This window comes from Rutidosis leptorrhynchoides, chromosome 9 (assembly GCF_046630445.1).
Source record: "Rutidosis leptorrhynchoides isolate AG116_Rl617_1_P2 chromosome 9, CSIRO_AGI_Rlap_v1, whole genome shotgun sequence".
Classification (NCBI taxonomy): domain Eukaryota; kingdom Viridiplantae; phylum Streptophyta; class Magnoliopsida; order Asterales; family Asteraceae; genus Rutidosis; species Rutidosis leptorrhynchoides.
The window spans coordinates 283156255-283228343 of record NC_092341.1 but is presented as its reverse complement, the minus strand read 5'-3'; positions in this window follow the sequence as shown (position 1 = coordinate 283228343).

The following is a 72089-nucleotide window of genomic DNA, read 5'->3' as shown; positions in this document are numbered from 1 at the left end:
GACCTTGCCTGATATCTCTCGTAAATTTCTCCTTAATTTAAGGGATCCTGGTACTATATATATCTATGCAAATTATGCATTGAGAATACCATCCAACTATCAATTGCTGTCACTAAACTCTTCATACCAAAAATCTTTCCTGTGATCGCGTAAGATGGCCTCTACGAATCAACCAAGTTCCTCTGACTCCGAAGACAGCGTGACAGGAGCACACCAACCAATCAACTACCGTGATTACTGGAGAAAATGGGTGTGGGTTCGCGACATACTCACCCTATGGAGAAGGGAAGAAGGTACTCCATATCATGAATCGAATCTACCACCTAACCTTAGAGTACTTGAACCGCTCACCGGCGAACCCGTTCGCAACACCGTTTATACCCTATTTGCAAGAATTTTTCGTCTTGAATCTACCATTAACGGAACTAGAGAAGATATCCAACCACTACCTCACACTGATAATCAACCAGGGTTAGTAGAAGAAGTTAGAGAACTCCGAGCTCGAGTATTAACTTTAGAGAGCACGGTATACAATTTGCAAGCACCAGTAGTATCACCAACACCAGTAACATCACCAGCCTCATCACCAATGGGACCAGTACCACCAACAACCCAAGTTTCAACAATCCATGCCTCAACATCTCATTCTGTACCTCGAGTATAATCATCGTTCTACATCATTTATCTTCGTTCGACATGGCGATTATGTAATCTCTAATGTTTTAGAGATTATATATTCTTATTCTAACGGTAAATCAAATGAGTTTAATATCATATTGACTCATTAAATCCATGATTACATCTGAAGAAAATATATATGTATACATGTTTTCATAAAGATTGTAATTAAAAATTCTTTCGTACAAAGTGTTAATTGTGGAAATATTTTAACGGGTAGGTAATACCCGAGGAATATTCAGATTTCACATTAATAATTTACAATGTACATTCTTCGAAGCCGATTCAACAGTAGTTTACTATCCTACTTACATTCACCGATATACAAATCCGTTCACCACAGAATAACCATATTAATCCAATTTCATATTTGGATATTGATTTATCAGAATCCAACAAGTGGCATAATGAAGAAAACATTTGACAAAAATAAAATTTGTTAGAAACAAACAAATTAACTATGAGGAATTTTGTTAAGAATCCACGCTAACTGTTCCTAGCTAACTGATTACATTTTATTTATCGCAGTTTATTTATCGCAACTTAATTATCGTAATTTAATTTATTGTCATTTAATTTCTGTTATTTATTTTACGCACTTAAATATCGGGACACGTATACAAGGTTTTGACATATCATATCGACGCATCTATATATATTATTTGGAATCACCATAGGCACTCTATATGCAGTAATGATCGAGTTCTCTATACATGGTTGAGGTTGATTCTACAATAATATATATAGTTTGAGTTGTGATCGAGTCTGAGACGTATACGGGTCACGACACATATTAATTAATTCGAATATTATATATTAAACTATACGTAAATTATTGAATTTCTAATTGTGGACTATCAACTGTGGACTACCAACATTGGACAATTAAAATGAATTAAAATATTAACTATAACATATGAAACTAAACAATTCTTCAAGTTTGCCACTTGATTTCATTCTAAACTTCATTTGTATCTTGACAATTCTAATCTGCGTTTAAACCTTTCATGATTCTTGAAAACACCTCAATCGAGAGGATGAACCAACCGCACTTCATCTACGGAAGAAAAGATTGATGCATATAGTTATGCACTTGAAAAAAAAAAAAAAACTCTCGAAAACTGAGTAAACGTTTAACACATAGCTGTGCTAATTTCTTTAGTGTTATTATCACCCAAAATAACTTTGCAGTTCTTCTTCAAAATAGCCAATTTTGTCACAGCTCCAGCAAGACAACTTTGACTTTTCGTACGAAACAACCTTATTATAACGTTGATATATACGTGTGCTCTTTTATTGTCACCAGAGAACCTTTCATATTCCACCATGTTACTATCAGCGTTTAATCATCTAAAAACACAATTCTCCTGAAACCACCTCGGATTAATAACCGATGATCCAGATATCATAGCATTAAATGCAGAGGAAACAGAAAAATGATAGGTGGTCTAAACGGCCAAAAGTTTGATGATAAAGAAAGGAGTGTTAGGAACGCTCGATAGATAATTGGGTATTGAAAAACAGATTGAGCTACCCATGAAGGAGACCAAGGACAAATACAAGGACCAAACCCTATATTCAAAGGATTCAGGTAATTCTGGATCCGTTGAAATCTTTAGAGAATATCTTACTTCGAAGTCATGTTAAAATCTTGCGGAAAATCTTTCTCCATCAACCATCGAACTTAGAAATTCTAAAATATCATCATCAATATCTTCGATATTTCTGAGGTTATTTTCATAAATATTCTCGTCCGAAATTATATACCTCTTCGTGCTTCCTGTGTATCATTATATTGGAAACATTCAAGAGAAAATTTTGTACCGAAAAACAGATTATACGAAACTATGAAGAAAGTCGTGGACAAATCACAAAGAATAAGTTTGACTTCAAAGAATCCAAATGATTCAATGTCTGCTAAAGTCTTTAGTGAATATCTTGCTCCTTACTCTAAACCCTTGCAGACAATAGTTTCTATCATCCGCTGATCTTAGATATTCCGAGATATTATTGTATCTTTCATTATAAATATCCTCCATATTTCTGGAGATATTTTTATAACTATTATTATCTGAAATCATTAATCTCTTCGTGCTATCAGTATTACATCATATAGAAACTGTTAGTTTCTATATTCTGTAAACTTTCGAGCATAAAATACGAATGTTATTGAAGTAGTGTTGGGAACTGATGCATGGGTTAGTATAATATAATGACACTTGATCAACGTGATTATATTACAGTAAGTCATGCTGAGTTTCTAATGGGACGTGATGATTCACAGATCCTAACATCATCACGTGCCATGTTACATAACTCTTTCATTATGCTTAACTTCTGAACATATCAAGAAAGTATATTCTTGATAGTTCTATTCTCAGTGATTCTGGTAATTTGATAAATCAAATCGTGCTAATACATTAGTTCTTATTTAGAACACGATGTTTATTCGAAATTCCATACTTACGAATTCTGGACCGTTACTCGCTTTACTAGAGGTCGGGAGGATAATAAAAAGGCAAAGAGCTCTAAAATATAAGAGAAAATATAAAGCCCAACAACAACACCGAAATTACAAACCGTGGAAATCAGTGCGTATAGCAATATAAAGACACGGGAGGATTATAAATACAATAATCCCTAAAGCATAGTAGAAATAAACGGATTCCTCCGATGGAAGTTGGAAAAAGAGAATGATTGTTGCAATAATCAAGATAAGGACAAGGATCAGAACTGGATTAAGCATTTTCACGATCTTTTGAATTTGGGAATTGAGTATTGAAGTGGTGAAAATTAATGGAACGGAAAAGGTAAAATTTATAGTGAAAATATCAGACAGAGGAATCGAGGCAGATCACCGCATTTAATTATAGAAATCTAAATTTCCTTATTCGCAGGAGAATCAAATCTTTTAGATTTCGAAGATTTTCTTCAAATCACTTAAATTCCGGAATTCAACCAAAACAATGTCAAAAGCTAAGACGCACCTTATTTTATAGTTTCCACAGTGACTACGTCAAAAGATAAATCTCGATCACAATCTGTTGTGACAGCTTCATTCGTACACTTCATCTAATCGAATAGTTTTATCTATATTAGTCAATAATGATAAAACTCAATTTATCAACTCATATTTGTCATGAAAACATTTTTATTGTTAGTCATGACCACCTCACTCAAATTTCGGGACGAAATTTCTTTAACGGGTAGGTACTGTGACGACCCGGGAATTTTTGACCAAATTAAAACTTTAATCTTTATATGTTTCCGACACGATAAGCAAAATCTGTAATATTGAGTCTCAAAAACTTTGGAACTATGTTCATGTGTTTAACTTCCCTTCGACTATTCCTCGACGATTTACGAACAATTAATTGTAAATAGATATGTGTGTATGTATATATAAATAATAATTCGAAATATAATTTGAAGTATTATATGTTGTTATTAAAAATTAATAAGATAAAAATAGGATATTATAATGATTATTATTTAAAATATATCTATATATATAAATAAAGTATATTAAAAATAAATATTAAATGATTGTAATACTCGTTAGATGTTTCGATTATTAATTGGAGAAACTTAATTCGAACTTATGTGGTTTTAAAATAAACGGTGATCCGAAAATGAGTTCTATAAATTTTAGGCTTACTAAAAATGTATTTAGGATCTAGTTATTAAATTTTAACACTCTTTTTATTTTACCCAAAAATTGAGAGGGACAGTTGATGTAATTTTTATCTAATAAGTTAATGATCGAATTTTATACTATAATGACTAAAATAAATAAAGATAATTATTATAAAAATATGAAATTTTTCTGAAGACTTTTTATTCGCCACTGAGTGAACAACGGGGCACGATATACACAGTCCGCGAAAACTGTCGGTAGAAAGATTACAAAATTTGAGGCTGCTTTCTTCTTTGTATGTTCACACAATTACATATTTATATTATAATTATTAAATTATTAATATTGTACATATTTCTGTTCTAAATTGATTGATAATATGATTTAGTGTTCCTTTGCACTGTTATTGATTGCTTGTTGATTGATTCACAAACTCGATATTTATAAATTTATTATATTATATATGCCTACATGACATGAGTGTTGAAACTTACCAACTCATATCATCACTTTTTTTATTTCTTTGTTTCTTTCCTTTTCTTTTCTTTAAAACTCCACTGAACCTTTCATATATATATATATATATATATATATATATATATATATATATATATATATATATATATATATATATATATATATATGCATGTTGACTTATGACCATTCAAGTTCAATATTTAAAACCCATCGACCATGGAAACGATCATTATTATGCTTTTGTTTTGGTTACAATCCAAACGAGCCAACCACTCGAGAGATGCAGTTGTCCGAAGACACCATTGTTTGTGCCTCTTTCTCATTATAAATCACAACACCAAAGCATCACCACCACCTTTAACCCGTGACAACCACCATCACCATGGTTCTTTTCAATCAAGAACGACCACCTTAATTTTTCCCCTATTGTCATCATCATTAGCTTGTGCACAACATCACCACCATGTTGACCACCGTGAACAACCAAAAACCACCACCTTAGAACAATCAACCACCATTTACAACTTACTACTACGTGCTGCTATATTTATGTTTTCTACTAAAAACCAAACCATGATGCTACTGTTACCATTCCCTTATTGCTCCTATTCGAACCAAGATCAGATTCAACCATTATCAAACACCCACTACTATTCATCATCATCTTCGTAAACCACCACTTTACTACTAAACCACTACTCTTGATCATTATTGCTGCCGTTGCTATTTTCTGTCCAAAACCACTCAAAACACCACCTTGTAAACAGAGTAACTGCTACTGCTACTGCACAATTTTTTTCCTGTTGCTACAGTACCATTTTCCCTCTCTTTTACTATTTAAAAACGACCAAACCAGACTGCTTGTTGCTCGTTTATTTCTGTTACTGTGGTAACGATTTGAATGATGAGGATGATTTTAATGATAATATGTTACAACGAAGTGTGATGATGATGAACAATAGAAGAGTTGATGAATCATATGATGATGAGTAAAATGTTACATGAAATCATAAAGATAATAACCTGGTATTGTTTTTCCTGATTCCACTCCATTACCGATAGAAACATAACAGATCACCATTTTCACCAAAACCCACTTATGTTCATCGAAAACCTCCTACAACCTGCAAATTTGTTTTCTTTTTTCTTTCTACTGTATCTCGATCATTTTCTCTTCTGTTACAGCGGGATTACTACCACTCCTGTCCGGCCAGGAAAAGAAACCGAACCCAACATTTTTTTTTGTGATCTTTTCCGTTTGGTGTAACATACGATCCCTGTAAACGTGTTGAACCACTTAAATCTCATAACAGATTAAAAATTGGCCGGGCCATTTAATTAATGGACTAAAGATATGTTTGGGCTGCAACGTTTGATGGGCTTTGAAATGGGTTGAGATAAATGATGATGAAGTGATTAATAGGAAAGATGAAATCGATAAACCACGGTTTATATACTTTAAGATAGAAGTTAATTCAGAAAAACAGCACAGATCGATTGGTTAAGGGGTGTTAGTGATTAGTGGGAGGTCGCGGGTTCGAGTCTCGTTGTGGGCAATTCTTTTTACACAAAGCTTTAAAGGGTATAAATCTTTTATTTTTATTTATTTTTATTTTTTTCTTCTATTATTATTATTATTATTATTATTATTATTATTATTATTATTATTATTATTATTATTATTATTATTATTTTTATTATTATTATTATTATTATTATTATTATTATTATTATTATTATTATTGTTAAATATTAGTAATCGTACCATTTTTTAGTACTATTATTATTATTATTATTATTAATATGTTTAGGATTATTATTATTGTTATTATAAAACAATACAAGATATTATTACTCTCACTAATATTAGTATAAATATCATTTTCGTAATTGTTAGTTTTACTATTATTATTATTATTATTATTATTATTATTATTATTATTATTATTATTATTATTATTATTATTATTATTATTATTATTATTATTATTATTATTATTATTATTATTAACATAAGTATCAATTTTAACAATGTCGTTATTAATATTAGTATTATCAATATTAAGAAAGTTATTATTATTATTAATAAATCATTATTATCAAAACTATCATTTTCATTACAAACAAATATTTTGTACCTAAACTATACTTAATACATATATTATAATCATATTAATAGTTTATATATCACATATCAAATATAATAACATTATTTATATAAATACTTATATATAACGAATTAAGAATATTTTCCTATAATATTAACCATACATATATAGAGATATATTAATATAACCAAATATATAGATATTAAACATTTTAAATATATACACAAACTAAATAAGTATAATATATAATTCATGTTATAATATATAAACTTGTTCGAATACGATTATACATTTTAATATATATACAAATGTTATAGGTTCGTGAATCCAAGGCCAACCCTGCATTGTTCAATATTGTCATATGTATTTTTACTACAAAATACATTAGGTGAGTTTCATTTAATCCCTTTTTACCCTTTATATTTTTGGGCTGAGAATACATGCGCAATTTTTATAAATGTTTTTACGAAATAGACACAAGTAATCAAAACTACATTATATGATTGAATGATCGAAATCGAATATGCCCCTTTTTATTAAGTCTGGTAATCTAAGAATTAGGGAACAGACACCCTAATTGACGCGAACTCTAAAGATAGATCTATCGGGCCCAACAAGCCCCATCCAAAGTACCGGATGCTTTAGTACTTCGAAATTTATATCATGTCCGAAGGAGGATCCCGGAATGATGGGGATATTCTTATATGCAAATTGTGAATGTCGGTTACCAGGTGTTCAATCCATATGAATGATATTTTTGTCTCTATGCATGGGACGTATGTTTATGAGAAATGGAAATATGAAATCTTGTGGTCTATTAAAATTATGAAATGATTAATTATGTCAAACTAATGAACTCACCAACCTTTTGGTTGACACTTTAAGGCATGTTTATTCTCAGGTATGAAAGAAATCTTCCGCTGTGCATTAGCTCATATTAGAGACATTACTTGGAGTCATTCATGGCATATTTCAAAAGACGTTGCATTCGAGTCGTTGAGTTCATCAAGATTATTATTAAGTCAATTATAGTTAGATGTATTATGAAATGGTATGCATGCCGTCAACTTTCGATGTAATGATAGATTGTCTTTTCAAAAACGAATGCAACGTTTGTAAATGTATCACATAGAGGTCAAGTACCTCGCGATGTAATCAACTGTTGTGAATCGTTTATAATCGATATGGACTTCATCCGGATGGATTAGGACGGGTCTTCTCAATCAGATGCGCTGCATCTGCTTCAGATGCGCCGCATCTGAGCCAGATGCGCCGCATCTGCTCCAGATGCGCCGCATCTGTATCTGAATGTTGGAGTCTGCCTATTTTTTTTGCACAAATACGGGAGTTTATCAATTTTACTCATTTTTTCACCTACAACTCTGAACTTCATCTCATTTTCTCTCAAGTATTCCATCTCTAAACACTAAATCATCTGATTAAACTTATCTTTGAGCATCTAATCCGTCTGTCAACATGAGAAAGGTAAGATTAATCTTCATTTCTTCATGGTTCTCATGTTCTTCATTCTCAAATTCGGATTTAGCTTGTTCTAAGTGTAGGGAAGTTTAAATCTTCATGTTTTGGTCATTATATGCTTGTATTGTTGTTACTAATCCTTATTCATGCTCGAATTTCATGATTAATTGCTCAAAAATTTACTTTAGAAATTAGGGTTCTTCATGAATTTGGGGATTTCGAAAGAATGACCATTACTTGTTTAAATTGGGATGTTTTAGAGTTCAATTACTAGTATACATTAGCAAATCCGCATGAACCTTAGTTGAATTACATGATTACATAAATTATTGAATTTTAGGGTTCTTAAATTGTGGATTTTGACTTTTGTTGACTAGTAAGTGTTCTCAGTGGAATTAAAGCAATTCATTGATTATGCTAAACTCATATATGCCTTAACTTAGTGTTTGTTCGAATTGAAAAGTTTTATTTGCGGAAGTTAAGGATTGCATGCTTAGGCTTTTTGATGAAATTGTTGACTTGAGTCGACTTTAGTGTCTAAATGTATGATAACCATTGATTGCATATTGTTTGACATGCTTATTGATGAATGCTAATGGTTTCATATACTTGTTTTGGGTGAAACTAATTATGCTAGATATGATTGAACTTATGAAGTGATAAAGATTATGAGTCATTCTAGTACATGTTTGTTAAAAATGATATAAGTACATCCATGATAGAATTATGTTTGACATGAGATTTTATGTAATGCGTACGATATAGCGTGTTCTACATGGTTTTGGCTTGTGCAATATGAAAGATGTTTTGAATTTCTTTAACGCTAATCAACTTGGTTTGTTGTTTTGTTTGTTTGGTTTTGTTGTGTTTTTGTAGACTAGAGCATCATCATCAAACCCAAAATCAAAGAAGCAAAAAGCCCCGGCAATTATAGATCAGGAAACAAGTGAGGAAGAAAATGCCGTTGAAGAAGAAGAAATGGATATTGACAACCGGCAATTAAATGTCCGTGGATTAACCACTCCGGATCCATGGATCAATGCAGTTTTGAGGCATCCGGAATATCATGAACGTATGAAGGCACTTCTACACAAAGACATATATCCGGGGAAATATATCGATTGGACACCATTAGAAGAAGCCGGTGAATATCAAAATTTTCGCAACCTTTTCCGAGTAACGTATCAAGGCCATCGAATACATGCATGGAAAAACCTGTTCAGAATGCAAGAAATAGTGTACCCACTTTTAGTCAAAGAATTCGTTGGTTCACTTAGGGTTGATTACACGTCACCAACATCAGGTACCTTTATGAGATTTCATCTTGGAGGACAAGACCGGACATTAACACTGCTACAATTTGTAAAGGCGTTGGATATCTATGAAGGGTTGCCACACCAATTGATGCAAAATTACTTTAATCAAACTATATACTATGTTTCCTCTTTTAATCATTCAGAAGCATGGGTGGACATGAGCAATAGCGCATATAGTGCAAGCAAGCAGACTTGTAGCAAGCTACGTACTTACCAGCATCGATGAGTCCAAAGATTCATTTCAAGTACCATAAACTGTCGAAAAGACAGTAGCGAAAAAGTTACCAACTTGGATATCTGGTACATTCACGCGATAATGGATCACACCCATGTTCATATTCCACGAATGATTCTCACTTTCCTTCTCGAAGAAAGGAAAAAGATTACACCAATCATGGGCGGCCATTTTGTAACCAGGATTGCCCAATATTTTCGTATCAATACAAGTGGGTTAGAGGAGAAACATATGATTGCCTTTGATAGAGTAAGTTATACACGGGCAAACATTTTGATGAGGGGGTCGAACGGCCTTCTAACTAGGTATGTGGATCCCGAGAACAGGCAACCACAACAACCACAAACACAACCGCAGCCAGATCCACAGCCGAATGTTGGAAGTAGTTCAGGTCCGGGAAATGATTGGGAGGCTTACATGGCGCGACAGTTTTCAGATTTGCGACTCCATAATGATCGAAACACTCAAAAAGTAATTGATCACTACGATACAGGTAACAGGTAGATGCAATGTTACATTGATGTAGGGAATGACCGAACGTGGTACACTCAAGCGGGGCAGCAAAATCAGCTTAACTGGATACATGAACAGACTGTGTCATACGCTGCATATCCCGCTAACTATACCCCCTCTCCTTGGTCTGCATACGAACTATGGGTTCGAATGGGTGATCCATATCCTGCGCCTTATCCTCCTCCCCCTAACCCGCCTAATGAAGACACTGCTGTCGTCCCTGCTCAAGCAACCTATCAGGAGTACCACCCTTCAATATTTCAGGACGACGGGGCGGCAAACCAAAACGAAGGTGGAGCTGGCCCAGGTAACTCTTTTTGGGGATTCTTCTGAAGTTGACGTGATTTTTCGTGAAGTGTGTGAAAGGTTTGAATAATGTTGGTTTGTTTGAAAAACAATTTAATTTCATGTTTGGTGTGTAATAACTTAATAGTATGTTGGACGTTTGTAATTTAAATAACTTTGTTAATTAGGTGTGGGGTTTTCGGTACACGGAGTACAACCCCATTGTTTCTATGAAATGTTTGCTTTGTTTGAATTGATACAGGTGAGCATTGTGCTATATGCTGCATTTTTTAAGACTGGCAGTAAGTTCAGCACATACTTGATTAGGTGATTGTTTTGTGGTTGCAAGAAGTGGATGATGTTCTTAAGCTGACATTCAGTTCAGCGCCATCATCCCGTGAACTTCGGTTTTAGACCTTGAAAGTAATAAACTCTCTAACACTCTTTAACCCTCTCGAATTTAAATTTTTCTGATTTCATGTAACGAGGGCGATACATGAACTCAAGTGTGGGGAAGAAGTTATAAATTCTTTCAGGTTTTTGATTTTGGTTAAAAAGGCTTAAAATGGTGAAAATTTTTAACCTTTATCTTCATAAATTCAAATTTTGTTTAAAATTTGTAGATTTTAAAACTAGGTGTATACATCGAAATTATTATCACAAAACAAATTAAGAAACAACCAAATGATTGAGTTTATTTTGTTAAAAATCATAAAACTAGTAGTCACATAAAAGATATAATCATCATGTTATACCACATTCTAAATGAAAAGAATCATCAAGTAATTTGTTATTCTAACAATCTAATCCAATGCTCATCTATGTAATGATTGTGAAGGAAGTCAAGTCTTCCAATATGACACACTTGCTAACTTATGTTAGAAGATGTAGTTCAGAACAGCTGTAGGTTGACGAAAAATCTTGAAAAGTCATCTCTATCATCGGCTGGAAATCCACCTCACCTCAGCATCAAACAGGGTTTTTAGTGGTCAGACTTATCCTAACCATGAGATGGATCTGTCTCGTACAATGGGGGGCACATTGCATATTAGCTTTTAAGACTAATGAATCTAATCCCCAGATGGATGATCTCCGTAAAGATCAACCACATCTATGTTGACTGCGGTCAACATACATATGCCATAACAAATTGAGGTCTGCAAACTCATGGTTCACCGATGATATTTGGACACGATATAGTTTCTTCTAAAACTTATGCTATTTTATGAACTATATTGTGTAAAACCATTTTTAGGATATCCGGTTTCAAGTTCCATGATACTTCAATCATGGGGGCGAGTAGCTTGCTAAACGCCGACTGAGGCTTCGGTTTTCAGTTACCCTCAACCGGACTTTGAGGTTAAAACTGGAAAACTTGTTAGTGTAAAAACTAACATGACTATTTTTTAAAATATCAAAGGTTTTCCGCAAAGATCCTAATTTCCCTAAGGATCCAAATTTTTAAGAAATGTGGGCTTTAAAACCTACCTTTCGACTTTGGTGTAATTTCATTTCGTGTATGTACTCAAAGTGTGTGCATTACATTGTGAAATAAATAAAAGCGTGTGTACTCCAAAGGTGTGTGTAAACTCAAAACGCGTGAGTTTGATTCGTGTGTGAAATAAAAAGTGTGAGTGTGTATATATTGTGACCCGAGTGTGTGTTCCATATAGCGTGAGTTATTGTGTTCCAAAATAAATTGTGTGTCTTGTGTACTATATCGAGTGAGTGTGATTCCCATTTTTGTGTTCTCAATAAAATAAGTGTATTTACTGTAGTAAATTTCGATTTCTTGTAAGTCTTGCTTGAGGACAAGCAAGGTTTAAGTGTGGGGATTTTGATAACGCCAAAATCATACATGTTTATTGCCGTTATTTCGATCCAAAGTTGTTCCATTTGTATGTAATTATTGTACTTATGTATTGTAATTCATGAATATTTGTAAAAGTCCATTGTGAATGAATAAGTGAAGACCAACAGCGAAAACAAAGTTAAAACGAAGATTGAACGCGCAAAACAGCCTGAAAATGCTGATACAGGTCCAAATGCGGCGCATCTACCTCAGATGCGGCGCATCTCTGCACCAAATAACTCCCGACAGTTTCAGATGCGGGGCATTAGGATTTCTGGACCAAAACAGCATCAGATGCGGCGCATCTGAGAGGGATGCGGCGCATCTGTCCCAGATGCGGCGCATCTGGTCCCCTACCGACAGTCCTGAGTGCAGAATAAAGCTGGAATCTACTGAACGTAAAGAGATGCGGCGCATCCCAAAGAGATGCGGCGCATCTGGTCACTTTCTGGTCAAAATACCTAACTTTTGAGCCTATTTAATGGAGCCTTTGGTTACATACTTCATACACCTTCACTACTACGTTCTCCCTCAGTTCTAATACGATTTTCAAGGTTCAAGGAAGGCTACAAGTCAATCTCCACTCTTTCAACATCAAGATTAAGCTAGGATCATTCATCACTATTGGTATTATTGTTCTATATCTTTTAAACATGAATTCAACTTGTATTTACTGTTCCATTAGTTCTATTATGATTATGTTAGGCTAAAAGCCTTGCGTGTTTGCTTCAATGTAAGATTTATGGCTTGGGATTGTTCTATACTTTGATGTTATGCTAGTTATATATATGTTTGATTGATTAAATTATCTAGTTCAACCGTAAGACCCATTGTTATGCTTGCTTAGTTCATTACTTCAATTATATAGATTGCAAACCTATTAATGTGAGTTAACTAGGAAAACAATCTATACTTCAATACACCTAGTAATCTATACGATTAGATGCATAAACTTAAGTGATTTTGTTATGTGTTTAATTCGGTAATTGAATAAGTTCCAAAGCAACATAGTTATGAAATTACCTCAAGTGATTGTTGTAATTTAGGTTTCACGTGAGTTTAACCGGGTTGGATCTAGTTAGTTAATTAATCTAAATCACCATGTTCTTTCAAAAGATCCATTGTTGTAATCATCCTTGTATCCTAGTTCAATTATGTAAGTTATGACTTGGTTTATGTGAGTTTATCAAAAACCATAGCTTATACTTCAACACCTAGTGATCTAGCCACCTATATGTGAGTATAGGATGTTAATTGAACGATATTTAGGATATACAATCGTGTAGTTTACTTAGAGTGATCTTAGTAAACTAGGTTTTATGTGAATTCAACCACGAAAGAATCTTGTTGATTAAACATAGCTCTTAAGTTTATAGAAATTGTGAAATTGATATAAACTGCTCTATTGTAACTATCACATAACAGTTTTAATTATAAATGAACAATCCCTGTCATTTATCAAGCATAGAAGTAAACACCGCATTCTCATTCTTGTTATCCATTATATTTATTCACTGTTTCATTAAACGAAAATACAACTTCAAACACAAACTCCCCCCTTTAGAATAATTAATCGTTGTAAAATCCTTAAAACAAACTTCTTCCTGTGGATCGAACTGGTCAATTTACTTGCTAATTACTGCATGATCGGGTTTTAGTTGCCTGTATTATGTGTTAATTATTAAGCATATTGTCTTCATTTTAAAGGTTACGTCTTAACACATCAACTTTTTGGCGCCGCTGCCGGGGAGCGGTTTTGTTAAAAGATTTTAATAAACTTTGAATTATTCGATCCTTTTGTAGGAATTCAATTCCTAGAAAAGTTACTTTTTATTGTAAGCTTGTGTTTTTGCAATTGGTTTGTTTGTGATGTTGTGATTGCAGGATACGTATTAATGCATGAATCTACGTTCTTCCAACTCTAACTTAATTCCTTCATATCCTGAACCTGAAAGAGAACTTCACGAACGCTTAAGAGCTCAAGAAGTAGAATCTCTTGCTCAGGGTTTAGAATCACTTTCATTATATTCTAACTCTGAACCAATTGTTTAACCAATCATCGAGCCAGTTATTAAAGAAGAGGAAGAGATATCTCAAAACTGACAAATGAACCTTAAAGGATATTAGAAACTAAAATAGTATCAAAACTTGCAATCAATGAAATCATGAACAAAACGAATAAGTAAAAGAGATGACATAAGTAAATCACCCATGCCAAGATCTTGTTAGATTCCTCGAAGGCTTTGTACTCCTAAATATTATTTGGAAGTATACACAAATCAGTGTTACTGTTGCATTAAAATTACATCAAAACAAACACATTAACAATTAAAACTATTCACTTTTCTTAGCAAATACACTAAGTTATCAATCCATCTTATAATCTATTATACATTCATCTACATCAATAACTAATTTAAAAAAAATAAAATTATTAATTGGGAAAATAGGATCCGTATACAATGCAGATGAGGACTACGACTACACACATTTTTTTCAATTCAATTGCCCTGAATTTTGAAACTGAATTTTTGAATATAAAAAAATAAGAAACCGGAGTTCACCGTAATTGATTACTTGGTATAAGCGATTGTGACGGCGGAGATGGCGGCAACGGTGGTCATAGAGGCCACAACCGTTATGGCGGTGGTTGGTGTTTTAACGCCACAGACCCTAACCTTTACCCAAATGAATAATCGTCTTCACTTAAACCTGGAACGATTGACGAATTAAAAGGGTCGAAACAATTGCACGAAGCACACACAAATCGCTTATAGCACAAATCGATCGAAGGAACGTTGTGGAGAAGAAAGATTAGGCTATCCCGAACGTAAAAGGAAAGAACGTGAGAGGAACCGGATTCAAGATTTAAGGTCCGCGTATTTTTTTTATTTTTTTTAAGGGTATTAAGGGTATAATCTTGAATGATTTATTAGCTAATATTTTAAGTGGATGATTAAGGACTGTTGGATCAAGGGGTATTATGATGTAATTTCCTAATCTAATGATAATTAAGGGGGTTTTGAAAACAATTATTAGCTAATCGAGACTCTCTTTTAATGTATATAGTGATTGCCAAGATGTCTTTTGACCACGCATTACATAGCACGCATGATGCGTGGACTTGGTGCGTGATGCATGGTCACTAAGTATTTGCTGGTTATACTAGTTTAGCACACAACACTCATCACACATTGAACACCACACACAGTGCCTAGTTTCGTACGTAGTGCGTGTTGTACATGATAAGATAAGATATTCAGGAAAAGAATTCATGACATTTTGTCGATTATCAAGATCTTAAAAGGCAAAACTGAGATTAACCATGTCAAACACTAATTTTCGAACGAGGCCCAGAAAGCAGCAGTGAACTACCAACAGAACTCAAAAATCTGGAGGGAGTAACGCATATCCTTCAATTTCAGTACGTCGGCTCACTTCCACACCAGCCACCTCAATTCATTGTGAAGTACGTTTATATGCCAACATTATCCACTAAAAATTTAAGTAGCAGTTTCACATCTACACCTATAGAAAACATAGGCAACAGTTCAAAATCACAGACACCAGAACAAGACACACCAACGAAAAGGCAAACTCCATTTGAGCCAGGTAAAAATTCTCACTAAACACTGCACACTTTTCTCATCACTGGAAATTAAATGCAACTTACTTGAAACGAAAACACCAATTAAGGAGCATGGCCGATAAACCCCCACCCCCTCGCACTGCTCCCGCAACGCGATGTGTGATAAGTGACTTTGAGTGAATTTCAAGATCAAAGGGATATCGTTATGTGAAATTTGCTACCTCAAGGAACCGAACTCCCAACCTCTAACTAAGAGGTATGGGTCATTACCACTGGATTAACAAGACAATGATTTAAGACCCAATTGACTCAAAAGCTTAACTTAATTGAACCAAATTTGAGAGTATGGTTCTCAATTATCCGGTATATTATATACCATCTAACTGTTAGAAACAGGGTATGTAAACAGATAATCAGGATATTTCTAGAATCGTGAAACACTTTCCTAATTGAATATTTCGACCCTCCTTGTCTCGGGTTACACGAAATTTTAATTGGGATAAGACTAGAAATGCAAGTCGTTTCCAGACAAGAAGAGCGCGATTTATGTGTATAGATTTGTGTGTTCGTTCTGTGTGAAAATTGAATGAGAATCTGAAAGCAGTTTCCTAAAACTGATTATATAAAACAGTTTTGGCGGTTACCAAATGAATGGTTATGACGGTTGAAAAAGGAGCGGGAAAAAACGTTTTATTTTAACGTTTCATTAAAACGTATCACCTGGGAGCGGGGCCCTAGCCCCCTCGACCCCCGCCCGCTCACCTGGGAACGGGGCCCCAGCCAGGGGCTCTGCCCCTTAGACCCCGCAAGGGGGCGCAGCCCCCTTGACCCCGCCATTACCGTGCACCAGTGTCTAGTTCACTCTTATGAGCGTGCACTCCGCACTCACCGAACCCATGTTAAGTATCACTAGTCAACTCCTGCTTTCTAGTAAATCACAATCAACTAAAATGATAGTTGGATGACACTCAAATCACCAAGCAACATTATCATCCTGCACATAAAATGCCTCAGAAATATGTGATACATAATTCTGAACAGAATTTAGATTAAAATCAGAATTCTGACCTTGGTTAGAAACGTGGTCCTTAGACCCATTTCCCGAACCAGACGTGCTTGCACCACCCGTATTCTTATTAGAATAACATTCTTTCTTGAAATGGCCGTATTTTCTACACTTCCAACAAGCATTTTTATCCTTCTCGTTGGAATCATTGTTCTTTCCATTAAACTTACGTTTCTTTCCATTGGACCGTTTGTTGTTCTTTTTGTTCTCACGGTTACCATCTTCTATCATATTGACATATGGATGATGCCGCTTCTTTACCCTTTCCCTTACCACTTACTTCAACCCGTATTGCTTCCTCAATACGTAAGTGGCCTCCCAATTCAGTCAAAGACATTTCTTCCTTTTTGTGTTTTAAAGTATTTTTAAAAACTTGCCACGAAGGGGGCAGTTTGTCAATAATACATGACACCGAGATAGATTCGTCCATTTTAAAATTATGTTGTGACATCTGTCCCAAAATTCTTTGAATTTCATGGAACTGTTCCATCACAGGCCTTGAATCTATCATCTTATAATTATTAAAATTACTGACAAGAAACTTCTTACTAGAAGCGTCTTCTGCCATGTATTTTGATTCAAGTGACTCCCATAATCCCTTTGCAGATTCAGCAGTTTGATAAACATCAAAGAGGGCATCAGACATACCGTTAAGAATATGGCCGCGACATATGTAGTCATCGTTTTCCCACTTTGCTCGTTTCCTGTATTGCTCCAAGGTTTCATCTTCAACCGCTTCTGGCATGGGGGTAGACAGTACATAAACAACCTTCAAAGTTGTGAGAAGAAAGTGCATCTTCTTCTGCCAGCGCCTGAAATCAATACCATCAAACTTGTCCAACTTTGCAAACTTTGCAGTCATCTCATTCACCGATTCTCCACTCATGATTATCAACGAAATTATTCAATTAGTTTGTTAGAAACAGGGTATGTAAACAGATAATCCGGATATTTCTAGAATCGTGAAACACTTTCCTAATTGAATATTTTGACCCTCCTTGTCTCGGGTTACACGAAATTTCAATTGGGATAAGACTAGAAATGCAAATCGTTTCCAGACAAGAAGAACGGGATTTATGTGTATAGATTTGTGTGTTCGTTCTGTGTGAAAATTGAATAAGAATCTGAAAGCAGTTTCCCAAAACTGATTATATAAAACAGTTTTGGCGGTTACCAAATGAATGGTTATGACGGTTGAAAAAGGAGCGGGAAAAAACGTTTTATTTAAACGTTTCATTAAAACGTATCACCTGGGAGCGGGGCCCCAGCCCCCTCGACCCCCGCCCGCTCACCTGGGAGCGGGGCCCTAGCCATGGGCTCTGCCCCTTGGACCCCGCCATTACCGTGCGCCAGTGTCTAGTTCACTCTTATGGGCGTGCACTCCGCACTCACCGAACCCATGTTAAGTATCACTAGTCAACTCATGCTTTCTAGTAAATCACAATCAGCTAAAATATAGTTGGATGACACTAAAATCACCAACAATAACCGATAGTATAGTGACACGTGTACATGGCTAACGTTATTATTCTCGTTGTTTACTAGCCTGACGCACAATCTAAATCGACACCTCATAAGGGGCGTCTTTCTCGTCATTTTTTTGCCAAACAAGACGCAAAATCAAAAACCATGCTTCGTAAGAAGCAGCCTAATACTCTATAATTCAATATTCAAACACCTAATACTCCATAACTTGATACCATTTGTACACTCCATAAATTGATACCATTTTTACGTTAAATAATAATATCCTTGTCCTAATAAAAAATTAAAAATGACCAAATTTAATTTTGATTACGTACCTAGTTCGTGGGTATATAATTTCTTCACATGGATATTCAATTCACTTAACCCACCTTTTTTTTTTTTTTTTTTTTATTCAATTCACTTAACCCACTCTACTTAGGAGCATTTGATTCGTGAAATTTAGAAGGATTAATGAGATTTGCATTTCAAAATCCACTAAATTTTATGTTTGGTTGAAGTATTTGAACTTGGGATTTCAAAATCGCATTTTGTAATCTCATGTTCCAAATAAGTTATTTTTATATTTTTGTTTGTTTTATTGTATACGTCTTACGTTTACTTTTTTTTGTTTACGTTTTACGTTTTACGTTTTACGTTTAAGTTTTACGGTGGACGTTTACGTTTTACGTTTACGATTTATGTTTTACTTTTAAATTTTACGGTTGCCGTTTACATTTTACATTTACGTTTACGTTTTATGTTTACGTTTTACGCTCTACATGTTAATTTTACGATTACTTGTTAATGTATACGTTTTACGGATACATGTTATTACATGTTTACATTTTATTTTACGTTTTACATTTATACAATACGTTTTCTAATTTACGCTTTGCTTTTTCATTTTATGTTTAGCGTTTACATATGTTTACATTTACGTTTATTTATTATGTACATTTTACGTTTTATAAATTCCTGGATTTCAAATCTTTTGAACTGAACACATAATTTGATCAAATCATGGGACCTAAAATTCTGAAATACTCTAACCAAACACTACCATCTTAGGGTTTTCTTCGATTTGGAATTGAACACGTACGTGGTTTATAATGATTCCGATTGCAGGTAAGGGTTTTTAAACCCATACCCGTCACAGCTTCGTTACCTTCGTTCTATATCAAGGAGAAATTTGTCTTTGGACTTGTCTAATTCTTCGTGAGATTCTGAATTTTGATTACAAAAATGGGTGCAGACCAGTTATTCGAATCTATGACTGAAATCTTATGAGTAAAGACGGTCAGAATCGAAGTAAATATGAGCCAGTTATTCTGCCAAGTAAGGCTTTGGATTATTTCCTTTTTCAATATAAGTAATTAATTTAAGGGAAAATTCAGAAGCAAAGTGATGTTATTAAAATTGATATTTTGTGTTTGGTGGAAGGCAATGTTGTACCAGAGAGTCTTCATTTCTACATTTAGTCTGAAAGGTAAGTTACGATGTTTAGCGTTACAGCCTTTATTTGATCCAGTTTTAGTTTTAATTTCGAATTTGATATGAAGATGATGGGAAAGAAATTAGGGTTTATGTTGGGAAAATATTCCACATCGGTAATGGACAAAAACAAATATATGCATATAAGTCAAAGAGGAAGTCCCTCTGTAACCAATTGGTTTTAGAAAATGATGGACTCTTGGACTTATATGTTGTACATGTTATTACACTATACGATTTATCAATTCTGTCATGGTATCAGAGCTTAGGTGGACGGTTTGTTCTACAGCGAGTTCGAGTCAGGCCCCCATGAGTGTGTCGCCATCGCTACAAAGAGATTGAGTCAGGCCTTCTTCTTGCCGCCATCTCTACAACCGTTCCACGCCTCGATGTGAGGGGGCGTGTTGTAAAAATATCCCACATCGGTCATGGACAAAAACAAATGTATGCATATAAGTCAAAGGAGAAGTCCCTCTATAACCAATTGGTTTTAGAAAAGGATGGACTCTTAGACTTATATGTTGTACATGTTGTTACACTATTACAAATGTATGCATATAAGTTAAAGGGGAAGTCCCTCTATAACCAATTGGTTTTAGAAAAGGATGAACTCTTAGACTTATATGTTGTACATGTTGTTACACTATACGATTTATCAATTCTGTCAGTTTATGATATTTGGTACGACAAGCTGAAGGTGAAGCAGAGTTAGAAACCGAGAAAGAAAAATGACATTAATATCCTGGCACGTGTCAAAATGTAATGGGATTTTTTACGTGCATCGATGATTCAGGTAAAAATAAAACTACAGAGATTATATTACAGATCATATATACTACCCATATGGTTGAGTGCAAAACACCTACAGCTTGGAGTCTCGCACGTGTTCATTGAATTAAGGAGTCCATCTTTTATTGTCAATGTGGAGAAAGAAGTTAAAATCAATATGTGTTCGGATGCATATCTGATTCGAGCTTGCGAGGTCTTGGACTTGAACTCCATCGGTTATGGTTTTGTTGACGTGTTCACTTCGAATGTAACAACCCAAACCTTGATATGCCCAAAATATGACCCAAAAAAAATAAATTTCTGGACTAGTACATCTGGACGGCGTCCAGGATCTTGGACGGCGTCCAGTACTGAAGGCCTGGCGGCGTCCAGCCTTTTGGGACGGCGTCCCATTACACTGTCAGGGACTGATCCCCGTACTCACTTACGTGAGCGGAAAACCCGCTTCCCGACACTTTCTTACGAAAATCTTTTCGCAACAAGTCGTAATAAGTTAAACTAAGAGATTTCCACAATCAATTCAAGTTTCACAACATCGGGCCCACATCGACCGTTTTACGTGTTTCGTTCAAAAATACAAGTTTCGACCGTACTAGTTTAATTTCCAAACTACACTAGAGCATGGTGTTTGGGGTTAAACTACCCAAATCTTGATCGAACTTCCAAAAAGCTAAAACCCCCGAGAGCCACAACTATTTCAAGCGAATACCTTTGCCTTTGTCCACGCCGGAGCCTAAAAAGGTAAACAACGAGAGGGTAAGCTAATGCTTAGTGAGTACAATAATTACACATACACATATATAACCCATCTATTTGCAATCGTACCCACTAAATACCTCATACAAAAACATAACCCAAATAGCATGCCGTCATACTCATAATGCTAACAACTCGTACGCTATCACAACACCACATTAACATATACTCGACAAAATATAAATATAGCATGCTAAACAAATATCCAACAACATAATATGGTTAACCATAATGCTATGGTGCTACCGGCTCGTGGTTCACACCATACGCATTTGAGTCTCACTCTTTTATAGTGCTACCGGCTCGTGGTTCACACTTTCTTTATAGTGCTACCGGCTCGTGGTTGACACTTGTTTATAGTGCTACCGGCTCGTGGTTCACACTTGTTTATAGTGCTACCGGTTCGTGGTTCACACTTGTTTATAGTGCTACCGGCTCGTGGTTCACACTTGTTTATAGTGCTACCGGCTCGTGGTTCACACTTGTTTATAATGCTACCGGCTCGTGGTTCACACTTGATGCTACCGGCTCGTGGTTCACATCATGATACATCACATACATGCTATGGTACTACCGGCTCGTGGTTCATACCATAACACTCACAAATAAATACGCCATATACATACACGCATAATTATTCCACTCACCTTAACGTCTTTGGTGAGATTAACAAGCTCGCAACCTTCAATGCGACGTACCTATACGTTATGCATATAATCAATTATACAATCAAGTTGGTCAACCAACTTACTCACCATTCTAGTGTCATTTTGACCCATGGTGCCAATTTTCGACCCATTAGCACCTTTAACCCAAATCCTTAGGTCATCTTTGCCAAAACTCTAGCACTAGCAAGTTTTGGGTCTTAAATCATTCATTAACACAAGGTTATCGCATTTACACACACACTTAGACAACTTAGGTCATCAAAGACCCATTTCAAGGTTCACACACCCATTTGGTCACCAAATACCCACTTACATCACATCTAGGTGTGCTAGTAGTTAACTAACCAATTTAAGACTCACAAGTACCAATTTACACATTGGAACCCTAGGTTAGTTACTATTGAGTCTTCATAACTCAATCTTACCCAAGAACACCCAAAATTACCCAATATGGATATTATGTTCATCTATGACCCAAACCCTAACCCTTAAACAACATAAAATAAGGAAATTAGGTTTAGGACTTACCACCACTATCACAACGTAGCTAGGAAGTAGATGAACAACTTTAAAACACGCGTTTTGGCCCGAAACTAGCTTCTTCCTCTTTGGATTGAACTTTCTCACACTAGAACCGTTTTCTCTCTCTAGAATTGAAGTGGAAGAGGATAAGGTAGATGAAGTTGGTGTAATGACACCCACCAACTGATCTCTAGGCCTTTAAGTCATCCCCCAAGTGAAATTACCAAACTACCCCCTTTAAATATCTAAAAGTGGGACAGCTGGTCCACCAGTCCATCTGAACAGCGTCCAAATTTCTGGACGGCGTCCAGTCCTTCACTCTTGGACGGCGTCCCACCTCTTTGGACGGCGTCCCAACCAACTAAGGAAAATTGGTTCTTACAACTCTCCCCCACTTGAACCGAATTGCGTCCTCGCAATCCAAGTAGCATGACAAGAGGGAAGATACACCAACACAAACTATTCGGTCTCCCAAGTGAACTCAGAACCTTTACTACGACGCCATTGAACTTTATAAGTTCTGACCTCTTTATTCCTCAACCGTTTGACCTTCTCATCAAGTATCGCAATCGGCTCCTCAACATACTCTAACTTGTTGTTTAGCTCAATTTCATCTAAAGGCATCCATGAAGAATCATCCGCAAGACACTTACGGAGATGGGAAACATGAAATGTATTATGGATCCCCGCAAGCTCTTCGGGTAATTCCAAATGGTACGCAACTTCACCAACACGAGCTAAAATCTTAAATGGCCCAAAAAACCGAGGAGCTAACTTTCCCCATTTTCGAAACCAAATAATACCCTTCCATGGTGAAACCTTAAGCATCACCATGTCACCTTCTTGGAACTCAAACAATCGCCTACGTTTGTCGGCATACGACTTTTGTCTATCTTGAGCCGCTTTCAAGTGAGTCCGAATCATATCAATCTTGCTATTTGTCTCTAAAACCAAATCGGTACTCCCGACTTCTCTTTGACCCACTTCACCCCAACAAATCTGATTTCGGCACCTTCGCCCATAAAGCATCTCGTAAGGTGGCATCCCGATACTAATATGATAACTATTATTGTACGATAATTCCACCAATGGTAAGTGTTCATCCCAACTACCCCCGAAATCAATAATGCACGCCCGTAACATATCCTCCAAGGTTTGATTCGTACGCTCAGTTTGACCGTCCGTTTGAGGATGATACGTCGTGCTCAATTTCAATTGTGTGCTCATATCTTCATGAAATTTATTCCAAAACCGAGATGTGAAACGGGTATCTCGATCCGAAATAATAGATATAGGAACTCCATGCCTCGATATCACCTCCTTGATAAATAACTTAGCCAAAGTCTCCGACGATATTGTGACGACCCGGGAATTTTCGACCAAATTTAAACTTGATCTTTATGTGATCTCGACCTGATAAGAAAAGTCTGTTAAACTGAGTCTACGAATTTTTGAACTGTTTCATATATGCAATTACCCTTCAACTATTTTCGACGATTCACGAACAATTAATTGTAACCTGATATGTATATATATATATATATATATATATATATATATATATATATATATATATATATATATATATAATTAGAAATATAATTTTAACTATTGTATGTTGTTGTTACCAAAATTAATGTAGGTAAAATATAACAAAATTGATGACTGCTTGTCAACTCATTTCACTTGTTTTTAGATATAAGGTTTTTATTATTTTACTTTTTTAATTCTACGATTTTTGCTTATGAATTAAATCCCACTAGTCTCTTGGCCATATTACAAATGAGAACCCACACCTGCATATAGTGTGCATTCACTACCGACACCTATCAAGATCATTTACCTGCTTATTACTATAGTTAATTGAATGAATCACTGTTGGTGATTGAAATACATGTCCACAACTATCTATCAATATCCATCAAATAACTCTTATCTATTTTATATAACAATATTTACATAGACATAGTTGAAAACCGAGGACAACCTTTCTTCTACAATCACTTTTATATTTTTTTTCTTTCTTCTTTTATCAAACCCAATCCATTGAACACCCTTAATTCTGCTCCAAGAACCACCTTATAAATCACCAACGATCACTCTTAAATCCAGGCTGCTATACGTGTGTTCTCTACTCCAAAAACCTTTCGAAAACCTGCTGCAAACCCTTTACTACTCGTTGCTGCTCCTGCTGCTGTACCTGCAATAATCAAACCACTCTTTTCAACAATTATTGAACACAAATGATTGTTACTTGATTTTTTTTAACACAATGACTAACGAAACACCACACAAGAACCTGTTTCTTTCTTGTTACAATCACTAAACAAACCCTCACAACATGTTAGCTGCAAACGCCTTTAAAACAGTTTGTACTTCCTGTTTTCGATTCAAATACCAACATTTAACACCTACGGATGACTGCTGTAAGACATGTTTCTGTTCTCTGTTTAAGACAGCACCACACTCAAAACAAACATCATCACCTTCAGTTTCTGTTTCATCCCAATCAAACCGCCAAAACAAACACAATAACCTCACTTTGATCACCTCCATGATCAATCATCAACTTCTCTTTTTATCTTTTAAATTCTGCTGTCCTACTACTACTACCATCACATTCAAACCATTAAAGTAGTCCAATACAACCCACAACCCACATACAGCATCACTTAAAAATTATTGCAGCTGCTAGTCTTTCTTTACAATTGACTGTTCGAGGTAAAACAAACGACCAATAAACTATCATTGTTTATCATTATGTAATCCCTTCAAATACAGAGAAAAACATCAATTCATCAAATAATTTATGATTCAATTATATTTTCACAACATTTGTCAATCGACAAATTGTTGAGATCCTCAAAACAAACGGTACAGCTTAAAAATTTAATTAACAACTTATTTCGATCCCTGGATACTTGTTTATACCTCGTAAGGTATTAATCTCAATCGATTTACAATTCTATATTCCAAATTCAAAGCCAACAACTAAAACTTTAGTTCCAAATTTCGATTCATGAAATAAAAAGTGATTATGGAACAAATCATTGATTACGAGTGTTTTATGAGAGGTTCTAAATACTTTTTGAGAAAGAATTCATACCTGGACCACTTTAATTTCAGTTTTGACTCTCAACTTCATCATCATCATCGTCCATGTTCCTAACAAACTTGTAGTGGTTGTTGTTCATAACCGTGACCCCCTTCACAAAAATCCCTTTAGCGTAGATATAGGAAACGAACCTAATCGATCTGGTAACATGATTTTTACGGAGATGATTTTGAAGAAAAATTTGAAGTAGGTTCGATTAGGGATGAACCTGTCGGTAATCAAAGGAAATGGTGGAAATAAGCAGATCAGCGAATCAGTTAAAAAGGGGTATTGGATTGGATCTAATATTGGGCTTCGAGTATTTTTTTTATATGATGGATCCATTATAAGCCCACAAATTTCCTAGGGGTAATATTATTATTATTATTATTATTATTATTATTATTATTATTATTATTATTATTATTATTATTATTATTATTATTATTATTATTATTATTATTATTATTATTATTATTATCTAACTAGTATTATTAATATCATTAGTATTAAAAGTATCAATTTTTTTAATATATCATTATTAACAATATCATTGTTTTTATTAAAATTATCAATACCTTATCATTTTTATCATTACTAATATTATTATTATTAATATCATTAAGATTACTAGTATTATTATTAAAATTATCATTATTATTATTATTTTAACAATATTATTATCAATTAGTATTATTATTATAACCATTATTATTACCTTATTATTATTATGTTATTATTAATATTATTATTATTAATTTACATTATTATTAAAGACTATCATTTTTATTATCATTACTATTTTGATTATCATTATTATTTTAATTATCATTATTATTATTATTTTTATAACAGATAAATATTATACTTATATTACATATAATTATATACTAAACATATTAACATTATTTTTTTATAAATATTACAAATAATAAATTTTTGATAAAATACTAATATACATATTAAGATACCGACATGTATAACTATTAATCATTTTAAAATAAATATACAAATTAAATACACATAACATATAAACTAAAATATAATATATATAAATTTATTCGATTACAAATATATGTGTTAATATACATTAATGATATAGGTCCGTGAATCCGAGATCAACCCTACACTTATTCAATGTGGTCATATGTATTTTTACTACAAAATACAGTATGATGAGTTTCATTTGCTCCCTTTTTAAATTCTTTTGCAATATATATTTTTGGGACTGAGAATACATGCGCTGCTTTTATAAATGCTTTACGAAATAGACACAAGTGATCGAAACTACATTCTATGGTTAGATTATTAAACCGAATATGCCCCCTTTTTAGTCTGGTAATCAAAGAATTAGGGAACAGACACCCTAATTGATGAGAACTCTAAAGATAGATCTATCGGGCCCAACAAGCCCCATCCAAAGTACCGGATGCTTTAGTACTTCAAAATTTATATCATGTCCGAAGGAGGATCCCGGAATGATGGGGATATTCTTATATACATATTTTGAATGTCGGTTACCAGGTGTTCAATCCATATGAATGATATTTTTGTCTCTATGCATGGGACGTATATTTATGAGAAATGAAATTCTTGTGGTCTATTAAAATGATGGAAATGATTATTTATGTAAACTAATGAACTCACCAACCTTTTGGTTGACACTTGAAAGCATGTTTATTCTCAGGTATGAAAGAAATCTTCCGCTGTGCATTTGCTCATTTTAGAGATATTACTTGGAGTCATTTATGACATATTTCAAAAGACATTGCATTCGAGTAGTCGAGTTTATCAAGATCATTATTAAGTCAATTATAGTTGGATGTAATATGAAATGTATGCATGTCGTCAACTTTCAATGAAATGAAAGTTTGACTTTTAAAAATGAATGCAATGTTTGTAAATGTATCATATAGAGATCGAGTACCTCGCGATGTAATCAACTGTTGTGAATCGTTTATAATCGATATGGACTTCGTCCGGATGGATTAAGACGGGTCTCTACAGTTGGTATCAGAGCGGTGGTCTTAGCGAACCAGGTATGCATTAGTGTGTATAACTGATAAGTCGTTAGGATGCATTAGTGAGTGTTGACTTCGACCGTGTCTGCATGTCAAAAGTTTTGCTTATCATTTCGTGTCAAAAATTACTTGTTTATCATCCTTAAAGTTTAGACACGTCTTACTGCCGCTATTGCATAGACAGTGTATAGATAAATTCATATCTTAGCATATCTGTTGTTGTTACCTTTGCCTGACAGCTTCCGTAGATTCCTCCGTTATGTATTGCAAGGTACTAATCTACATCCTATAATCTATTTCTTATCGAAAATTCTTCATATAATTGTACGGGATGAATCCTTCAACCAGTTCGAGTCCCTCGAATTCCAATAGCTATTCCGATAGTTATTCTGACAGCTATTCTGACGTGGACGTTCACCTGAGCTCCGAAAGCAGCGTCACCAGAATGAATCAACCAACCAACCATCCCCAATTCATATGATGAGTTCGTAGTCGACTTAATTAATGGAGACGAGAAGAAGGCAATCCTTTCCCTCAACCAAATTCACCTCTTGGTGAAGAACCTGAAGCACTTACCCACGAACCACACCGAAACACCATTTTCACCCTCATTTCCCGAATATCTCACCACGATTATATTCTATCTAAAATTCTAAACCTTATTCATCCATTCGTTCCGACTGACAATAATCCCGGAGTAATACAAGAAGTCAGCGAACTTAGCGCCCGAGTTATAGTCTTGGAAAAATATGGTGCAAAAATTTACCAGCTTCAGCAACATCACTGGCACCAACAGTACCACCAACATCAATACCAGTACCACCAACAACCCAAGTTTCAACATCACACGCCTCAACATCTCATTATGTACCCCGAGCATAATCATCATTCTACGTATCATTTTACATCATTTATCTTCGTTCGATATGGCGATTATGAAATCTCTAATGTTTTAGAGATTATATATCCTAGTTCTAACGGTAAACCATATGAGTTTAATATCATATTAACTCAATGAATCCATGATTACATCTGAAGAAAATATATATGTATATATGTTTTCATAAAGATTGTAATTAAAAATTCTTTCGTACAAAGTGTTAATCGTGAAAATATTTTAACGGGTAGGTAATACCGGAGGAATATTCAGATTTCACATTAATAAATTACACTGTACATTCTTCGAAGCTGATTCAACAGTCGTTTACTATCCTACTTACATCCACCGATATGTGTATCCGTTCACCGCAGAATAACCATTTTTATTCAAATTCATATTTGGATTTTGATTTATCATAATCCAACAAGTGGCATAATGAAGAAAACATTGGACAAAATAAAATTTGTTAGAAACAAACAAATTAACTATGAGAAATTTTGTTAAGAATCCACGCTAACTGTTTCCAGCTAACTGTTCCTAGCTAACTGATTACATTTTATTTATCGCAGTTTATTTATCGCAATTTTAATTATCGTCATTTAATTTCTGTTATTTACTTTACGCATTTTATTTATCGTCATTTAATTTCTGTATTTATTTTACGCACTTTAAATATCGGGACACGTATACAAGGTTTTGACATATCATATCGACGCATCTATATATATTATTTGGAATCACCATAGAAACTCTATATGCAGTAATGATCGAGTTCTCTATACAGGGTTGAGGTTGATTCTCAAATAATATATATACTTTGAGTTGTGATCGAGTCTGAGACGTATACGGGTCACGATACGTATTAATTAATTCGAATATTATATATTAAATTATATATGAATTATTGGACTGTTAAATGTGGACTATCGACTGTGGACTAATGACATTGGACAATTAAAATGAATTAAAATATTGATTATAACATATGAAACTAAATAATTCTTCAAGTTTGCCACTTGAATTCATCTTAAACTTCATTTGTATCTCGACGATTACAATCTGCGTTTAAATCTTTCATGATTCTTGAAACCTCTCAATTAAGAAACAACTGAAAAGATGAACCAACCGCACTTCATCTATGGAAGAAAAGATTGACGCATACAGTTATGCACCTGAAAACTCATGGACCCTAAGTAAAAGTTTAACACGTGTCTGTGTTAGCTCCTTTGGCATTTTTATTACCGAAATTAACATTGCAACTCTTTTTCAAATTAGCCAATTTTATCACAGCTTCAACAAATCAACTTCAACTTCCATTCGAATTAGCCTTATTATAACCTCGATATATAAGTTTGCCTGTCGTCATCGTTACCGGAGAACCGTTTATATTTCACCACATTAGCAGTAAAATTACCATCAACTTCAAAGAATTTGGACTTTCCAAAAACTCATTATATTCATTGAAGCCCCATCTTGTATTCATCTATACCTTGTAACAATAATTGCCATACCAATTACCGGGAATCAGCAATCAGTATTTCGAATCTCGTAGCATTTCTTCATCAATAGTTATATGTATACATATAACACTTATCTCCTAGGATTACGATCTTCAATTCTGAAATTTTGAAAAGGCACCCAGTTTACGAATCGATACTCTGAATGTTGGAAAAGCTCAGAAACGTTGGAACTGGAAAACGGATATAGTTAACCATGAAGGAGGCCAAGGACAAATACAAGGACCATTGATGTCGTAGCGTGGGGTTACGAAATATACTATATTTTTAATACGGAATGCTACAAAATTTAACAAGTTTTAATTAAATATTTACAAAATGGATATACCAAAACCTTGCTACAACACAATAGGCAGTGTACCTAGTCGCGGAGTAGTATAGTTTTTAGTAAGTTCGGTTCGTTCCACAGGGAGACGGGCTTATGAAACACTTATTTTTATATAATTATATTTGTACAAAAATATATAAATATATATATAAAAAGTGGGGGTTTTACCGTTTAATGACCGGTTTGTCGATTTATATTTTAAGTGAAGCGTATAGTAAATGACGATATTTAAATAACAATATAAAATAAATAACAATAATTGAAATGACAATAAATAAAAGTACGAGAAAAAATGAAATAAAATATATTATGCTTATTTAAACTTCCGTAACCATGATGTTTGACGTGTTGATTTTAGTTTTATGCCCATGGGTTAATTGTCCTTTGTCCTGGATTATTTAATATGTCCGTCTGGTTTTTGTCCATAACAGTCCATCAGTCATAAATATAAAGTGCGAGTGTCCTCGTCAAATTATTATTATACCCGAAGTTAAATATTCCAACTAATTGGGGATTCGAATTGTAACAAGGTTTTAATACTTTGTTTAATGAATACACCAGGTTATCGACTGCGTGTAAACCAAGGTTTTACTACTTTGTTAACAATTACACCAATTACCCTTGAATGTAATTTCACCCCTGTTTTAATTATTCTAGTGGCTATTAATCCATTCCCGTGTCCGGTTAAATGAACGATTATTCGTACATATAAATACCCCGCCCATCGTGTCCGATTGAGTGTATATGGTAATTTATAGGGACGCCCAATTGTAAATCTTTATATTAACATTAACAAACTATCATTTAGTTAAACAAATATAAAGCCCATTAATAGCTCATAGTCTAATTTCCACAAGTGTCGTTCTTTTATCCAAACCCCAATTATGGTACAAAGCCCAATTACCCATTTTAGTAATTAGCCCAACATCATGATTACTTCGGATTAAATAAGTATAATAATAACTTAGTTACGAGACATTAATTTAAAAAGGAGAACATAGCTTACATTGATTATTTATCGCGTAGTGGTACACGGACAGAATTTCGACTTCAAAAACCCGTAAAATAACCTTTACATAACCCGAACTAATCTAATATAACACTAATCTATACTACATATATATATATATTTATTATCTTATGGAGTATTATTATTATTATGTTGGTGTGTGTTTCAAACTCGGACGAAAAATGGCAAATTTATAGACCAGGCCTGATTCTGATCCTCATGCGACTCGCATGGGAAATAGCCTTCTGGCCATGCGACTCGCATGGCCACCAGAATCCAGCTCAATCATTTTTGTTTTCTTGTTCGTCGACATAATTTAAAATAAATATAAATATATAAATAATTAATATAATTATTTATATATTATATTTTATTCTTGTGCATAGTAGACTAGATATTTTTGGTCCGTTGCGTCGGGCGTTTCTTCTTGGCTCGGGTCCCGGTTCCGGATTTTCGGACGTCTTCGCGTATTATTTTATATCGTGTACTTTGCGTTCCGCAACTTGTACTCTTGTCATTTTTAGACGTTCTTCATCAATAATTTGAACCACTTTAATTGTATCTTTGTACATTTGAGCATTTTGGACCTTTCCGTCTTCAATTCTTCGTTTTCGCCTTTTGTCTTCGCACTTATTAAATATAAACGAATATTACTTGAATATGGAACAATTACAACTAAATAATTTACATATTGGGAGGATATTGCTACTAAATATATGTTCATTTGGAGCACTATCAAATATCCCCACACTTGAACGTTGCTTGTCCTCAAGCAATACATAACTTGAAATTATAATACATCACACGAATCACTTCTTTATTCTTCACACTTTGTACATCAGTGATTTTGATATGGCGGTATAAATAATGATAGTAACGATAGAACCATGGTTAAAGGTGGGTGTGTCATCCACAGTTGCCTTGGGTTTAGGTCAACGACACTTACAATCAAATAGCCGATTTACTTTCGGTTTCCAAAGCAAAGTGCACATTTGAAAGGCGGTTTACAGTCCCACATGACTATAAAAATGTAGATCCTTAAGGAAATTGGATCTTTATGAAAACATTTGATCTTTTGAAAATTCAAGCTAGATTTTACCCTAGACAAGTTTTCTGATTTAATCCATTCTTTGGTGTTGCAAAATATATTTGTGGATCAATATTTTGGCTTAAAACTTTTAGGTTCGTGTAATCCACTGCTATCCTGGTATCGGAAAGCACACATCCAGTTTACTTGTTCCGTATATTACCTTTCGGTAAACTACCGTCCGGTTGTAAAGGAAAGCGATGAACAAGAAACTGTTAAGGCAATGTCTAATGACATGCATTTGTTCATGGTCTAAAAACGTGTCGGATGCTAGAACTATCCTTGGTAGGAGCAATAGTAAAGATCATCCTATGATTTTTCGGTCTGGCACAAGGTCCTGTCTCCGACCATGCTATGCAACCACCGTTCTTACGGTTGACACCCAATTTGGTTCAGGTGACCTAATGAATTCTAGGTGAATTCCTAGGATTTTACGTTCAATGGTAATGAACGCATTGAAAATGGGTTTTCAGAAAACAAATCGGTTTGTATTTTTGATCAAAATATTTTCTCGTTCAAGCTCGAGTTTAGATATCATCGAATTCCATGAGTTTGTAATTCTCAATCTTTAAGGTCAATCTCAAGGATTGAGTAATATCAGGCTTAAAAGCTGATTTTTAATCTTTTAAGGAGATTATCCTTTCTGGGGATCTGATTCATTAGTCTTATCAAGCTAATTTGCACGGTGCCCCCCCATTGTACGAGATAAATCCTTCTCATGGTTAGGATAAATCTGACCACTTGGCGACCCTGTTTGATGCTGAGGTCCGTGGATTTCCAGCCGATTTTAGTGATGACTTTTCTAGATTTTTCGTCAACCTACAGCTGGTCTGGACGACAACTTCATGACCTAAATCAAGAAGCGCGTGTCTTTTTCGGAAGACTTTACTTCCTTCTAATGATGGAATTGATTCATCGTGTAGATCCATCTTTCTTTCAAAAGTATCACAATAAACCGGGTAAAACTATTAATTTAGTTCAAAACAAAAGCACCTGCAATAACTTTACAGAAACATGTGATAGATAATTTTTAATAACTTGGTATATTCTCCCCACACTTAGTTTCTTTCTTTGCCTTGTTATTTTCCTTTATTCCATTTTAAATGAATTCAAGCGTTTTGGGTTGTTTCTCAATTTATGTCCTTTTCTAGGTAACGATAATTTCGGTATTAACACCTAGTTTTCATCGTTCATAAATATGTATAAACATGATTTTAAATTTATTTAGTTGAAAATTTTTCAAATTTTCACAAAATTTGGCAAATAAACCAAGTGTAAAACCGAGAGAATTTATAACCCTTCCCCACACTTGAGATCATGCAATGCCCTCATTTGCATGAAATCAGACTCTAATTATAAATTCATGAGGGTGATTAGTGTAGAAAAGTGATTAAGAATACCTAGTTTGTACTTACAAAGCTCGTCGAATGATAGATGGCGCGCCTCATCGTTCATTCCTTCTTGTATTATCACACATGTTTTTCTTCAAAAATGGTTGCTTTTCTGAACTGTTTGCTAATCTTCGAAAATGCATCTTTTACCCTAATTTATTATGCATGTTTATTAACGAGTTATGCACTAACCCGAACCCCTAATTTAACGTTAAGTGGGGTTAGACTTCCCCACACTTAGCTGACGACATGTGAAATCGGTGGAATAAGTTCCACGAATTAAAATAGTGAGCCAGTTATTTGCATCTCGGGTGGTGTATAATATATCAATGGGTTTAAAGTTTAGACTCACCCGATCGTCACTACTTAATTCTTTTTTAAGTGTAGCTTTTAGTAAATGGATATGTCTCTTTTCTGGTTCTTGGTCAAATGGATCGATATACACCGACATACTTATATCTATAGGGTGGTCAATTCCAAAAGTGTCCTTCCGTTTATTCTCGGGATTAAAGTTTTCACCTCTATTACCCAATTGGGTGAAATCCGAGGTGTCATTATCTATTACAGCTCGTAGTTCATCTTCAGTAGATGACTCGTCTATTGAGAATATTGGGTTGGAAAGTTGTGGGATGGTAAAGTTCGGTTTGGCCTCGGGGGTAAAATTTTCAACGTTATCGTTTTCCCAAGAGTACCAATTTGTCACCCTTTCTTCTTCTTCATCCTCCATTGATGGATTGATTATTTCGTCGGTAGAGGCTAATGTGTCGATATGTTGTGAATTTGATAAGACTGAATAAAAAGTATCATCGGGATAGTTGGTGATTTCGGAGCTCTCGAATTCATCAAAATTCGATGATTTGAGATTTTCTTGCACACGACTCCTCAGATCAACAGGTGTGTAATCTGATAGAGTTTCAGCTTGCCGGTTTACAAACTCTCTCATTTGTTCCTTTTGAGCATCAAGTTCTTCGAGTTTGATTTTCATATTGTCTAAAGAATTTTCGGACACGTAATTTTCCTCGTCTTCTGGTTGTTGAGTTTGGATATATTCTTGGGAATAATCCCAGTTTGAATTGCGTTCTTCATAATCGTTCCATTCAGGTTCTGTGGGTACGTAATTTTCCATAGGAACGTAATAATAACATTCCCATGTTGAGTGATAATCTCCACAGATTTCACAACCAGTTATTGTTTCGTCATTTGTGATCCAAGATTGACTGAACGAATTGTCATCAACACTCGGTTGAGAGTATTGATTTAATTGATTTTGGAGTTCAAAAAGAGTTTCCAAGGCCTTGTTTTCAAAATTTTCCATTTTATTGCGACGGCCAAATTTTAGCTACATTCACAAATGATCCTATTAGTTATAAAAATAGAAAAACTTATATAAGTTGTCCAATTAATAGACTTTTCTGATTTTTGCCCACGTTTCGAATAGCCAAAAGATGCAGCAGGTAGCCAGGACCCTTTAAATCGGAAGCCCACAACTAGCCACTAACAAATCCAACTATTACTACGAACCAGAAAAATGTCAACGTCCATTAACTTAACCGCTTAAATAATTTTTCTTTCCGTTTTGAGAATTAGATAAGAAATAGAGAAAATTCTAGGTCCTAAAAACTAGAGCGTCGAGAAATAAGAAAGAAAAAGATTGCGCGTCGAAAAGTGTCAAAAAATAAAAATAAGAAAGAAAAACGTCGGAACTTAAAAGTCTAAAAATTATTTCTAAAAAGTTGCGCCTAAAGGTCTTAAAGCTTAAAAGGAATTTTATATCTAAAACGGCAATAACTTAATTTAGGCACTAAAATCTATTTAAAACTAAAGCGAAAAACGGCGTCGCAAAATTCTATAGCACCTAAATCTTAATCTAAAGAAAAAGCACTTAAGAGATTTTACGGCAAAGCCTAAAAATCTAGGAATAAAAATAAGCTACGGCAAAATACTAAATTTAAAACTAATACGAACGATAAAAATACAAAAATTACGCTAAACGATAAAAAGATACAAAATATAAAAGTTAATAAAAAGTTATAAAAATTATTTATTTTTATAAAAATATTATTTTTATATTTATATATTATAAAAGTATTAATTTATAAATTTAATAAACTAATAATAAGTAATAATAATTTAATTAATCTAAAAACTAAATATAATAATTAATAATATATTAGGGTTTTAGATAATAATAATAATAAAATACGTGTAATTAATGCGATTTTAGGTTAACATGTGGCCTGTCAGACTCCTCCATGCGACTCGCATGGGTCTAAGAGAAAAGGTCATGCGACTCGCATGACCTGCTGGTTCAGTTCAAGAAGGGTTCAAAAATGACAGGTCAGTTCGTATTATTTATTATTTATTATTTATTTTTATTTTGTTTTATATTTAAAGTAAAATATATATAAAATAAATAAAAACTTATATTTTTATAAAACTAAAAATAGAAATGTTTTATATTTTCATAGATAAAAATCTTAAAAATATATAAAAGCAATTATTTTTTTTTTCGGTTTATAAATTTTTAAATTTTTTTTTTTTTTTTTTTTTTATAGATTTTATATTGTTTTTCTAAAAATGTAAATAAATATTTCGCCGACTCCCCGGCAGCGGCGCCAAAAACTTGATGTCGTAGCGTGGGGTTACGAAATATACTATATTTTTAATACGGAATGCTACAAAATTTAACAAGTTTTAATTAAATATTTACAAAATGGATATACCAAAACCTTGCTACAACACAATAGGCAGTGTACCTAGTCGCGGAGTAGTATAGTTTTTAGTAAGTTCGGTTCGTTCCACAGGGAGACGGGCTTATGAAACACTTATTTTTATATAATTATATTTGTACAAAAATATATAAATATATATATAAAAAGTGGGGGTTTTACCGTTTAATGACCGGTTTGTCGATTTATATTTTAAGCGAAGCGTATAGTAAATGACGATATTTAAATAACAATATAAAATAAATAACAATAATTGAAATGACAATAAATAAAAGTACGAGAAAAAATGAAATAAAATATATTATGCTTATTTAAACTTCCGTAACCATGATGTTTGACGTGTTGATTTTAGTTTTATGCCCATGGGTTAATTGTCCTTTGTCCTGGATTATTTGTCCGTCTGGTTTTTGTCCATAACAGTCCATCAGTCATAAATATAAAGTGCGAGTGTCCTCGTCAAATTATTATTATACCCGAAGTTAAATATTCCAACTAATTGGGGATTCGAATTGTAACAAGGTTTTAATACTTTGTTTAATGAATACACCAGGTTATCGACTGCGTGTAAACCAAGGTTTTACTACTTTGTTAACAATTACACCAATTACCCTTGAATGTAATTTCACCCCTGTTTTAATTATTCTAGTGGCTATTAATCCATTCCCGTGTCCGGTTAAATGAACGATTATTCGTACATATAAATACCCCGCCCATCGTGTCCGATTGAGTGTATATGGTAATTTATAGGGACGCCCAATTGTAAATCTTTATATTAACATTAACAAACTATCATTTAGTTAAACAAATATAAAGCCCATTAATAGCTCATAGTCTAATTTCCACAAGTGTCGTTCTTTTATCCAAACCCCAATTATGGTACAAAGCCCAATTACCCATTTTAGTAATTAGCCCAACATCATGATTACTTCGGATTAAATAAGTATAATAATAACTTAGTTACGAGACATTAATTTAAAAAGGAGAACATAGCTTACATTGATTATTTATCGCGTAGTGGTACACGGACAGAATTTCGACTTCAAAAACCCGTAAAATAACCTTTACATAACCCGAACTAATCTAATATAACACTAATCTATACTATATATATATATATATTTATTATCTTATGGAGTATTATTATTATTATGTTGGTGTGTGTTTCAAACTCGGACGAAAAATGGCAAATTTATAGACCAGGCCTGATTCTGATCCTCATGCGACTCGCATGGGAAATAGCCTTCTGGCCATGCGACTCGCATGGCCACCAGAATCCAGCTCAATCATTTTTGTTTTCTTGTTCGTCGACATAATTTAAAATAAATATAAATATATAAATAATTAATATAATTATTTATATATTATATTTTATTCTTGTGCATAGTAGACTAGATATTTTTGGTCCGTTGCGTCGGGCGTTTCTTCTTGGCTCGGGTCCCGGTTCCGGATTTTCGGACGTCTTCGCGTATTATTTTATATCGTGTACTTTGCGTTCCGCAACTTGTACTCTTGTCATTTTTAGACGTTCTTCATCAATAATTTGAACCACTTTAATTGTATCTTTGTACATTTGAGCATTTTGGACCTTTCCGTCTTCAATTCTTCGTTTTCGCCTTTTGTCTTCGCACTTATTAAATATAAACGAATATTACTTGAATATGGAACAATTACAACTAAATAATTTACATATTGGGAGGATATTGCTACTAAATATATGTTCATTTGGAGCACTATCAACCATACCCTATATTCAAAGAATCCAGATAATTCGGGATCCGTTGAAATCTTTAGAGAATATCTTGTTCCGAAGTCATGTTAAAATCTTGCGGAAAAATCTTTCTCCATCAACCATCGAACTTAGAAATTCTAAAATATCATCATCAATATCTTCGATATTTCTGAGGATATTTTCATAAATATTCTCGTCCGAAATTATATACCTCTTCGTGCTTCATGTGTATCATTATATTGGAAACATTCAATAGAAAATTTAGTACCGAAAAGCGGATTATACGAAACTATGAAGAAAGCCGTGGACAAATCACAAAGAATAAGTTTGACTTCAAAGAATCCAAATGATTCAATGTCTGCTAAAGTCTTTAGTGAATATCTTGCTCCTTACTCTAAACCCTTGCAGACAATAGTTTCTATCATCCTCTGATCTTAGATATTCCGAGATATTATCGTATCTTTCATTATAAATATCCTCCATATTTCTGGAGATATTTTTATAACTATTCTTATCTGAAATCATTAATCTCTTCGTGCTATCATTATTACATCATATAGAAACTGTTAGTTTCTATATTCTGTAAACTTTCGAGCTTAAAATATGAATGTTATTGAAGTAATGTTGGAAACTGATGCATGAGTTAGTATAATATAATGACACTTGATCAACGTGATTATATTACAGTAAGTCATGCTGAGTTCTAATGGAACGTGATGATTCACAGACTATAACGTCATCATGTGCCATGTTACACGACTCTTACATCCTATTTTAACCCCAAACATATCGAGAACATATTTTCTTGATAGTTCTATCTTTCCCTTAAATTCTTGTAATTTGACAAGTCAGATTGTGCTATTACCATTTCTTTCTTAGAACCTTAACTATGTTCATTCCGAAATTTATATCTACGAATTTTGGACCATTATTCGCTTGACTTAAAGTCGGGAAAAGAAAATAAAAGCATGAAGCTCCAAAATAGAAAATGGAGGTATAAATCGCAGCAAATAGGAGAGAGCATTGACTGTGGATGATAATGATTATAGGAAACAGAAGCAGGGACATCGAAATATAAGGGAAGATATAAAACTCGATAACAACACATAAATTACAAACCGTGTATATCAATGTTTATTGCAATATAAAGACACGGGAGAATCAAAAACACTATAACCCCAAGAGCGAAGTAGAAGTAAACAGATTCCTCCGGTGGTAGAAAAAAAAAAGAGAATTATCGATATGAAAGTCAGGAATATATTCAGAATTAAAACTGGATGAAGCATATTGACTGATGATTTGAAAATATGAATTAAAATGTAGAAAATGGGAATGGTGAGAAGTAATGGAACGGAAAAAGTTCATTTATAGTAGAAATACCAGACAAAGCAATCGAGACAGATGATCAAATTTAATCAAAGAGATCTTAATTTCCATAAATCCCGAAGAATCAGATCTTATAGATTTCTAAGATTTTCTTTTAAATTCCTTAAATTCTGGAAATCCACCATGACTACGTCAAAAGTTAAATCTCTATCTCAATCTTTTGTGGTAACTTCATTCGTACGCTTTACATAAGCGAATCGTTTTATCTATATTAATCAATAATGATAAAACTCTATTTATCAACTCATATTCGTCATGAAAACATTTTTATTGTTAACCATGACCACCTCACTCAAATTTTGGGACGAAATTTCTTTAACGGGTAGGTACCGTGACGACCCGGGAATTTTCGACCAAATTTAAACTTGATCTTTATGTGATCTCGACCTGATAAGCAAAGTCTGTTAAACTGAGTCTACGAATTTTTGAACTGTTTCATATATGCAATTACCCTTCAACTATTTTCGATGATTCACGAACAATTAATTGTAACCTGATGTGTGTGTGTGTGTATATATATATATAATTAGAAATATAATTTTAACTATTGTATGTTGTTGTTACCAAAATTTATGTAGGTAAAATATAACAAAATTGATGACTGCTTGTCAACTCATTTCACTTGTTTTTAGATATAAGGTTTTTATTATTTTACTTTTTTAATTCTACGATTTCTGCTTATGAATTAAATCCCACTAGTCTCTTGGCCATATTACAAATGAGAACCCACACCTGCATATAGTGTGCATTCACTACCGACACCTATCAAGATCATTTACCTGCTTATTACTATAGTTAATTGAATGAATCACTGTTGGTGATTGAAATATATGTCCACAACTATCTATCAATATCCATCAAATAACTCTTATCTATTTTATATAACAATATTTACATAGATATAGTTGAAAACCGAGGACAACCTTTCTTCTACAATCACTTTTATATTTTTTTCTTTCTTCTTTTATCAAACCCAATCCATTGAACACCCTTAATTCTGCTCCAAGAACCACCTTATAAATCACCAACGATCACTCTTAAATCCAGGCTGCTATACGTGTGTTCTCTACTCCAAAAACCTTTCGAAAACCTGCTGCAAACCCTTTACTACTCGTTGCTGCTCCTGCTGCTGTACCTACAATAATCAAACCACTCTTTTCAACAATTATTGAACACAAATGATTGTTACTTGATTTTTTTTAACACAATGACTGACGAAACACCACACAAGAACCTGTTTCTTTCTTGTTACAATCACTAAACAAACCCTCACCACACGTTAGCTGCAAACGCCTTCAAAACAGTTTGTACTTCCTGTTTTCGATTCAAATACCAACATTTAACACCTATGGATGACTGCTGTAAGACATGTTTTTGTTCTCTGTTTAAGACAGCACCACACTCAAAACAAACATCATCACCTTCAGTTTCTGTTTCATCCCAATCAAACTGCCAAAACAAACATAATAACCTCACTTTGATCACCTCCATGATCAATCATCAACTTCTCTTTTTATCTTTTAAATTCTGCTGTCCTACTACTACTACCATCACATTCAAACCATTAAAGTAGTCTAATACAACCCATAACCCACATACAGCATCACTTAAAAATTATTGCAGCTGCTAGTCTTTCTTTACAATTGACTGTTCGAGGTAAAACAAACCACCAATAAACTATCATTGTTTATCATTATGTAATCCCTTCAAATACAGAGAAAAACATCAATTCATCAAATAATTTATGATTCAATTATATTTTCACAACATTTGTCAATCGACAAATTGTTGAGATCCTCAAAACAAACGGTACAGCTTAAAAATTTAATTAACAACTTATTTCGATCCCTGGATACTTGTTTATACCTCGTAAGGTATTAATCTCAATCGATTTACAATTCTATATTCCAAAATCAAAGCCAACAACTAAAACTTTAGTTCCAAATTTTGATTCATGAAATAAAAAGTGATTATGGAACAAATCATTGATTACGAGCGTTTTATGAGAGGTTCTAAATACTTTTTGAGAAAGAATTCATACCTGGACCACTTTAATTTCAGTTTTGACTCTCAACTTCATCATCATCGTCGTCCATGTTCCTAACAAACTTGTAGTGGTTGTTGTTCATAACCGTGACCCCCTTCACAAAAATCCCTTTAGCGTAGATATAGGAAACGAACCTAATCGATCTGGTAACATGATTTTTACGGAGATGATTTTGAAGAAAAATTTGGAGTAGGTTCGATTAGGGATGAACCTGTCGGTAATCAAAGGAAACGGTGGAAATAAGCATATCAGCGAATCAGTTAAAAAGGGGTATTGGATTGGATCTAATATTGGGCTTCGAGTATTTTTTTTATATGATGGATCCATTATAAGCCCACAAATTTCCTAGGGGTAATATTATTATTATTATTATTATTATTATTATCATTATAATTATTATTATTATTATTATTATTATTATTATCTAACTAGTATTATTAATATCATTAGTATTAAAAGTATCAAATTTTTTAATATATCATTATTAACAATATCATTGTTTTTATTAAAATTATCAATACCTTATCATTTTTATCATTACTAATATTATTATTATTAATATCATTAGGATTACTAGTATTATTATTAAAATTATCATTATTATTATTATTTTAACAATATTATTATCAATTAGTATTATTATTATAACCATTATTATTACCTTATTATTATTATGTTATTATTAATATTATTATTATTAATTTACATTATTATTAAAGACTATCATTTTTATTATCATTACTATTTTAATTATCATTATTATTTTAATTATCATTATTATTATTATTTTTATAACAGATAAATATTATACTTATATTACATATAATTATATACTAAACATATTAACATTATTTTTTTATAAATATTACAAATAATAAATTTTTGATAAAATACTAATATACATATTAAGATACCTACATGTATAACTATTAATATTTTTAAAATAAATATACAAATTAAATACACATAACATATAAACTAAAATATAATATATATAAATTTATTCGATTACAAATATATGTGTTAATATACATTAATGATATAGGTTCGTGAATCCGAGATCAACCCTACACTTATTCAATGTCGTCATATGTATTTTTACTACAAAATACAGTATGGTGAGTTTCATTTGCTCCCTTTTTAAATTCTTTTGCTTTATATATTTTTGGGACTGAGAATACATGCGCTGCTTTTATAAATGCTTTACGAAATAGACACAAGTGATCGAAACTACATTCTATGGTTGGATTATTAAACCGAATATGCCCCCTTTTTAGTCTGGTAATCTAAGAATTAGGGAACAGACACCCTAATTGACGCGAACTCTAAAGATAGATCTATCGGGCCCAACAAGCCCCATCCAAAGTACCGGATGCTTTAGTACTTCGAAATTTATATCATGTCCGAAGGAGGATCCCGGAATGATGGGGATATTCTTATATACATATTGTGAATGTCGGTTACCAGGTGTTCAATCCATATGAATGATATTTTTGTCTCTATGCATGGGACGTATATTTATGAGAAATGGAATTCTTGTGGTCTATTAAAATGATGGAAATGATTATTTATGTAAACTAATGAACTCACCAACCTTTTGGTTGACACTTGAAAGCATGTTTATTCTCAGGTATGAAAGAAATCTTCTGCTGTGCATTTGCTCATTTTAGAGATATTGCTTGGAGTCATTTATGACATATTTCAAAATACGTTGCATTCGAGTCGTCGAGTTTATCAAGATCATTATTAAGTCAATTATAGTTGGATGTAATATGAAATGGTATGCATGTCGTCAACTTTCAATGAAATGAAAGTTTGACTTTTAAAAATGAATGCAATGTTTGTAAATGTATCATATAGAGATCAAGTACCTCGCGATGTAATCAACTGTTGTGAATCATTTATAATCGATATGGACTTCGTCCGGATGGATTAAGACGGGTCTCTACAGATATAGCTTCCCGAATGGGAAGAAACAAGGCACTTTTCGTCAATCGATCAACTATTACCCAAATCGAGTCAAACTGGGTTCTCGCCGTTTTTGGTAACTTTGTAATGAAATCCATGGTAATGTGCTCCCATTTCCATTTCAGAATTTCTAACGGTTGTAACTTACCATACGGCTTTTGGTGTTCGGCTTTCACTTGCAAACACGTGACGCATTGTTCAACATACTTAACAACATCACGTTTCATGCCCGGCCACCAATACTCTCTCTTCAAATCAAGATACATTTCCGTCACGCCCGGGTGAATGGAATACCTTGACTTATGTGCTTCATCTAGTAGCACTCGCTGATAATCACCCATTTTAGGCACCCACACTCGTCCTTGAAAGGATAACAAGCCATGTGGACCTAAGGTAATAGACTCCGTTTGTCCTACGATTCGTTCCTCATGCTTATTGTTAACAAAAGCTTCAATTTGAGTCTCGCCAAGCTTTACAAGAAAATCGTTAGTAAAAATCATGCGTAACGATCCTACTCGTATCGCCTGATGTTGACTCTTCCGACTTAACGCATCCGCGACCACATTCGCCTTACCCGAATGATAAAGTATTTCACAATCATAGTCTTTCACCACATTCATCCATCTACGTTGACGATAATTCAAATCTCGTTGATCGAAAAGGTGTTTCAAACTCTTGTTGAAATGCCCCGTTCATATACAATATAAACGATTCACAATAGTTGATTACATCGCGAGGTACTTGACCTCTATATGATACATTTTACAAACATTGCATTCGTTTTTAAAAGACAAACTTTCATTACATTGAAAATTGACGGCATGCATACCATTTCATAATATATCCAACTATAATTGACTTAATAATAATCTTGATGAACTCAATGACTCGAATGCAACGTCTTTTGAAATATGTCATGAATGATTCCAAGTAATGTCTCTAAAATGAGCAAATGCACAGCGAAAGATTTCTTTCATACCTGAGAATAAACATGCTTTAAAGTGTCAACCAAAAGGTTGGTGAGTTCATTAGTTTATCATAATCGATCATTTCTATCATTTTAATAGACCACAAGATTTTCATTTTTCATTTCTCATAAATATACGTCCCATGCATAAAGACAAAAATAATCATTCATATGGATTGAACACCTGGTAACCGACATTAACAAGATGCATATAAGAATATCCCCTATCATTCTGGGACATCCATCGGACATGATAAAAACAACATCGAAGTAGTAAAGCATCCGCTACAACGGATGGGGTTCGTTAGGCCCAATAGATCTATCTTTAGGATTCGTGTCAATTAGTAGACTGGTTTACTAATTCTTAGGTTACCAAGCAAAAGGGGCATATTCGGCTTCGATCATTCAACCATATACTCCTTCCGTCCCACCAGAAGTGTCCACTTTGACTTTTTCCAGTCTTCCTCATTCAACTTTAACTTTAGATATTTTTGTTTGTGTTATATAATATTTGATGAAACTTATATCAATGTAAACACAATTAAAACTCAATCCATTCATATAATTTTCATCAAATATTATATAACACGCACATAAATATTTATAGTCAAAGTTGACAAATAAAGTCTGTCAAAAGTCAAAGTGGACACTTCTGGTGGGACGGAGGTAGTAATGTAGTTTCGATTACTTGTGTCTATTTCGTAAAACATTTATAAAAGCAGCGCATGTATTCTCAGTCCCAAAAATATATATTGCAAAAGCATTTAAAAAGGGAGTAATGAAACTCACTATCCAATATTTTGTAGTAAAAATATTCATACGACGAAACTGAACAATGCAGGGTTGGCCTCGGATTCACGAACCTATATCATTTATATATATATATATATATATTAAAACACATAATAACAATTAACAACTTTATATTAATATTATTAATATACTTTTTATATTCATATTTTATATGTTATTTTGGTAAATAAATTAATAATTAATATTTTTATATAACAATTTCCTATTAAAGTATTTTAATTAAGATATAATATATGTTATTATATATAAATTCTTAAAATGTATTCGAATTAATATTTACATATATGATTTAACTTAAAAATATATTTATATATTATTTGTAACATAGTTATAATAACATTTTATTATAACAAAATAGTACCTAATATTAATATAGATGTAAAAATATATTTTTATATATAAATATCTTTTAGTTTGTAAAAATTATAATAATTATGATAATAATGTTAATAATAATACCAATACCTATTTTAATAATAATAATAATAATAATAATAATAATGATAATAATAATAATAATAATAATAATATTATTAATAATAATAATAATAATAATAATAATAATAATAATAATAATAATAATAATAATAATAATAATAATAATAATAATAATAATAATAATAATAATAATAATAATGGTAACAGTAATACTACCTCAACGAAGTAGCCCTAAAAAGAAATGCCAGGTCCGGGTCTGAACCCGTGACGTCCCGCTAACCCGAAAACAATCCTAACCATTACGACATTTGTGTTTTTCTGAAATAATCACCATAGAACAATCGTGCATCATATAAACCGTACATCATTAACATCATTCTTCTTCATCTAATCATCATCGTATGATCACGTCATTACCATCATCATCATTATCGTTATTATGAACGTATCAACCATTATCATCTATATCATTCGATCACTATAACAATGTCATCATCACTTAACTTATCATTATCATTCCTAACCACATAATCATACACATCACGACATCATCATCTTATCAACATCATCATTCATTACCTGTCATTAAACCTAATCCCATCTATCATAATAATTGTCATTAACGCTAATCATCAGTTATTATAATCATGTTATCACTATCATTATGTATCATCATCATCTTCATTCAATATATCATGCATCACCATCTTCTTCACATACAATTAAAATCACCTTTTTATTTATTATTATCACTAAACCCTAATCATCATCACCTATATCATCATCAATATTATTTACGGTTATCATCATCAACTTCCATATCATCTTATTCATCGTGATTTATCATCACCTTTATCATTCTCGTATTTTCTCCTTTATTGCAAAACGATTCATCATTTTGGACATTGCTAATTAAGCAGAAGGAAAAATAGAGTAGTAGCAGAGATCGGCAACAACAATAATAATCTAATTTATTTGCAGCAGTTCGTCATAATACATCAGCCCATTATACTACGGCCCAATAGAAAATTCTTTGTCCCAACATCACAAGCCTTAAATTCGCTAGTCTAACACATAAATAAAGAATACGGTCCAATAGAAGAAGAGATCACAGCTAATATTTTCATAACAGATTGATTTCCCTTTTAATATACAAGTGGAGTTACCTTTTAGGTGGATGTTGGCCAACAGATAAAGTGGCACTCTTTATATATATATATATATATATATATATATATATATATATATATATATATATATTTTAAAGATCGAATGGCAGTCCAAGAACCAAATAAATAATCTATTAAAGATCGAGGTGTTACGATTTGGTTACAGAAACATCTCACATCATATCATGTTCGTTTGCATCATCAACATTAATCACTTGCAGGTGGGAAGGGGTATAATCGAATTAAAGAAAAAAAGAAGTGAGAGAGATATGGAGATTGTTCTTGGTGGTGGTGATTCATGGTGGATTTGTAAGGTGAATGGTGGTAGTGCTCTGGTGACTCACGAAGATGAAGTAAGGGAATGGGTATGGTTGTTTGCGAATGGCTCACGAAAAAGAAAACGATGAGGAGAGGGAGTAGAGAGATGGAGATGGAGATTGAAGGTAGTGGTGTGTAAACGGTGGTGGTTTTCGTGATAGATATGGTGGTGTTGATTTAGGTTCACGTTCAAGAAGAAGGGAACGAGAGAGGAAAGATAGATAGGTGGTTTTCGAAAGAAAAAGACCAAGGTGGTTCTCGGTGATGGTGATCAAAGTTCATGAGGGTTGAAGTGGGTGGTTGAATCGAGCAATAAGCAGAAAGTAGATGCAACAATGGTACTTTGATGTTATCTTTTGAAACAGAAAGAAGAAATAGAGAATGGAAGAGAGAAAGAAACAAGAACAGGGATATCGGTTTGGTTTCTTCAATTTTTAGTTTAATCAATTCCAAATGGTAATAACTGAATTATATAATGTATTAGCTGGATTGATGCTTTAATCAGATTCTATCAAATTTGTGTCTTAGTGATTATTAATCGACAAGAAAATAAACCGTTCGCATGAGATGAAGAAAAAGAAAAAATATTTGATACCGACATTCAACAGAATTTGGAAATTTTGTTTTGGTTTTGATTTCATCAATTAGAATCAGCAGAGTACCAATCAAAAACAGTTTGAATGTGATGTGAAACTAATTACGTATCCATCTGTATATACGTATCAGTATTTATGTACATATATATGTATTCTATATATATTTTTATATAAGTATACTGGTATTTCGTATATGTATTTATGAATATACCTGTATTTATCTATCTGATTATATACATCTGTATTAATATATCTGCATTTACATTATATAACTATTCTTATTAATTAGTAATTATAATTATAATAATAATACACTAATAAAATTTCATAATAATATAATTGCATTATCAATTATATTATGATTGATGGTAAAGAACATAATATCTATAGAACTAATAATAATAATATTACTTATCATAATATAATACTAATTATAATAATAATACTAATATTATTAATGTTAATAATAATATTAGTAATAATAATATTATGACAAATTATATATCAAATTCGTATTTATTATATATTTAAAATAATATTAATATCAATAGTATTGACATTATTAGTATTAGAAGTAATAACAATATATTTTTTAACTACTATAGTTATACTTGTATTACATATATATATTATTACTTATATGGTATTTATTATTCATATGATATATCATATAATAACTTTCATTGATTATTATTTCTCAGATATATATATATATATATATATATATATATATATATATATATATATATATATATATATATATATATATATATATTACATTTTTACTTACACACAACTGTTCATGAATCGTCGAGGACGGTCAAAGGTTACATGATTCCATGTAAATAGTTCACAAATTTTTGAGACTCAACGTTATTGACTTTGCTTATCGTGTCAAAATCATATAGAGATTAAGTTTAAATTTGGTCAGAAATTTCCGGGTCGTCACAGTACCTACCCGTTAAAGAAATTTCGTCCCGAAATTTGAGTGAGGTTGTCATGGCTAACAATTAAAATATTTTCATGACGAATATGAGTTGATAAATAGAGTTTTATTACCATTGAATAATTTGGATAAAACAATTCGATTATTCTAAGAGTACGAATGAAGCTATCACAAAAGAGTGAAATGAATAAATGCAAATTCGTCTTGTCTGGTGACGTAGTCACGGTTGATTTCTGGAAATCAAGGAATTTAGAGAAAATCTTCGTAATAAGTTTTGATTCTTCGGTAATTAAGAAAATTAGGATTCTCTATAATTAAATATGGTGATCTGCCTTGATTACTCTGTCTGATATTCACTTTAAATCCACCCTATTCATTTCCTTTTTATTTTGAAGTCCCATACTTTTGCTTTCTCTTCCCGACTTTAAGTCAAGCGAATAATGATTCAAAATTCGTAGATATGAATTTCGATATGAACATAGTTAAAATTCTAAGAAAGAAATGGTAATAGCACAATCTGACTTGTCAAATTACCAGAATTCAAGAGAAAGATAAGACTATCAAGAAAATACGTTCTTGATATGTTTGAAGATGAGGTAGAATGTAAGAGTCGTGTAACATGGCACATGATGACGTTATGATCTGTGAATCATCACGTTCCATTAGAAACTCAGCATGACTTACTGTAATATAATCACGTTGATCAAGTGTCATTATATTATACTAACTCATGCATCAGTTTCCAACACTACTTCAAAATCATTCATAATTTAATCTTGAAGGTTTACATAATATAGAAACTAAACAGTTTCCTTTATGATGTAATACAGATAACGTGAAAAGATAACTGATTTCATATAAGGATAGTTATGAAAATATCTTCAGAAATATGGAGGATATTTATAATGAAAGATATGATGATATCTTGGAATTTCTAATATCGAAGGATGGTTAAGAAAATCTTTCCGCAAGATTTTGGAGTCAGAAGCAAGGTATTCGCTAAAGATTTCATCAGAAACAGAATCATCAGGATTTTTAATGTACAAGTTTAGTTCTTGTGATTTGTTCAGAGACTCCTTCGTAGTTTGCTCAATCATTTTTTTTTTCAGTACCAAATTTTCTATCGAGCGTTCCCAACATTCCACTCTTTATTATCAAACTTTTGGCCATTTAGACCATCTATGCTTTTGCTGTTTCCTCTACCTCTAATGCTACCGTATCTGAATCATTGATTATCAATTCAAGGTGGTTTCAAGAGAATTGTGTTTTTAGATGATTAAACGCTGATGGTAATATGGTGGAATATAAAAGGTTCTCTGGTAACGATGACGAAAAGGGCATCATATATATCAAGGTTATAGTAAGGCTAATCCGAATGAAAATCGAAGTTGATTTGTTGGAGCTGTGACAAAATTGGCTAATTTGAAAAGAAATTGCAAAGTTATTTTCAGTAATAACAACGCCAAAGGGGCTAGCACAGATATGTTTTAAACGCTTACTCAGGTTCCGAATGTTATTAGGTACATAACTATATGCATAAATCTTTCCTTCCGTAGATGAGATGCAGTTGGTCCATTCTCCCGATTAAGGTGTTTTCAAGAATCATGAAAAGTTTGAACGCAGATTGTAATCGTCAAGATACAAATGAGGTTTAAGATGAAATCAAGTGGCAAACTTGAAGAGATGTCTAGTTTCATATGTTATAATCAATATTTTAATTCATTTTAATTGTCCAATGTCATTAGTCCACAGTCGATAGTCCACAGTTAACAGTCTAATAATTCATATATAGTTTAATATATAATATTCGAATTAATTAATACGTATCGTGACCCGTGTACATGTCTCAGACTCGATCACAACTCAAAGTATATATATTATTGTAGAATCAACCTCAACCCTGTATAGCTAACTCCAGCATTACTGCATATAGAGTGTCTATGGTTATTCCAAATAATATATATAGATGCGTCGATATGATATGTCAAAACCTTGTATTACGTGTCCCGATTTTTAAAGTGCGTAAAAATAATTACAGAAATTAAATGACGATAAATAAAATTGCGAGAATTAAAATTGCGATAAATAAATTGCGATAAATAAATGTAATACGGAATTAACAGTTAGCTAGGAACAGTTAGCTAGGATTTTGTTAGCGTGAATTCTTAGCAAAATTCCTCATAGTTAATTTGTCTGTTTCTAACAAATTTTATTTTGTCAAATGTTTTCTTCATTATGCCACTTGTTGAATTCTGATAGGTCAAAATCCAAATATGAAATTGAATGAAAATAATTATTCTGCGGTGAACGGATACGTATATCGGTGGTTGTAAGTAGGATAGTAAATGACTGTTGAATCAGATTCGAAGAATGTACAATGTAACTTATTAATGTGAAATCTAAATATTCCTCGGGTATTACCTACCCGTTAAAATATTTTCACCATTAACAGTTTGTACGAAAGAATTTTTAATTACAATCTTTATGAAAAAATATATACATATATATTTTTTTCAGATATAATCATGGATTTAATGAGTTAATGTGATATTAATCTCATTTGATTTACCGTTAGAACTAGAATATATAATCTCTAAAACATTGAAGATTACATAATCGTCATGTCGAACAAAGATAAATGATGTAGAACGATTCGTAGAACGATGATTATGCTCGAGGTACATAATGAGATGTTGAGGCGTGTTTTGTTAAAACTTGAGTTGTTGGTGGTACTGGTATTGATGTTGGTGGTACTGTTGGTACCGGTGATGTTGCTGAAGCTGGTACATTTTGTACCATATTTTCCAAGGCTACAACTCGGGCGCGAAGCTCGTTGACTTCTTCCATTACTCCAGGATGATTGTCGGTCGGAACGAGCGGATGAATAAGGTTTAGAATTGTAAATATGATATAGTCGTGGCAAGATACTCTGGAAATGAAAGTGAAGATGGTGTTTCGAACTGGTTCGCCGGTAAGTGCTTCAGGTTCTTCGCCAAGAGGTGAATTCGGTTGGTGGAAAGGATCACCTTCTTCTCATCTCCATTGATTAAGTCAACTACGAACCCATCAGATGAACTGGGAATGGTTGATTGGTTGATTCATTCTGGTGACGCTGCTTCCGGAGCTTAGGTGAAACTCCATATCGAAATAGCTGTCGGAATCCGAGGAATTCGAACTGATTGAGGGATTCATCTCGTACGATCAGATGAAGGATTTTCGATAAGAAATAGATTATAGGATGTAGATTAGTACCCTGAAATACATAATTTACATATGCATATATAATACTAAAATCCCATAAGTTACGGAGGAATCTACGGAAGCTGTCAGGCAAAGGTAACAATAACAGATACGCTAAGATATGAATTTTTCTATACACTTTATATGCAATAGAGGCAGTAAGACGTGTCTAGACTTTAAGGATGATAAGCAAATAGTTTTTGACACTAAATGATAAGCAAAACTTTTGACATGTAGAGACAGTCGAAGTCCAGACCCACTAATGCATCTAAACAACTATCAGTTAGACACACTAATGCAAGACCTGGTTCGCTAAGACCACCGCTCTGATACCAACTGAAATGCCCCGTTCATATACAATATAAATGATTCACAATAGTTGATTACATCGCGAGGTACTTGACCTCTATATGATACATTTTACAAACATTGCATTCGTTTTTAAAAGACAAACTTTCATTACATTGAAAATTGACGGCATGCATACCATTTCATAATATATCCAACTATAATTGTCTTAATAATAATCTTGATGAACTCAACGACTCGAATGCAACGTCTTTTGAAATATGTCATGAATGATTCCAAGTAATGTCTCTAAAATGAGCAAATGCACAGCGGAAGATTTCTTTCATACCTGAGAATAAACATGCTTTAAAGTGTCAACCAAAAGGTTGGTGAGTTCATTAGTTTATCATAATCGATCATTTCTATCATTTTAATAGACCACAAGATTTTCATTTTTCATTTCTCATAAATATACGTCCCATGCATAGAGACAAAAATAATCATTCATATGGATTGAACACTTGGTAACCGACATTAACAAGATGCATAGAAGAATATCCCCTATCATTCCGGGACATCCATCGGACATGATAAAAATAACATCGAAGTACTAAAGCATCCGCTACAACGGATGGGGTTCGTTAGGCCCAATAGATCTATCTTTAGGATTCGCGTCAATTAGTAGACTGGTTTACTAATTCTTAGGTTACCAAGCAAAAGGGACATATTTGGCTTCGATCATTCAACCATATAATATAGTTTCGATTACTTGTGTCTATTTCGTAAAACATTTATAATAGCAGCGCATGTATTCTCAGTCCCAAAAATATATTGCAAAAGCATTTAAAAAGGGAGTAATGAAACTCACTATCCAATATTTTGTAGTAAAAATATTCATACGACGAAACTGAACAATGCAGGGTTGGCCTCGGATTCACGAACCTATATCATTTATATATATATATATATATTAAAACACATAATAACAATTAACAAGTTTATATTAATATTATTAATATACTTTTTATATTCATATTTTATATGTTATTTTGGTAAATAAATTAATAATTAATATTTTTATATAACAATTTCCTATTAAAGTATTTTAATTAAGATATCATATATGTTATTATATATAAATGCTTAAAATGTATTAGAATTAATATTTACATATATGATTTAACTTAAAAATATATTTATATATTATTTGTAACATAATTATAATAACATTTTATTATAACAAAATAGTACCTAATATTAATATAGATGTAAAAATATATTTTTATATATAAATATCTTTTAGTTTGTAAAAATTATAATAATTATGATAATAATGTTAATAATAATACCAATACCTATTTTAATAATAATAATAATAATGATAATAATAATAATAATAATAATAATAATAATAATAATAATAATAATAATAATAATAATAATAATAATAATAATAATAATAATATAATAATAATAATAATAATAATAATAATAATAATAATAATAATAATAATAATAATAATAATAATAATAATAATAATAATAATAATATTGATAATAGTAATACTACCTCAACGAAGTAGCCCTAAAAAGAAATGCCCAGGTCCGGGTCTGAACCCGTGACGTCCCGCTAACCCGAAAACAATCCTAACCATTACGACATTTGTGTTTTTCTGAAATAATCACCATAGAACAATCGTGCATCATATAAACCGTACATCATTAACATCATTCTTCTTTATCTAATCATCATCGTAGGATCACGTCATTACCATCATCATCATTATCGTTATTATGAACGTATCAACCATTATCATATATATCAATCGATCACTATAACAATGTCATCATCATACTTAACTTATCATTATTTTTCCTAACCTCATAATCATATACATCACAACATCATCATCTTATCAACATCATCATTCATTACCTGTCATTAAACCTAATCCCATCTATCATAATAATTGTCATTAACGCTAATCATCAGTTATTATAATCATGTTATCACTATCTGAAACGACCTGTCCATATTACTATAAATGCAGTACGTTCTCATTGGTCCCATAGCGAGGTATTTGACCTCTATATGATACATTTTAGAAAATATTGCATTTGTTTCATAAAAAACACATCATTATTATACATAATGCATGTTTTAAACAAGTGGGCGATTATTTAAGAAATAATCCCCAAAATACATCGGTTTCCAAATACTACACACGTGACGTAACAGTCGAATATAATACATGACAAAGGTTTTATTGAATGCAACACTTTATTTAAATAAAAGTATGAGACTCCATGCACAGCTTGCACAGCTTGCTCAGATAATGCAACAGCGGAAGACTTTCTTAAGGACCTGAGAATAAACATGCGTAAACAGTCAACACAAAGGTTGGTGAGATATATAGGTTTATCATCGATATAAATATAGACCACAAGATTTCATAGTTATAAATATATGTACACTCGCAAGTGTATAAAAGTATTCTATAAGTTGTTGAGCGCTTCGATAACCATACTTAACCATTAATGTGGCATATTCCCTTTATTATGAAATCTCCCTACACTGTACCAAGTGTAGTAAAAATGAAGTACTATGCAACCGTTTACAATACTAGAGCGACTAGCCCGATTGGGGTTGTCAAACCCGATAGATCTATCAATAGGATTCGCGTATACATGTTCTTACAACATATAAATATTAGTTACCAAGCTATTAGGGAAGATATGCAAAGTGGTACAACTCAACGTAGAATATATTTTAAGTACTAGTATCTATGGCGTAAAACATAAAATGCATGTATTCTCATCCCAAAATATTTGTAGAGTTTAAAAATGGGACTATATACTCACGGTAGTAAAAGTACATTAATAATAAGTTTTCAGCTTATTAAAAATATGGCCGTCGTCTTTGGATTCACGAACTTATAACAATAATAATGATTCAAATAATAATACGACATGTGAATAAAATAAAAAAGTTCATAGAATACTTATATATTAATTTTTCACATTTTTATATTAGTAGTCCTTTGTTAGTAGTCCAAAATAGTCCGAAATGTCCAACAGTCCAATAATCGGTATATATATATATATATATATATATATATATATATATATATATATATATATATATATATATATATATAATCTTAGAATTACCCCACGACGTATTGTATACGTATTGTCTTTGCATCAACCCAGAGATGTATTGTATACGTATTGTCTTAGACTTAACTAAGATGTATTGTGTATGTATTGTCTTAGGATTTATCAAAACGTATTGTATACTTATTGTGTTAGGACGTACCAAGAATATTATTATACATATATACAATCACAGAATTAACCAAGATTATAATATTTTATTATACTACTGATACCATGTCCAAATATATATAGGATATAGGAAAAGTTAACAAGGATATGGTTAATATAGTTTTTATAATATAAATTTCGTCCATACAACATTAATTTTAGCAGATTTTGTTTTGCTCGCCAAATATTCATTACAACTCCGTTTAAAGTGAATCAAATTGATATGGATTCATTAATAAGTAAATTTTACAAAACCAATTCGAAAAGTTCATCCCAAATAGTAATGTTTAGAGCTTTACCCTCTTTTTGTGTCGGTGGACAGATTTGGAAAAATCCCGGCATCCACCCAATATATGATTTTTGATAAAATACTTCCACTTTGTCTAAAATCATGAAAAAAATTCTGGAAGTCTTATTTACATATATTAACATATTTCCAAAGTCTTAGCCTCGAAATCAAAGTCTAAGATAGGTTTTTAATTCCCAACCCAAAACAGCCCGCTTTTTACCGAATGGAGATTAAAGGATATATGTTAAGTTTCAAGGTGTTTTTCATATGTACAAGTTATAAGTTCTTATATTAACTTAATATAACATCATAATACATATAAATAAGTGCTATTAGAGTTAAGTTAGAAAGACTAGATTAGTTTTTCAAACAAGCTTGGTGTTCACCAAAACAAGTTCTAGTTTTTACAAGTTTTATATGTATAATAAGATAGCAACTATAAAAGGAATTGAACAAGGATTTTGGGAAGTATTTTACCTTGATTATGAAGAGGAAAGTTGCTGAGATTAATGTATGATATGAGAGCATTCAAGTGTGTGTTTTTAGTTTAAGAAAATGTGGAGTAAAAATGAGTTAAAATGGTCCATATTTATAAGCTTATAATTTTGGCTTTTAGTGAAAATATCTAAGATAAGTTAAATTGTATTAAGTCATGCATAACATATTAAATTGATTAGGTCATGGATGACATATTACACAAATAATTGCAGATTTCTATTGGTATATACCAATAGTAAATACTTCTAGAAGCTGTGTATAATACGGGTAAAAATATTGTATGAATGCGAGTAGAATTCTTTGAGGAAATTGAACGGAAATACGAGTATATCTATCCTTTATATGTATTGGTATATTATAAAGTGTATTCAATACTTGTAAGGATGTATTTACACTCGTAATACATTATATGTAAATACATTTTAACATAAGTTAATTACGTCGTTTAAATAGTAATATATATATTGTTTGAAAACTCTTTAAATTAGTAATATGAAAATATATATATATATTATACTTTGTTAATATACTTAATGAGATATTTAATTATCATATTTTCAAGTTAAATATATATAAATCCATATATATACACAATAATTAAACAATTAAACAATTAAATCAAGTTATAACGTTCGTGAATCGTCGGAATAAAAGGGTGACCAAAAGCTTGTGTAAAACTATTTTCGGAGGTTCAAGATTTATTAAAATTCATTGATTATAAAGTCGAAATTATATAAAGATTAAGTTTAAATTTGGTCGGAAATTTCCGGGTCGTCATAGTACTTACCCGTTAAAGAAATTTCGTCCCGAAATTTGATCGAGGTCATCATGGCTAACAATAAGAATGTTATTATGACGAATATAAGTTGATTCATAGGGTTTTATCATGATTGAGAAATATGGATAAAATAATTCGATTACTCGAAACGTGTGAGTGAAGCTATCGTAAAAGAGTGAAATGAGAAAATAGGGATTCGTCTTATCTTTTGACGTCATCACGGTTGATCTCCAGATTAAAGAAAGTCTTTGTAATCTATATAAGATTTGATTCTTCGGCGATTAAGGAAATTATGATCCTCTTCGATTTAATGCAATAATCTGTCTCGATTTCTCTGTCGAATATTTTACTATAAATCAACCTCCTACGTTTCCTTATTTCCATATCTCCCATGTTTTATACTTTCTTTCTTTCTTTCTTCGTACTTCCAAAACATTCGTCAATATGCTCCATCCAGTTTTAATTCTTGATATATTCTTGACTATCACATCTGTCATTCTTCTTTTTCATCTTCCACCGGAGGAATCCGTTAATTTCTACTATGCTCTTGGGTTTATAGTGTTCTTAGTTTTCCCATGTCTTTATATTGCTATACGCATCGATATACACGATTTGTAATTTCTGCGTTGTCTTCGTGTTTATATTTTTCCTTATATTTTGGAGTTTCATGCTTCCGTCTTTTTTTTCCGACTTCAAGTCAAGCGAATAATGGTCTAGAATTCATAGATATGAAATTCGGAATGAACATAGCTAATGATCTAAGAGAGAAATTGTAATAGCACAATTTGACTTGTAAAATTACCAGAATCCAAAGGAAAAGATAGAACTATCAATAAAATATGTTCTTGATATGTTTAGAGATTAAATTGAATGTAAGAGTCATGTAAGATGGCACATGATGACGTTATGGTCTGTAAATCATTACGTTCCATTTAGAAACTCAGCATGACTTACTGTAATATAATCACGTTGATCAAGTGTCATTATATTATACTAACTCATGCTTTAGTTCCCAACATTACTTCAAAAACATTCATACTTTACACTCAGAGGTTTCAGATATTTAGAAACTAAAACAGTTTTATTTATGATGTGATACAGATAATGCGAAGGAATAAATGATTTCAGATAAGAATGGTTATAAAAATATCTTCAGAAATATGAAGGATATTTATAATGGAAGATACGATGATATCTTAGAATATTTAAGATAAGAGGATGATGGAGAATATTGTCCGTAAGGGTTTTAGAGTAAGGAGCAAGGTATTTGCTAAGGATTTAGCAGACACCGAATCATTTGGATTCTTTGAAGGTAGATTTCGTCCTTGTGATTTGTCCACAGCCTCCTTCAGGGTTTGCTCAATCCGTTTTCCAGTTCCAAACCTTCTCTTTTTTCTGTGCTTTGCTAACACAATATTCTTTATCATCAACTTTTGACTGTTACGGTTGTCTACAGTTTCTGCTGCTTCATTCAGCTTTTTCAAAACTTCATAGTACTGATTCGTAGGATGAAGTGCTATTCCGGATTTTAGAATTATAATTCCAGGAAATAACGTTATATGTATATGCAGAAATGATGTGAGATTCAAGAATAATTATTGATGCTTCCTGGGGTTTGGTATGACAATTATTGTTACAAGATGTAGATGGGTACATGACAAAGTTTTATAGTGATCTTTCAGAGAGATTTAAGTCAAAGAGCAATAATGTTGCTGGTAAGTTTACTATTAATGTGGTGGAATATAAAAGGTTCCCAGTAATGATGGCGAAAAGACAACGTATATATCAAGGTTATAATAAGGCTACTCCGGATGAAAAGTCGAAGTTGTCTTTTTGGAGCTGTGATAAAATTCGCTATTTTGAAAAGGGATTGTAAAGTTATTTTAGGTAATAATAATGTTAAAGGATCTGACACGGATACGTGTTGAACCTTTGCTTAGGTTCAAGTGTCCTCCGAATGCATATCTATATGCATATATTCTTTGTATGTATCGTGTGATTGGTTCATTCTCTCGATTGTTCCTTAGTTGAGATGTTTTCAAGAATTTTGAAGGGTTTAGACGCGGGTTTTCATCGTCAATATCCGTATAATGAATTCGTCGTGAATCTTGAATGATACGAATATTTTTATGAGTTCTGTGAATGAAAGTGATGTTCTAGTATAGTTTGAATTTAAAGTATGATTTTGAAGGATGTAGGAATTTAAGATTGATGGCACTTCTTAAATCTTGACTTGGATTTTGATCTGTCAAAATCAGAATATGTAATTGAATTGGTATGGAAAATGGTTGTCTTGAATTTTGTGAAATGATGTATATTGCTATGAAAGGAGAGAGTATAATTAACGATTGTCGAAACATCATTGAAAATGTACAGTGTAACATATTAATGTGAACTTAAGTATTTCTCGGGTATTACCTACCCGTTAAAATAAAATTTCACAAGTAATATTTTGTACAAAAGAATTTTTATTACAGTCTTTATGAAAATATATGTATGTATATTTTCTTCAGATGTAATATGGATTTAATGAGCTAATATTATATTAATCTCATTTGGTTTACGGTTGGAACTAGAAATGAATAATCCCTAAAACGTTACAGATTACATAATCGCCGCGGAATACTTCTTCAACGTAAATGAAATAATGAATTAATACTTCATCACTCATTATTATTGGTATCCCTCAGTGCGTATGAAGTTGATGCTCGTAATGTGGCTTGCGATGTTGAGGCTTGTGATGTTGTTGGTAATGCTGCTGCTGGTGCTGGTAGTGGTTTGATGTGAGTATAGATGATGAGAATTTGTTTTTTGTATTGTGAAATAAGATGTTTAAAGTTTCTTGAATAAAAAGAGAGGTCAAGAGCTTTATAAAGAGAATGAAATGATGTAGGATGCACTTGTTAATGAAGTTTTACTTTTCATGACAGTATTTTTTTTTTTTTACTAAATTAATTCACCATGCAAGATACGGAGTAAAGGTCGGATAGCCTCAATAATATTAGTAATATTATACTCGTTGCGGCATATCATGGAAAGGAGAGAGAAAATGGTGTTACGAACGGGTTCGCCGGTAAGTGCCTCATGTTCTTCACCAAGAGGGCAATGTGGTGGATGGAAGGGATCACCTTCTTCTTGTCTTCAATGATTAAGTAGACTACGAACTCATCCCCAATTCATCCAAAATAGATGATGGCTAATTGGTTGATCCATTCCAGTCACACTGCTTTCGGAGCTCGAGTGAAATTCCATATCGAAATTCAAGGGACTTGAACTAATGGAGAGTTCCATTTCGTACGATTGAATAAAGGATTTTTCGATATGAAACGATTTTCGGCTATCGGATGGTATTCTAATTACATAGAATATCTATATATATAGAGCAAAAGATTTCATAGATTACAGAGGAATTTACGGAATATGTTAGGCAAAGTTTACAGTAACAGATACGCTAAGATATGAATTAGCATATACGCTAAAATATGAACTTTGTTTATACACTATTTATGCAATCAATGCAGTAAGATGTGTCTAGACTAAGAATGATAAGCATGTAATTTTTTTAAGGGTGATAAGCAGATGATTTCTGACTAGAAATGATAAGCAAAACTTTTGACATGCAGTTAAGGTCGAAGTCCAGACTCACTAATGCATCTTAACAACTATCAGTTAGACACACTAATGCAAGACCTGGTTCGCTAAGACCACCGCTCTGATACCAACTGAAACGAACCGTCCATATTACTATAAACGCAGTACGTTCTCATTGGTCCCATAGCGAGGTATTTGACCTCTATATGATACGTTTTAGAAAATATTGCATTCGTTTCATAAAAAGCACATCATTATTATACATAATGCATGTTTTAAACAAGTGGGCGATTATTTAAGAAATAATCCCCAAAATACATCGGTTTCCAAATACTACACACGTGATGTAACAGTCAAATATAATACATGACAAAGGTTTTATTGAATGCAACACTTTATTTAAATAAAAGTATGAGACTCCATGCACAGCTTGCTTAGATAATGCAACAGCGGAAGACTTTCTTAAGGACCTGAGAATAAACATGCGTAAACAGTCAACACAAAGGTTGGTGAGATATATAGGTTTATCATCGATATAAATATAGACCACAAGATTTCATAGTTATAAATATATGTACACTCGCAAATGTATAAAACTATTCTATAAGTTGTTGAGCGCTTCGGTAACCATACTTAACCATTAATGTGGCATATTCCCTTTATTATGAAATCTCCCTACACTGTGCCAAGTGTAGTAAAAACGAAGTACTATGCAACCGTTTACGATACTAGAGCGACTAGCCCGGTTGGGGTTATCAAACCCGATAGATCTATCAATAGGATTCGCGTATACATGTTCTTACAACATATAAATATTAGTTACCAAGCTATTAGGGAAGATATGCAAAGTGGTACAACTCAACGTAGAATATATTTTAAGTACTAGTATCTATGGCGTAAAACATAAAATGCATGTATTCTCATCCCAAAATATTTGTAGAGTTTAAAAATGGGACTATATACTCACGGTAGTAAAAGTATATATTAATAATAAGTTTTCATCTTATTAAAAATATGGTCGTCGTCCTTGGATTCACGAACCTATAACAATAATAATGATTCAGATAATAATACGACATGTGAATAAAATAAAAAAGTTCATAGAATACTTATATATTAATTTTTCACATTTTTATGTTAGTAGTCCTTTGTTAGTAGTCCAAAATAGTCCGAAATGTCCAATAGTCCAATAATCGGTATATATATATATATATATATATATATATATATATATATATATATATATATATATATATATATATATATAATCTTAGAATTATCCCACGACGTATTGTATACATATTGTCTTTGCATCAACCCAGAGACGTATTGTATATGTATTATCTTAGAATTAACTAAGATGTATTGTGTATGTATTGTCTTAGGATTTATCAAAACGTATTGTATACTTATTTTGTTAGGACGTACCAAGAATATTATTATACATATATACAATCACAGAATTAACCAAGATTATAATATTTTGTTATACTACTGATAACATGTCCAAATATATATAGGATATAGGAAAAGTTAACAAGGATATGGTTAATATAGTTTTTATAATATAAATTTCGTCCATACAACGTTAATTTTAGCAGATTTTGTTTTGCTCGCCAAATATTCATTACAACTCCGTTTAAAGTGAATCAAATTTCTATGGATTCATTAATAAGTAAATTTTACAAAACCAATTCGAAAAGTTCATCCCAAATAGTAATTTTTAGAGCTTTACCCTCTTTTTGTGTCGGTGGACAGATTTGGAAAAATCCCGGCATCCACCCAATATATGATTTTTGATAAAATACTTCCACTTTGTCTAAAATCATGAAAAAAATACTGGAAGTCTTATTTACATATATTAACATATTTCCAAAGTCTTAGCCTCGAAATCAAAGTCTAAGATAGGTTTTTAATTCCCAACCCAAAACAGCCCGCTTTTTACCGAATGGAGATTAAAGGATATATGTTAAGTTTCAAGGTGTTTTTCATATGTACAAGTTATAAGTTCTTATATTAACTTAATATAACATCATAATACATATAAATAAGTGTTATTAGAGTTAATTTAGAAAGATTATATTAGTTTTTCAAACAAGCTTGGTGTTCACCAAAACAAGTTCTAGTTTTTACAAGTTTTATAGGTATAATAAGATAGCAACTATAAAAGGAATTGAACAAGGATTTTGAGAAGTATTTTACCTTTATTATGAAGAGGAAAGTTGTTGAGATTAATGTAAGATATGAGAGCATTCAAGTGTGTGTTTTTAGTTTAAGAAAATGTGGAGTAAAAATGAGTTAAAATGGTCCATATTTATAAGCTTATAATTTTGGCTTTTAGTGAAAATATCTAAGATAAGTTAAATTGTATTAAGTCATGCATAACATATTAAATTGATTAGGTCATGGATGACATATTACACAAATAATTGCATATTTCTATTGGTATATACCAATAGTAAATACTTCTAGAAGCTGTGTATAATACGGGTAAAAATACCGTATGAATGCGAGTAGAATTCTTTGAGGAAATTGAACGGAAATACGAGTATAGCTATCCTTTATATGTATTGGTATATTATAAAGTGTATTCAATACTTGTAAGGATGTATTTACACTCGTAATACATTATATGTAAATACATTTTAACATAAGTTAATTACGTCGTTTAAATAGTAATATATATATTGTTTGAAAACTCTTTAAATTAGTAATATGAAAATATATATATATAATACTTTGTTAATATACTTAATGAGATATTTAATTATCATATTTTCAAGTTAAATATATATAAATCCATATATATACACAATAATTAAACAATTAAACAATTAAATCAAGTTATGATGTTCGTGAATCGTCGGAATAAAAGGGTGACCAAAAGCTTGTGTAAAACTCTTTTCGGAGGTTCAAGATTTATTAAAATTCATTGATTATCAAGTCAGAATTATATAAAGATTAAGTTTAAATTTGATCGGAAATTTTCGGGTCGTCACACTATCATTATGTATCATCATCATCTTCATTCAATATATCATGCATCACCATCTTCTTCACATACAATTAAAATCACCTTTTTATTTATTATTATCACTAAACCTTAATCATCATCACCTATATCATCATCAATATCATTTACGGTTATCATCATCAACTTCCATATCATCTTGTTCATCGTGATTTATCATCACCTTTATCATTCTCGTATTTTCTCCTTTATTGCAAAACGATTCATAATTTTGGACATTGCTAATTAAGCAGAAGGAAAAATAGAGTAGTAGCAGAGATCGGCAACAACAATAATAATCTAATTTATTTGCAGCAGTTCGTCATAATACATCGGCCCATTATACTACGGCCCAACAGAAAATCCTTTGTCCCAACATCACAAGCCTTAAATTCGCTAGTCTAACAGATAAATAAAGAATACGGTCCAATAGAAGAAGAGATCACGGCTAATATTATCATAACAGATTGATTTCCTTTTTAATATACAAGTGGAGTTACCTTTTAGGTGGATGTCGGCCAACAGGTAAAGTGGCATTCTTAATATATATATATATATATATATATATATATATATATATATATATATATATATATATATATATATATATATATCGAATGACAGTCCAAGAACCAAATAAACAATCTATTAAAGATCGAGGTGTTACGATTTGGTTACAGAAACATCTCACAGCATATCATGTTCGTTTGCATCATCAACATTAATCACTTGCAGGTGGGAAGGGGTATAATCGAATTAAAGAAAAAAAGAAGTGAGAGAGATATGGAGATTGTTCTTGGTGGTGGTGATTCATGGTGGATTTGTAAGGTGAATGGTGGTAGTGCTCTGGTGACACACGAAGATGAAGTAAGGGAATGGGTGTGGTTGTTTGCGGATGGCTCACGAAAAAGAAAATGAGGAGGAGAGGGAGTAGAGAGATGGAGATGGAGATTGAAGGTAGTGGTGTGTAAATGGTGGTGGTTTTCGTGATAGAGATGGTGGTGTTGATTTGGGTTCACGTTCAAGAAGAAGAGAACGAGAGAGGAAAGATAGGTGGTTTTCGAAAGAAAAAGACCAAGGTGGTTCTCGGTGATGGTGATCAAAGTTCATGAGGGTTGAAGTGGGTGGTTGAATCGAGCAATAAGCATAAAGTAGATGCAACAATGGTACTTTGATGTTATCTTTCGAAACAGAAAGAAGAAATTGAGAATGGAAGAGAGAAAGAAACAAGAACAGGGATATCGGTTTGGTTTCTTCAATTTTTAGTTTAATCAATTCCAAATGGTAATAACCGAATTATATAATGTATTAGCTGGATTGATGCTGTAATCAGATTCTATCAAATTTGTATCTTAGTGATTATTAATCGACAAGAAAATAAACCGTACGCATGAGATGAAGAAAAAGAAAAAATATTTGATACCGACGTTCAACAGAATTTGGAAATTTTGTTTTGTTTTTGATTTCATCAATTAGAATCAGCAGAGTACCAATCAAAAACAGTTTGAATGTGATGTGAAACTGATTACGTATCCATCTGTATGTACGTATCAGTATTTATGTACATATATATATATATATATATATATATATATATATATATATATATATATATATATATATATATATATATATATATATATATATATATATATATATTCTGTATATATATTTTTATATAAGTATACTGGTATTTTGTATATGTATATGTATTTATGTATATACCTGTATTTATCTATCTGATTATATACATCTGTATTAATATATCTGCATTTACATTATATAATTATTCTTATTAATTAGTAATTATAATAATAATACACTAATAAAATTTCATAATAATATAATTGCATTATCAATTATATTATGATTGATGGTAAAGAACATAATATCTATAGAATTAATAATAATAACAATAATAATAATAATATTACTTATCATAATATAATACAAATTATAATAATAATACTAATATTATTAATGTTAATAATAATATTAGTAATAATAATATTATGACAAATTATATATCGAATTCGTATTTATTATATATTTAAAATAATATTAATATCAATAGTATTGACATTATTATTATTAGAAGTAATAACAATATATTTTTTAACTACTATAGTTATACTTGTATTACATATATATATTATTACTTATATGGTATTTATTATTCATATGATATATCATATAATAACTTTCATTGATTATTATTTCTCAGATATATATATATATATATATATATATATATATATATATATATATATATATATATATATATATATATATATATATATGTATGTATGTATATATATTTACATTTTTACTTACACACAACTGTTCGTGAATCGTCGAGGATGGTCAAATGTTACATGATTCCATGTAAACAGTTCACAAATTTTTGAGACTCAACGTTATAGACTTTGCTTATCGTGTCAAAATCATATAGAGATTAAGTTTAAATTTGGTTGGAAATTTCCGGGTCGTCACACTTGTGATCTGAATAAATCGTACACTTGACACCATACAAGTAATGGCGCCAAATTTTCAACGCATGAACAACCGCCGCCAACTCAAGATCTTGAGTCGGATATCTCGTTTCGTGTTCCTTTAATTGTCGAGAGGCATACGCGATGACTTTACTTCGTTGCATTAGAACACAACCGATCCCATTTAAAGAAGCATCACAATAAACCGTCATGTCTTCTACACCTTCTGGCAATACTAAAACCGGAGCTTGACACAACTTCTCTTTTAACAATTGAAAAGCAATTTCTTGCTCGTTCTCCCAATTAAACCCCGCGTTCTTTCTCGTCAATTTCGTCAATGGAGAAGCAATTTTAGAAAAGTCTTGGATAAACCGACGATAATAACCGTCCAATTCGAGAAAACTTCGGATTTCCGTAGGCGTAGTCGTTCGTCCCCAACTCTTTACCGTCTCGATCTTTCCCGGATCTACTTGAATACCATCATTGTTCACAATATGGCCAAGGAATTGAACTTCCCTTAGCCAAAATTCACATTTGGAGAATTTAGCATACAACTTCTCCTTCCGCAACGTCCTTAACACACTCCACAAATAATGTTCATGTTCCTTCATACTCTTCGAATAGACAAGTATGTCGTCAATGAACACAATTACCGACTTGTCCAACATAGGTTGGCACACTCGATTCATAAGATCCATGAATGCCGCCGGTGCATTCGTAAGACCAAAAGGCATTACCACAAACTCAAAATGCCCATAACGCGTTCGAAAACCGTTTTCTCAATATCTTCCTCACGGACCCGCATTTGGTGATAGCCGGACCGTAGGTCGATTTTAGAGAAATATGTTGGACCTTGGAGTTGATCAAACAAATCGTCAATCCTAGGCAATGGATAACGATTCTTGATCGTCACTTTGTTCAACTCCCGATAATATATGCACATCCGCATACTACCATCCTTCTTCTTCACGAATAAAATCGGAGCACCCCATGGCGAGGCACTCGGCCGAATGAAACCCTTTTTAAGCAACTCTTGGGTTTGATTTAACAACTCTTGCATTTCTATCGGTGCTAAACGATAAGGAGTTTTAGCAATGGGGGTAGCCCCCGGAACCAACTCAATGCGAAATTCAACTTGTCTTTTCGCCGGAACACCCGGTAACTCATTCGAAAAAATGTCTTCAAATTCACCCACCACCGGAATTTCACGAATGGGTGGTGGCTCATCACGAGTATCAACAACATGGGCAAGAAAAGCCATGCCACCACTAACAAGGAAACGACGTGTCCTTGCAAAAGTGCATATCGGCACAAGTCTTCTTCGCTTATCGCCATGAATAATTAACTCTCCCCCACTTGGGGTTTTCACGCGAATAGATTTTTCATGGCATGCAATATCGGCTCTATGACGATCGAGCCAATCCATACCAACGACAATATCAAAATCACCCAAAGTCATCGGAATGAGATCGATTTCAAAAGTTTCGGTACCAAACACAACATTACAATTTTTACAAACATCAACCCCTAGCACCGTTTTACCGTCCGCTATTTCGACTTCTACCGGATGACTTAACTTAACTAGCGGTTTATTTAACTTAGGCATAAATCGAGGCGACACAAAGGACAAATTAGCACCACTATCAAAAAGTATCCATGCCGGATTAGAGTTAACCATGAAAGTACCTGAGACAACTTCATTGGATTGCTTGGCTTCGTCATTAGTCATCAAATAATTGCGACCCCTAGCCGTACCCGCCGCCTTCTCTAACTTCTTAACATGATCGGTGTTCAAATTGTAGCAAGTAAGCTTGGTTGAAGCCTTGGTACAATCACGGGCCATGTGTCCTCTTTGATTACAGTTATAACACGTGGGCCCGAAACCCCCGGAAGCACCCTTCTTCACACTATTAAAATTTTCGGAGCCTTTCTTGTTCTTTTTGTTCGAAAAGTTCGAATGACTCGAACCTTCAAACTTCCTCTTAGAAAAAGAGAAATCACTTCTTTTCGGAACCTCCGGTTCAAAACCCCGAGCTAAAGCAAATAACTCTTCAAAAGACTTAGCCATTCCCCGACTAATCTTACCCTTCAACTCATCATTCATGGTACGGTAGAAATCCTTCAACAACTTGTGATCGTCACCAACATATTTCGGACAAAAATGAGTCTTTGCCAAGAAGGTAGACTTGAGAGTAACCAAGTCCATTGAACCTTGTCGCAAATTGTGCAACTCGTCCCGAATTCTATCAAGGTCGGAAGAAGTTCGATATTCTTTAAAGAATTCCTTCTTAAACTCCTCCCACGTCAAGCTCATGCATTGCTCTTCACCATATAATTGGATTTTATCATCCCACCACAACTTCGCCTCTTCTCGTAACATGCTAGAACCATACCTCGCCTTCTTCTCGGGAGGACATTCCGCGGTACAGAAAGCTCCCTCAATATCGGAAATCCAACATGTGCTTTTCAACGGATCTCGTACCCCATTAAACATCGGGGGTTGAGCATCCTTGAAATTTTTATAATGGAAGTCCCGCCTTCCATTCCTACCGTTACCATCACCCCCTTCACCACGAGGATGAATGTTTCTAGCTTCTAATACCTCCTCGATCGCGGCATTCATTCGCTCATTAATTATTTCGGTTACTTGCCCATCAACCGATTCTTGAAAAACCTTTCAGACATCGTCAAGAAATTTCGTTTTTAGCCTTTTAAAGATGGCCTCAACCTTGGCCGTGAGTTCAACGTCCTCACTCGTGCCTCCTTCATTGGTATCATATCCATTTCTCATCTTCATTCTATAAAATGAAATAAATTAAATAACGAACGAAAAGACATGACACAGTATACATGAACACCACACCGCCCCATCTTGCTCAACAATCATCGTACATCGCTTGTTCGACACAATTTGAACCCGTAACAATGGTAGCTAATCATTGTTACGCGATCACGTTGCATTAACTCGCTAGTACAACGTCTATCTCGCTCGATAGTTGTAAAACACAACACAAAACAAAAATCGCATAGTTAGTTCACCTAAAACTAGGCACTAACCAATCCCCGGTCCGACCCGTCTCCTACAAGTCCCGCATAATGCGCATACACAATAAAGTCTAAGTCTATGCACCTATCTCAAGTCGCCTAAATCCCTTAGACCATGCTCTGATACCACTTGTAACAACCCAAACCTTGATATGCCCAAAATATGACCCAAAAAAAAAAATTCTCTGGACTAGTACATCTGGAAGGCGTCCAGGATCTTGGACGGCGTCCAGTACTGAAGGCCTGGACGGCGTCCAGCCTATTGGGAGAGCGTCCCATTGCACTGTCAGGAACTGATCCCCATACTCACTTACGTGAGCGGAAAACCCGCTTCCCGACACTTTCTTACGAAAACCTTTTCGCAACAAGTCGTAATAAGTTAAACTAAGAGATTTTCACAATCAATTCAAGTTTCACAACATCGGGCTCACATCGGCCTTTTTACGTGTTTCGTTCAAAAATACAAGTTTCGACCGTACTAGTTTAATTTCCAAACTACACTGGAGCATGGTGTTTGGGGTTAAACTACCCAAATCTTGGTCGAACTTCCAAAAAGCTAAAACCCCCGAGAGCCACAACTATTCCAAGCGAATACCTTTGCCTTTGTTCACGCCGGAGCCTAAAAAGGTAAACAACAAGAGGGTAAGCTAATGCTTAGTGAGTACAATAATTACACATACACATATATAACCCATCTATTTGCAATCGTACCCACCAAATACCTCATATGAAAACATAACCCAAATAGCATGCCGTCATACTCATAATGCTAACAACTCGTACGCTATCACAACACCACATTAACATATACTCGACACAATATAAATATAGCATGCTAAACAAATATCTAACAACATAATATGGTTAACCATAATGCTATGGTACTACCGGCTCGTGATTCACACCATACACATTTGAGTCTCACTCTTTTATAGTGCTACCGGCTCGTGGTTCACACTTTGTTTATAGTGCTACCGGCTCGTGGTTCACACTTGTTCATAGTGCTACCGGCTCGTGGTTCACACTTATTTATAGTGCTACCGGCTCGTGGTTCACACTTGTTTATAGTGCTACCGGCTCCTGGTTCACACTTGTTTATAGTGCTGCCGGCTCGTGGTTCACACTTGTTTATAGTGCTACCGGCTCGTGGTTCACACTTGATGCTACCGGCTCGTGGTTCACATCATGATACATCACATACATGCTATGGTACTACCGGCTCGTGGTTCATACCATAACACTCACAAATAAATATGCCATATACATACACGCATAATTATTCCACTCACCTTAACGTCTTTGGTGAGATTAACAAGCTCGCAACCTTCAATGCGACGTACCTATACGTTATGCATATAATCAATTATACAATCAAGTTGGTCAACCAACTTACTCACCATTCTAGTGTCATTTTGACTCATGGTGCCAATTTTCGACCCATTAGCACCTTTAACCAAAATCCTTAGGTCATCTTTGCCAAAACTCTAACACTAGCAAGTTTTGGGTCTTAAATCATTCATTAACACAAGGTTATCGTATTTACACACACACTTAGACAACTTAGGTCATCAAAGACCCATTTCAAGGTTCACACACCCATTTGGTCACCAAATACCCACTTACATCACATCTAGGTGTGCTAGTAGTTAACTAACCAATTTAAGACTCACAAGTACCAATTTACACATTGGAACCCTAGGTTAGTTACTATTGAGTCTTCATAACTCAATCTTACCCAAGAACACCCAAAATTACCCAGTATGGATATTATGTTCATCTATGACCCAAACCCTAACCCTTAAACAACATAAAATAAGGAAATTAGGTTTAGGACTTACCACCACTATCACAACGTAGCTAGGAAGTAGATGAACAACTTTAAAACACGCGCTTTGGCCCGAAACTAGCTTTTTCCTCTTTGGATTGAACTTTCTCACACTAGAATCCTTTTCTCTCTCTAGAATTGAAGTGGAAGAGGATAAGGTAGATGAAGTTGGTGTAATGACACCCACCAACTGATCTCTAGGCCTTTAAGTCGTCCCCCAAGTGAAATTACCAAACTACCCCCTTTAAATATCTAAAAGTGGGACAGCTGGTCCGCCAGTCCATCTGGACGGCGTCCAAATTTCTGGACGGCGTCCAGTCCTTCACACTTGGACGGCGTCCCACC